At 59.1% G+C, this 68135-nt stretch overlaps 2 protein-coding genes across 5 annotated transcripts; one reads left to right on the forward strand and one right to left on the reverse strand.

The window, feature by feature from the left end:
- Window positions 1-4804: 4804 nt before the first annotated feature.
- Window positions 4805-27521, forward strand: UVSSA (UV stimulated scaffold protein A). 4 transcript variants are annotated; one of them, XM_043905945.1, is made up of 14 exons: window positions 4805-4962; window positions 5803-5902; window positions 6943-7273; window positions 7890-8010; window positions 8830-9126; window positions 9859-9971; window positions 10493-10621; window positions 17343-17448; window positions 21483-21627; window positions 22589-22772; window positions 23101-23212; window positions 23772-23849; window positions 25527-25701; window positions 26544-27521. In XM_043905945.1, exons 2-14 carry the CDS (start codon window positions 5805-5807, stop codon window positions 26635-26637), a joined length of 1983 nt encoding a protein of 660 aa, XP_043761880.1. In that variant the 5' UTR covers window positions 4805-4962; window positions 5803-5804; the 3' UTR covers window positions 26638-27521. The 4 variants fall into 4 exon arrangements, with proteins under 4 accessions (XP_043761880.1, XP_043761878.1, XP_043761879.1 ...); XM_043905943.1 differs by lacking the exon at window positions 4805-4962 and adding an exon at window positions 4972-5431 and having other exon boundaries at window positions 7097-7273; XM_043905946.1 differs by lacking the exon at window positions 4805-4962 and adding an exon at window positions 5311-5431.
- Window positions 27522-38710: 11189 nt separating this feature from the next.
- On the reverse strand, window positions 38711-42250 carry NKX1-1 (NK1 homeobox 1). Its single transcript, XM_043905826.1, has 2 exons — window positions 41800-42250; window positions 38711-39750 (listed from the first exon to the last, which is right to left on the reverse strand). The coding sequence occupies exons 1-2, from the start codon at window positions 42248-42250 to the stop codon at window positions 38894-38896; spliced, it is 1308 nt and encodes a 435-aa protein (XP_043761761.1). The 3' UTR covers window positions 38711-38893.
- Window positions 42251-68135: the final 25885 nt, after the last annotated feature.

The raw sequence follows: 68135 nt of genomic DNA on the forward strand, positions 1-68135 counted from the left end.
CAACTCCTGGAATTTACTCAAACTCATGTCCATTGCGTCGGTAATGCCATCCAGCCATCTCATCCTGTCGTCCCCTTCTCCTCCTGCCCCCAATCCCTCCCACCATCAGGGTCTTTTCCAATGAGTCAACTCTTCACATGAAGTGGCCAAAGCATTGGAGTTTCAGCTTCAGCATCAGTCCTTCCAATGAACACCCAGGACTGATCTCCTTCAGGATGGACTGGTTGGATTTCCTTGCAGTCCAAGGGACTCTCAAGAGTCTTCTCTAACACCACAGTTCAAAAGCATCAATTCTTCAGTGCTCAGCTTTCTTCACAGTACAACACTCACATCCATACATGACTGGAAAAACCATAGCCTTGACTAGATGGACCTTGGTTGGCAAAGTAATGTATCTGCTTTTTAATATGCTATTTAGCTTGGGTAACTGCCTCCAAATAGAGTCACAGGGAGATAATGGTTTAAGGAAGGGGGGCCTGATTTAGTTCATAAAAGGGACTTAAAAATCAACAGTTCTGAGTCTTGCAGTTCATGACACACATTCTTACCACATAGTTACTCAGATTTACTTTATTTCTCTCATTCACATTTTATAGTTTTTAGTGTACATGCCTTGGACATATTTTGTTAACCTTAATTACCTCAAGATTTTTAATGCTATTGTACACTTAATCTTTAAATTTCTCTTTCCAGTAGTTCCAATATGGTAACAGACATAGTGGTTTTATATATAGACCTTGTAGCCTGTGACCTTGCTAAAGTCCTTCACTAGTCTTACTTCTTGGCAAATTTTAAGGCCTATTCTATGTACACAATTGTATCATCTGTAAATAGAGACAGTTGACTTCTTTCTTCTTAATGTCCATGTCTTGTGTCTCTTTTACTTCCCTTCTTGTACCAGCCAGAGCCTCCAGCTCATGGTTAAAACGAGGAGGGTGTCGTGGCCTTGTCTCCCTTCTTGGGCAGAAAGTGTCACTTTTCACTGTTAAGAATGAGGTTTCTGCAGGTTCCTCTGGGTGTTCCTTACCAGGTTGAGGGAGTCTCCTGACAATTATTATCGTGAATTGATGAATTTTGTCAAATGTCCTTTTTTCTGTCTAAGGAAATTACCATGTGATTTTTCTTCTTTATTCTGTTGATATGGAAGATTACATTCTTTGATTTTGAATGGTTAAAACAAACTTGCCTTCCTGGATAAATCCCACTTGGTTTGTTATGTTTTTTAGGTATGGCTGGATTTGATCTGCTAGGACTTCGCTAAGCACATCATCTGTAATGTGCTCTATTATTGCAATGCCTGTAGGACACGTTGTGATGCGCGGTCATTCCTCTTCTTGATCAATTTTTTCTCTTTAATTTTTCCTCGATCAGTTTAGCTACAGTCAGTTTTCTATCAATCAGAATTTCAATTCTATAGATATTACAAAGCACATTTTGGATTATTTCCTCCCATTGTTCATTTTCTTTTTAATTGATTTCTGCTCTTTATTGTTTTCTTCCTTCTGCTTATTTTGTTTGTTGTTGTTCAGTCGCGCAGTTGTGTCTGACTCTTTGTGACCCCGTGAACTACAGCACACCAGGCTTCCCTGTCCTTTACCAACTCCTGGAACTTGCTCAAACTCATGTCCATTGAGTTGGTGATGTCATCCAACCTTCTCCTCCTCTGTCAGCCCCTTCTCCTCCTGCCTTCAATCTTTCCCAGCATCAGGGTCTTTTCAAATGAGTCAGCTCTTCACATCAGGTGGCCAAAGTATTGAAGTTTCAGTTTTAGCATCAGTCCTTCCAATGAATATTCAGGACTGATTTCCTTTAGGATGGACTGGTTGGATCTCCTTGCAGTTCAAGGGACTCTCAAAAGAGTCTTTTCCAACACCACAGTTCAAAAGCATCAATTCTTTGGTGCTCAGTCTTCTTTACAGTCCAACTCTCACATCCATACATGACTGCTGGAAAAACCATAGCTTTGACTCTATGGACCTTTGTTGGCAAAGTGATCGTCTCTGGTTTTTAATACTCTGTCTAGGTTTGTCATAGTTTTCCTTTCAAGGAGCAACCATCTTTCAAATTCATGGCTGTGGTCACCACCCACAGTGAGTTTGGAGCCCAAGAAAATAAAGTCTATTTTGGGTTTAATTATTCTTTTTCTAGCTTCTTAAGAGGAAGATTACTGCTGTGGAGCCTTTCATTTCTAACACAAACATCCCTACATTTTAATGTTTTTTTCATGCAGTTAAAAATATATTAGTTTCCGTTGTGATTTTTTTACATGCCCCACGGACTATCTAGATGTCTGATGGCTAATTTCCAAATATGTGGAAACTTTCCAAATATCAGTTAAATTCTAATTTAACTCTGAAGAAGTTTTGTAATATTTCTTAAACCGTAAAACCACTGGTGATGAATTCACTCAGCTTTTGCCTGAAATGATTTCATTTTACCATAGTTTAGTTTGGGGGGCACATTTCACTGCACATATGATCCAAGGTTGACAGTGTTTTTTCTTTTACTGCTGCAGGGTTTTTTTTCATTGCTTTGGAGCTTGTGTTGTTTTGGCCAAGAAATTTGCTGCTCTCTTGTTGTTGTAATGTCCCTTTTCTCTCCAACTGCTTTTAAGGTGCTTCCTTGTTCTTGTTGATTCAACATTCAACCAGTATTGAACATCTACTGTGTGCCTGACATCATGAAACAAGACAAAGATCCCTGTCCTCATGGAGCATACCTCCTGAGAACAGAAGAGGAAAAACCCCAATAACCTTAAGATGAGATTAGGAACCTGTGTGAGAGAGGGTTATAAGCACTGTGGGACAAAGTGGACCAAGTCCCGAACAGGCAGGTAGGGCGGCTTCCCTGATAGCTCAGCAGTAAAGACTCCGCCTGCCAGTGCAGGAGACACAGGTCTGGTCCCTGGGCCAGAAGATTCCACACACAGCCCATGTGTCACAACTGCTGAGCCTGTGCTCTAGAGCCTGGGAGCCACAAGTACTGAAGCCTGCACACCTAGAGCCTGTGCTCCAAAATAAGACAAGCCCTGCACCTCAACTAGAGAAAAACCCACATGTGCACCAAGACCCAGCACAGCCAGAAAGAAAGGGCTGGGGCAAGGGGGTCTTGTTACAGCAAGGGAGGTGAGAGGCTGAGGGACGACATGCCAGGCAGGATGCACAGCTTTGCAGGCATGGGGTGGCTTCCGGAAGCCCCACGGGCTGCAGAGGCAGGGAGAGCAGGAGGTAGGTGGTGGGGTGACCGGCACAGACCCGGAAGGCCCCGTGGTCTGTTAAAGTCTCTGGCTTCACCGTGGGATGGGAGCCAATGAAGGGGCAAGATCACACGATCTGACTTTAGCCTCTGGGGGGTCCTTCTAGCTGCGACGAGGTGAATGGTCTCTAGGGGGTAGGAGAGGGCAGAGGTGACTGCCGGACAGGCTGAGGGTGTGGCAGGGACCTGGCGGTGGCGGCAGAATGTCCAAGTGCGCAGATTCTGAATTCCCTCTGAAGGCGGGGCTGTCTGGACATCTGAGCTGGGGGAAAGGAAGAGGGGTCCAGGGGGCCTCCTAGGTCATTGGCCCAAGCGCGTATAAGGACAGAGGACCCCCCTGTCGGCTGAGACGAGTGAGCGGTGGGGCAGAGGCAGGTCTCCAGGAGAGGGCCGCGGAGAGGAGTCCAGGGAGGGGAGCTGGGGGGGGGGGGGGCTTCTCACGGGAAACACCCTGTGGCCACAGAAGGGAGACCAGAGGCGGGGGCCTGCGCAGGGAGGCCGGCGGTCACTTCTTACGCTTTTTAATTCGTTTTGCCTCATTTTTCGTTCCTCCCCCCGCCCTCCCCGCTTTCTTAACAGCTATTTATTAAGCTGTAATTCACATACCACAAGAGCCACCCTTTGCAAAGGTACAACTCGACATTTCAACACAGAGACGAGGTTGGGTAACCACCAACCCTGATCCCGGGTCCCCCTCTTCTGGGCGTTCTGTGCCAGCGGTACCACACGGTCCAATCGGCGTCCTGTTCTCCGTCCCGAGACGGGAGCCCGGCGCGTCGGGCACCGCCGCCCGCGGAGGGGCGCGGGCCAGCCGGCCTGCGGCGCCGTCGGCCCCCTCTGTCCAACCCGGGCCCCCGCACACACCCAAGCTGCCGTTCGCCGGTCCGTGCGGGCGCCGCGAGCCTGGGGAGCCTCCCCAGGGCCCGGCTGCGGCGGGCGTCCGAGCACGCGGGGCCATCAGGCCACGCGAGGCCTGCCGCGGCCTCGGGAGGACCAACGCCCAGCCTCGCGCCGGTCCCGCACCCGGGACGAGCCAGGAAGGGTCTTCTAGGGAGGGTCACCCGGGCCGGGTTCCCCGCGCTGCCCACGGACCTGGGAGGGCGCTGCCAACGGGGGCACCACCCCTCGGGGACAGCTGGGGCGTCCGCCCAGGCCCCGGCCCGGGGAGCCCTCTGGGAAGCGCCAGGGGGCAGCGTCCCCCGCGACGTGGAGAAGTGCGCCCACCTGGAGGCCGGGAGCCGGGGAGCCGCCACGCTTCCGGCGCCGACGCCGAAAAGCCGAGCGCGCACCCCGAGTCGGGCCCGGCCCAGACCACGCGCACGCGGCCCCTTTAAGGCCTTGCCGCGCCCGCCCGCCTCCTTTTTTCTCGCGCGTCGTAAGCCCCACCCCACCCCCTCGTTCGGGAGCGCGCCTGCGTCACAGCGCAAGTCTCGGCCCTGACCCCGCGTCCACGCCTCGGGGGTCCAGGCGGGCCCCTGCTCGCGGCGCTTGGGGTCACGTGACAGTAGGAGGGCGGTGCCTGTGCCGGAAAGGGCGGGCTAACCAGAGAGCGGCCGCCAAGCCGGCTAGACGGGGCTTCGGCCGGTCAGACCTTCGCCCCCGCTCCGCCCGGGCCAGGGCGGGCCAATGACTGTCGAGATGTGGAGCACGTGATGGGGGCGGGCCCTTCGCCGGAAGGGCGGGCTGAGGCGAGCGGCCCGTAGCGCGGTAGGTGGGGCTGAGGGGCGGCCGAGCGGGCTGGGGTCGTAGTGCAGCGGTTTCTCGGGGTTGCTTCCTTTGTCCCCCGCCCCATGATGCCCCCGCTGCGCCCTTCTCTGGACGCCGCCCTCTTCGGTCCGGCCGCACCCTGGATTTTAGGACGGGGGGCTCGTCGGCCCCGACTGGCCCGAGGGCGGCGGGGCGCTGGGGCTCTGCTCCGGAGGACGGGCCTGTCCCGGCGGCCGAGCGTCGGCGAGGGCAGACGTTACTGTTGGTGGGAGACGCGGCGGACCGCCGGTCGTCCTCGCCACCCCCGACTCCTGCGGCCCCGGCACTCTCCCTGCGGCGCGGGCTCCTCGGCCTCCATACCCGCCTGTGGCGGCTGCCCGCGGGCAGATCGAGTTACACCAAATCGCCCTGCGGGTCTAGAGGCCACCCTGTGGCTTTCGGAGGGATGGTCAAGCTGGCGGGGGAAGAGGTGCGCCTGCTGTCCTGCGGGAAAGCTAACTTGAGTGTAATTCAGGGCGTTCTGGTCCTTGCCTTCCCGCCGAGCGTGACTGCGTGCTCCGTGGCTCTCGCTGGCGGTCTCAGATTGTAGACTTTGAGAGCACCGTTCTGTTGTTGCCCTTTTCCTAATTACCATCAAAAATGTCATGTTGACCCGGCCCGGAATCTCACCTTGAATTAAGTTTCAGCATCAGGGGGTCAGAGGTCAGGTCGCAAGGACTTTTCAGCGTTGTGCCTACACCCTGTGCCCAACACATAGTGGAACCCAGCGAACATCTAATAAAGCCCAGAGCTGTGAAATACTAGGTGGTCGTTTAGCGTCTCTGTGTTTACTGTTTCTAGATATGGATCAGAAACTTTCAGAGTTGGTAGAAGAGCTCACAACTTCAGGAGAGCCCCAAGTGAACCCCGAGAAAATGAAGGAACTGAAGAAAATTTGCAAGTATGTCTTAAGGCTCAATGTCTCAGCAAGCCTGTGACAAGCCTAGGAGATTGTGGGGCTACCCTGGGGTTAGCCTTCTGCTGCCTGTCCCTGTGATCGCTTCTCTGCTGGGAAAGAACCGGCAAACGAGCATCCCCAGGACATCTCCCCAGGGCCCTGCAGGGCTTGGTCCTGTTCTGGGGCAGCAGTTCCAGGCAGGGGTGTGCAGCGTTAGGGAGAACAGGTCTGTTCCATTCTCTGTGTGGGTGCCTATCTTTGAGCGCATGTGTATGATTTAAGGGTTACTTAGTGTTGGAACATGTGTGGGAGGAAGGTTAGAGGTCACAGAGGTGGACTCTTGTGTTGGGGGGAAGGTCCTGTCTGCCTTTGGACACCACTCTTCTTAGCCAAGAGCTTCTCAGGTGCTAGCAACAGAAGTGAGGATATTTATTGGTTATTCTTATCATGTGTTTACAGAACAGAACTTAAGTGATCATTTAAGTGATAAGAATTGACATTTTGGTAAAATGGTGACTCAGGTCAGGTTTTGCTGCATTCCCCGAAAACCCCCAAAGAGCAGGGCATGCGGGGTGGGGAGGGTGAGGATGGCTGGGAAGAGGAACAAAAGAGGGGTTGCTGTGTGTACACCTCCCAGGGTGGCTCCCAGAAGGCCACAGAGCTTTCCAGGAGGGCTGGGGGGCGGGGGTGGTCTCCCTTTGGGTTGGGGTCTCTGCACTGCTGCCAGCTGGGTGGGCCGAGAGTCCTTCAGGCCCTGTGGGCACTAGGCTGTGGATGGGCAGTCAGCCGGCCGAACGAACGCAAGCGCCTGGCTGGGTCTCAGTGAAAGTATGAGCACTGACACAACCTCCTAGGGTTTTCATGTGTCAGGAAATGGTTTTTTTCTGTTCGTCTTAATGAAAGTAGTAAAAACTTTGGCTTGTGGGCCATCCAGCAACAGGCAGGGCCCAGGTTTGGCATGTGGGCAGTGCTTGTCTAACCCGGGGGAAGGGCAGACGGCTCTGGAAGTGCCCGTGTCCCTGCCACCGTGGCTGTGTCTCCAGGTCTTCAGAGGAGCAGCTTGGCCACACCTACCACCTGCTGATGACCCAGCTGAGCCAGGAGCATGCGGAGATCCGCCTCTCCGCCTTCCAAGTCCTGGACCAGCTCTTTGCCAGGTCTCACCAGTTCAGGACGCTGGTTGTTTCCAACTTCCAGGAGTTCTTGGAGCTCACGCTGGGCACCGACCATGAGCGGCCCCTGCCACCCCCCAGGGAGGTGGCACAGAGACTGAGGCAGGCGGCCACCCGGGCCATCCGTGGCTGGAACGAGAAGTACGGCGCAGCCTATAAGAAGCTGGCCCTAGGCTTCCACTTCCTAAAGCACAGCAAACAGGTGGGCAAGCCCTGCACTGCACCGCCTGGCCCGTGGGGTCTGGGCGGGGGTGGGGGTGGTCTGGCGCCAGAGGAGCAGCTGTGAGGGAAGAGCCTCAGCTCGGCCCCGCGTGTACGTGGGGCTGAGCCTTTGGCCCTGGTTTCCACAAGATGAAAAGGAGCGTGAGAGTCATCTGCTCAGACACAGCCCTTTTCTCTGCCGGGCTCTGCGCTTGGGCCTGGCCAGTCTGGATGGATGACACCTGCTAGGACCGGTACTGCCCCCTCCTTCCCACCCGCTCCAGGCCTGTGGCTGCTGGTCCCCTCGCGCTTTGTTGTCAGGCCCTTGGGTTTGGCCAGCAGCCTCCCTTCCCACCTGCAGCATGTGTGTGACTGGAAGCCTTTTTACCTGACTTCACCGGGATACGCCGACAGCTGTGTTCACCCTGGGGTGTAGTGTCGCCGTCGAGTGTGTTACTAGGTGTGTTAAAGCAGCAGGTGTGCTTGAGATCATAGCACTTCTGCCGTGGTGCTTCTGAGGATAGTGGTGCTGCTGTGTCTTCTGTTAGGCCTGGTTGCGAGTGACGTTTTCGTTGGATTCTTTATAGTTGGGTCTGACCTTTAGCTAAACTTATCAGGTAGATTTCCAAGACTCGGATGCTCGCACTCTGGCAGAAAGAAAACGAGCAGAAGAGAAACAGAAGCGCTTGGACAGAATCTACAAGGAAAGGTCTGAGTGGGCAGCGAGGGAGATGGAAGGTGAGCTATGGGGAATGGGGGTGCCGCTCCCCTCCCCTCCTGCTGCTCCTTGCCAGGCAGGAGCTCAGGTCTATGCCCAGCGGTGCACCCCTGTCCCAGGGCCTGCTCTGGGAGTTTGGTGGTGGGGGAAGGAGGAGGCCGGAGGTCAGCTGACCTCGTAGCCACAGGAAAACCTAGATCCCCGGGCACCTGGCGCCCTGCAGGGAGCTGCCAGGACCATGGGCACAGGGGTCGCCCTGGAGGAGGTGCCGGCTGCGGCTCACTGTGGGCTTGGGGGCAGGCGGGTAGACAAATTGGACGGAGTTGGTTCAAGTTGAGGGCGGGGGAAGCCCCCTGCAGGCCGTCTACCCTCTCCTGTGGCCCCGACGGCCACGCTGCAGACCCACATCCCACGGTGGTCTGAGCGTCGCCGTCCATCTGGCCCCGATAGCCACCACCTGTGGTCTTGCCCGTCTCCCCAAATCCCTGTGTCAGCCCTCCCTGTGGGGGGCAGCCAGGGCCGGGAGCACCTTGAAGGGGCGGGGGTTAGAGACCCTTCCAGAAGCCTGGCCTCAGGAAGGCCACAGAGCCAGGGAATCCCGCGGGCAGCCACAGCCAGAGTGGGCTGGTGGGGCGGAGCTGAGCTCGACAGGGAGCGGCCAGGAGTGCTGTCCAGGGAGGCTCTTGCTGGGCACGGCTGAGGGTGTTGCCCCGAATGTCCCGGAGTGGTCTCCGGAGCAGCGCGCCTGCCTGCTTGTGGGGGAGGGGGTGGGGCACGCTGTGTCCCCTCCTGGACGCCACTCCTGCCGGGGCTGAGCGAGCCGCGTCCCGTCCTCCTAGAGATGTCCGCGGAGATCCGGGGCTGCCTCACCGAGCTAGAGAGCTGCTTCCGACTGCTGCTGCCCTTCGACCTTGACCTGGTCCCCGGGGCCGCTGGGTGCCCCATGCCTGAGGAAGGCGACAGGGACGAGGAGCAGCCCTGCTGCAGCAAGAGCCTGCCCGCCTGCGCACGCCGCCCAGGAGCCGTGGGCACGGGAGGGCCGCCCCCAGAGGACGGGGACGGCGACCAGGACGGGTTCGTGCGGCAGCACGGGCTGGGCTCCCGCCAGTACACGCTGGCTGTGGACCTTTCCCCAGGTAGGGCTGCCTGCACGCTGGGCCGCCGGGCCCACGGACCCGGGGCGCTTCCGGTGCTCGGGCCTCTCGGGCTGTGAGGCAGGAGCGGGAGGGGACTCCGGCGTGGGGGCCGCGGGGTGCCAGCCCTCTGACATGCAGGGCTCCCCGGCTCGGGCCAGAGGGCGGCTGGGGGAGGAATCAAGAGAAACAGTTTCCTGCCACGTTTGTGACAACATGGGCCGTGACCACACTGGCACCATGGGGCTCCTGCATTCCAGCCCCCGTGGGTGAGAGGCAGACCGTCTGTCCCACCCCACATGGCCCGGGCCCCTCTGGTGGGGTGAGGCTGAGGCTGGAGGTCACTTGGCCTCCACAGCCACAGGAAGACCTGGCCCATCGGGCACCTTGTGCCCTACAAGGAAGTGTCAAGGCCTGGACGCAGGGGTTGCGCTGGAGGGGGTGCTGGCTGAGGCTTGCGGGGGTGGCAGAGCTCACGGGGAGGACCCGGGCCGAGGGCCGGGTGGGGCCTCCGTCCCGAGCGCAGTGTGGGCGTGGGGGGGGGTGGTCCCCTGACTTCACGGCCTGGAGAGGGGCCTTGGGGTCAGGCTAGATCCGCTGTGGCCAGAGCCACAAGACAGTCTCCTGGGCCGGCAGGTTGGGTGCCGGGTGATGAGTGACTGGCGGGTGGTCCAGTCTGGGATACCCAGTGACCTGCCTGGGTGGCGGGCCCTCTGATGACTGCATTTGCCGCAGACAGCCTGAGGGTGCGTGAGAACGAGGACAACTCGGCCGTCATCCGTGCAGCGCAGGATGCGCTCAGGCTCATCCAGAACAAGCTCCTGCCGGCCGCATGCTCCTGGGTCCAGGTGGGTTCCTGGGTCCGGGTGTTCTCCTGGGTCAGGGCGGGCCCCTGGGTCCGGGTGTTCTCCTGGGTCAGGGCGGGCCCCTGGGTCCGGGTGTTCTCCTGGGTCTGGGCGGGCCCCTGGGTCAGGGTGTTCTCCTGGGTCAGGGCGGGCCCCTGGGTCAGGGTGTTCTCCTGGGTCAGGGCGGGCCCCTGGGTCAGGGTGTTCTCCTGGGTCAGGGCGGGCCCCCTGGGTCAGGGTGTTCTCCTGGGTCAGGGCAGGCCTCTGGGTCCGGGTGTTCTCCTGGGTCCAGGTGTTCTCCTGGGTGAGGGCAGGCCTGTGGGTCTGGGTGTTCTCTTGGGTCAGGGCAGGCCCGTGGGTCTGGGTGTTCTCCTGGGTCAGGGCGGGCCCCTGGCCTGGGCGTGCTCCTCGATCTGGACAGGCCCTGGGTCCAGATGGTCTGCATGGGTTGACAGAGGGCGCAGGGCTGACTCAGTGGGGGAGAGCGGGTACCTGGCCTGGGAAGTGATGCCGTGTTCTCGCAGCTGTTCACTCGTGCGGGGACTCATGGCGGGCACTTGGAGGGTGCCATCCACCTGAAGGCTGAGCTGGAAACCGCCTTGAAGAGGTCCCGGGAGCTGGACATCGCACCCGAGGAGGGCCGCAGGGGGGAGGTGAGTGCCCCCCACTGGCTGTGAGGATAGCCTGGGGCCATCCCCCTGATGGGAGCTCAGCCCCGGGTGTCCTCATGTATCCTCACCAGGAGCTGACTCATCTGAGCACCAGAGACCATGGCCAGGCCCTCCCCGCAGGTGGAGGGGCTGGGCCAGGGTTTGGGCAGGAGGTGGCGGAGGCGGACTGGGGCGCTGGGTGGAGGGCTGGGGCTCTAGTGAGGGGCCCAGGAGGAGAGGGCCCAGGGGAGGCGGCTCCTGAAGTGCCCATTGGGCCCATCCTGTGGGCTTGGTGGCCTGCGAGGATCTGAAACTTCACGTCTGGAAGATACCCGTAGAAAGAGGGACCTGGGTCCTCCAAGAATATTCTAGGGGAGGGGGGTGGAGCACCTGGAGGGTGTACGTGGGCACGGGCCGGCCGTAGCTGCAGGGGGTATGCGCAGGGTTGGGGAACCGCAGCTGCAGGGTGTCTGTGTCGGGTGTGTGGAATCACAGCTGCAGGGTGCGTGTGTGTAGGGTGTGGAAGTAGAGCTAGAGGGGGTGGGTGTGTGTGTTGGGTGTGGGGAACCACAGCTGGACCATGTTAGTGATTAGAACACATAAGCTGTGGTCAGAACTGCTGCAACAATAAGCAGCCGAGTTCCCTGAGCATGAGGCGTTCGGAGCTGAACGCCGCTGAGTCACGCTTTGCCACCTGGAGGAGACAGGGTGGGTGTGGGTGTCAGGTGATGGGTCCCAGCCCTTCCAGTTTTTCGAGAGGGCCCGGGGTGGGCAGGCACCGTTTTTTGCTGAGGACGAAGTCAGGTGTAGGCCCCCGTACTTAGAGTGGAGAGTGGTTAGCGCCCTAAGCTTGGCGCACCCTTGTCCTTGCCCCTGGGCCCGAGGCGCGGGTTGCGAGGGTCTCTGAGCTCAGGCCGCCCTCCGCCTCCTGCCCTGCGCTGTACGGCCCTTGGGGGCCGGCAGGGGGCGCTCTGAGGCCGCCCTCCGCACTCCACCCCCCCCCCCCAACGCTGCCGCCCGCTGCGCTGCACGGCCCTCGGGGGCCGGCAGGGGGCGCCCTCGCCCTTCTGCGGCGGGCGGGCGGACCCGGTCACGCGCTGGCAGCCTGGCCCTGCTCCCGAGGCCGCCTCTCTGCAGGGCTTTGCTGAGCACACAGCTCGGTGAGAAGTCAGTGAGTTCTGGGAGTTGTGACCTCGATACTTGTTTCACAGTGAGAGAGGGTGCTTTCTGGGCAAGGGAGGGCAGTTGGTCCTGTGCGCAGGTCCCTGTTTCTGAGCCTCAGCAGAGCCTGGGCGCGGTGTCGGGGCGGAGGGCCTGGCCTGAGGGCAGCGTGTGCTGTGGGGGTCGGGGATCAGCGCTGTGCGCCCCTTCACGGCCGGCTCAGCCCAGCCCACCTTATGCAAAGGTCATCTCTCGGTTGCTGTGTTGGTGGGGTTGGGTGACCCGCCCCGGTGTCTCCCAGGTTTGCTGGGCTGGAGGCAGCCAGGGCTTTGGGGAGACCCATAAGGGGGAGCCTGGCAGCCCTGCCTGCTCCTTACGGCCCGGGACCAGCCTGCCCTGCAGGGCTCCAGGCCCAGGACCAGTAGCAGAGCCTTCAGAGTGTCCTGACTCGGCTCCCTCGAGGGCGGCTGGGAGAGGCCAGCTGCTGGGAACCAGCCCTGAGTGGCCCCTGGGTCCAATCCAGCTTGAGTGTCAGCGGGTCACTGTCTGCAGCCGGGCAGCCCCGAAGCCTGGGAGGCACGTGATCAGGTCAGAGGGGGCCCTCTGCAGGGAGGGAGCCCTCTGCAGGGAGGAGGCTGAGGACCTGAGGGGTGTTCGGGGTGGTCCAGTTGGGTCGGGGGGCATGGGGTCAGCGTGGTGGCTTCAGCAGATGGAAGCTGGGCTGCCCTGTCTTCTCCTTTAAGAGCAGACTTGGAGGCTTGAAGCCCGTGAGCACATGCTCATCGGTTCTCTGGGCCGGCAGATGAAGTGATTGGGCGTGCGGCTGAGTGGCAGCGCCCGCTCGGGCAGCCCACCTCCCACAACAGCCCTGCGGCGGCCGCGGTGACGACGCACAGACCACCGTCTTTGCTTGGTCGTCTTCTCGTGACACGTCTGCAGTTTCAGTCTCTGCCTGGTGTCTCTGCTAGTGCAGGCTGAGCTGGGAGCGTGTGGTTCAGTACTTGGGACTAACACTGTGGGAGACGGGCGGGTCTGAGGTCCTGCTGTTCCCACCGTGTAGGCACCACCTGACTGGGGCCTCTGGTCAGATTTCCCATTTTAGTCTGTGTTGCCATGTTCTTTTCCTTTTGATGTAGGTGTTCTGTCTTTAAAGAGTATTTAAGCCAGCTTAAATATGTGTAACTTTTGTTTTATGTAATTTTTTTTGTCTTATGGCATGTCTGTTCCAGCTCTGTGTGGAAGCAGGCAGAGATTGGTCTTAGCTAGGTCGATGTGGAGCATCATTGGTAGATTTAGTTTCCAGCCCTGTTGCTGGAGGACAGGCCTAATAATCCATGGCTGCTACATCTGTTACACTGATAAAAATCCTTGGAAAACTTTTAAATTGCCTGCTGTTTAATTATGTAGCGATGATCACCACTTACTTTGTATTGTGTGAGTCACAAAATGTTAATCTCCACCCCCCAGTAAGTCAGAAAATAATGATTGTATGCATCAGTCTGTCCAGGCTGTCCGCAGAGCGGGTGTTCTCTCGGCCCAGGCTCCTCGCTGCGGCCGCTGGAGCACCCCCACGACGCTCCCCTTCTCCCACTGCCGGCAGCCCCGGGTTTAACCCCCACGCGCTCCCACTCGTCGCGGGCACAGACCCCGCGTGGCTCGGGCGCCGGCTTCTCCCGTTAGTGGCTGGGGGGGCGCTCCCGCGGCTGCGCCGTGCTTCAGGAGCCGCGTGCCGGCTTCCTGAGCAGAGAGCCTGGGGTGAAGTGCTGACCGTGCCGTGGCCCCAGGGAGGCAGGGAGCTGAATCAGCTGCCAGCAGGGCCTTGTGCCTGGCCGGGCCAGTAAACCTTCCTGGGGGCCTCTCCCTCCACCCTCGCGCCGAAGGCCGCTGTGAGGGGGCGGCAGCCAGGGCAGGGGCTGCCCTGCTCTCCTGAAGACTGGGAGCACGTTGGCTGCTGTGGGGGCAGCTTCCCACCCCACAGGCCCTGAGCCCTCCCTGCCCTACAGCCCAGCTCCCCAGCACCCTCCAGGGTGGCTGCTCTCTCCTGAATACTTTCACGTGTGGTCTCCTTAATTCCAGACTCAGCCCTATGAGGTCAATTCCATCCTCACCCCTGTTTTACAGATGGGAAGGCTGGGTCTGGGGGAGTTGTATGGGTCTTCTCACTGAGGCCAGGGTGCATGGTGAGCATGCGATCTCACCCAGAGGCCGGGCTGGGCGAGGCCAGCCAGCCCACATTAGGCCCCAGGCAGGGTTCCTGGAGGAGGGTCTGCCCAGCCTCCGCCTGGAAATGGTGGCCGGGCGCCTGGTGGACCTGAAGGGGCAGTGGTGGCCTCGCACACCCCTGGCCGGCTGGCCTCGGTGCTGGAGCAGCGGGGGCAGGTGGGAAGGGGGCTGGCGGCTCCAGGCCCCTCCGTGCAGGAGAGCAGCAGCGCCCCGCGCCCGCTTGAGGTCTGTGATGGTCAGCACCCGCCCACAGCGGGCCCACACCTGCCGAGGTGCGTCCAGGCAGTGGAGATACACATGAGATATTGGCCTGGCTGGGCAATTTGCACGCGGTCCAGGGAGGGCATTAGCATATAAATAGCAGCTGTGATGACGACCCTCACAGCTGAGCACGGTTAATTTTTGGTTTATAAGATAGAATGGGGTTTTAAGTGCATTGCCATCAAGCTGAGGAGACAGATGCAGCTTGGCGCTCACTTGTCTGACGGGGCCTTACATCATTTTTTTTTTTTAAAAGGGAAACATACACACATAAAACTGAACAAAAGTGATTTCTTGGGTGAAAAGTAATGGCGATGGTGCCCCAAGTTAATTAGATCGCACAGAATGTGTTTAATGGTCCAGCTCTATCGCAGGCAGGCCTTGGGCGCTTAGGTCTGGGAGGTGGCCCTTCCCATCCTTCTCGAGTAATTAGCAACCCGCTACCCTACTTCTGTAATCGGATTACGTTGTATATTTTAGCCATTTTATTGCTTGTTTAATTATGATCTCAGAGCCTCATTTTTCTAAATCCTTTTAACTGGGTGAGAATCAATTTGTGTGGAATGAGAGGAAGGCCCGGGGCATCCTCTGCCTCCCTGGGGCCCTGAGGGTTCAGTCCCGGGGCCTGGGCATCAGCCGCAGGGCCTGGCCTGCCTGCCCAGCCTCCCAGGCGGGCCCAGGACTGGACCTGGCAGGGAGGTTTCCCTCTGGGCCCCTGGGCGAGGGCAGGCTGCTTTCTCAAGCGTGTCTGGTGGTCTCTCTTCATGACAGGGAAGCTCGGCTCCCAGCAAACTGCTCTTGAGGACCATTAGCAAGTCTGACCCTGCTGTGCAGGCGACCTGCCCTCACCTGGTGCCCGCAGGCCATGACGTCCCCCAGGACCCTCAGGGGTCTCTGTGCTCCTGCTGTGCCCCCAGCTGCCTCCCACCCATGCCGGGTGTGGCTTCTGACCTGATCTGTGACCTTTAACCTCGAGAGGAGGTTGCTACTGTGGCGCCTGGGAGCGCTGGGCTGGCCCCTCAAGTGCAGGTAGATGTTTTCTGTGGGCCTGGACGTCCCCAGCTGAGTGTTCCTCCAAGGCTGGGAGAGGACTGCCCGACTTAGGTGGTGGGGGGGTTCCCTTCCGCTGCCCTCTGGGGATGGGGTGCCCCTGGGCTGGACGTGGGAGGGCCTCAGGGTGCTCAGCACCTCTGAGCCCCGCACAACATGGAGAACTAGACCTTCCTGCGAGTGGAGCTGTTGCAGCCCGAGTTCAGAGCAACAGTGGAGCCCCTGCTTCCCCGGGGGCCTGGTTTGAGGGTAACCCCCGCCTCCGAGGGGTTTGGGACGCGAGAGTGGCAGCGATGGCTGCAGTAGCTCTTGTGGGATGACGCTGGCGCTGCCCGTGCAGAGCTGTGCGCCAGGGCCTGGGGCTCGAGGAGGCCGGCCTGCGGGCCTCATCAGCGCGCATCTAGGCCCGGGAGCCAGCTCCCGGGCTTAGTCAGAGGGATAAACAGTTTTACCTGGGGAGAGAGGGTATAATTCCTAATAGTTAGCTAAGCAGCCAAATGTTTTTTAGGAAATGAAAATTTAATAAAAGTCCCAGGTGAAATTCAAGGGTGTGAGCAATAAGCATAATATTTTATGAAAATGAGCTCCATATTTAAAGTCTGGCACGGCGTGTTATGCATTGTAGCACCCAGTCCACATCTACCTTTTGGAAAATTAAAACACATAAATTCTGTTTAGTGTTTGATACGCACGGCACTAGCCGGGACCGTAATGCCCGAAAACCTTGGGCTGCTTTCCACCTTTCATAAATTCCTGGGTAGATTCTATACAAAAATAATTTTCAGGTCCGCGGCTCATTGTTATTCAAACGTGATTGATCGTCGTCATTTGCTCGGCTCTGGAGTTAAGTGCCCCTGTCATTTCCAAAGAGTATAATTGGGACGTTTCACAGGTCAGCGGTGGAGACAGGCTTCCCTTTTGATCAGTGTTAGACTGATAACAAAAATTACAGTTTCCAATGATTAATGTCTCCATGCCTCCCAGATGCGCGCTGCGGCTTGCGCCCAAGCTGAGAGCATTTGCATCTGATTAGGCCTCCCAGCCGCTCCTCAGCCTCTGGGTCCTGGGTGCCTTGTGGCCTGCCCCGGGGCCTGCGGGCCAGTCCTCGTCTGTCTGCCCTGGGCAGCCGTGTGCTGCAGGGCCTGGCTGTCGGGATGGACCCTGGTGGGGAGGGTGACGGTCTGTGGTCCGTGTGAGCGTCAGTTGGCCGCAGTCTCCCCTCTGAACGTTTCTCGCAGTCAGGCCTGGGGCTGCAGCCCCTCAGACTCCGGGGTGTTTCCGGGTGGTGCTGGCCATGCGACCCAGCTCCCAGGTACACCCGTGCTGTGACCCTCTTGGGAAGGACGGGCCCCCACACCCTGTCCCAGGGGTGCAGGGGTTGAGAATGTGAGGAGAGGGGGCTTTCTGGGCCTGAGCGGCGCAGGCTGCTGACCCCGACCCAGGCTGCGTGTGGCCCCAGCGCGTGGCGTGAATGCGAGGCAGCTGCCAAGCTGTTTTCCGGAGGAGCCCCTGGCCCCTGCAGTGAGCCCCTCATGCTCCAGGTCCCTGCTGCTCCCACCTGGCTGGGTGCTGCCAGGGAGGGGGCGGAGGGGGAGTGGATGTTGGGGCCCTGGGTTCATGGGGCGGGTGGGGGCTCCAGGCTCACAGAGCAACAGGGAGGGCCGCCCCGTCCAGGGGAGGCATCCTCTTCGGTGGCCTTTTAACAAGCCGCTCAAGGACGAAACGTTCTGGAAGTGCCATAGTCACAGCTGCAGTGCTGGACGCCTAGGGCAGTGCTTCTGCTCTGGCCGGAGCTGGATGGAGGGCTGGGACCTCGGGCCCATGGGGCTCTGTGGGCTGCAGCGTGTCTGTCTGTGGGTCTCAGCGGGCTGGCCAGCGAGGCGCACGCGGGCCACTATGGTTTAGGGACACGGGCCGACCGTGAGTGCAGCCGAGTGGTGAGCGCTGATCCCGACCTGGAGGTGGTCCACAGAAGCGGGGCTGGGACTCTGCCCGCGGCCGTCACTCACAGCTCGCGGTGTTTCCACAGACAGCAGGCCCCGAAGACGAGGACGAGGATGAGGACGACTTCCTGGAGGTCCCGGAGAAGGAGGGCTACGAGGCCTGTGTCCCCGAGCACCTGCAGCCTGAGTGCGGTGAGCAGGGGCGTGGGCCGGGAGGGGGCCCTCAGGACACGACCGCTGAGGGCGGACCTGGGTCCAGCCTGGGCCCGCGGAGCAGGGGGCCGGCCGCAGGGGTGCCCAGTCCATGCCACATGGTCCTGGGGTCTCTGCCACCCTGTCAGGCACTTGCTGACCTGGGCCATCTTGAGTCCTGGTCCCGTCGGTGGGGTCACGGGCTCGGCCTCTGGTCCAGGAGCCCCAGGGTCCCTCGGGAAGGCACCGCTGCCTCCTGCCTTTGCCAGGGGGCTTCTGTTCGAAAAACTTTCAGGAGACGCATGTGCGCCGGGGCACCTTGTGTCCAGAGGGAGCAAGTGAAGCTGGCGCCACATGTGGCTTGTGTGGGAAGTGAGCGAATAGTTGACTCGAGGTTTGAGGTGGTGTGTGAGAGGAGAGTGAGTTTGTCCAGGAGTTAGGTGCTCGGGCAGTTGGAGTGTGGACGTGACCAGGGTGCCGCCCACCCCGGTGTTCGAGGCCCTCCCTGGGCGCCTGAGGGTGCAGCCACTGCTCACCACAGCCCTCTAGCCCCCGCCTCACCCTCACGCTGACCTCACTGGCCACGCCGTCCCAGCGTGGGTCTCTGAACCCTGGGCCGCTCCTGGGGCCTGGCCTTCTGCCACGCCCCTCCAGGTGCCTGGTCTGGGCCCGCATCCCCCAGGCCTCGTCCCATGCCCTCGAGGCAGCAGGGGTGGGTGCTGGAGCCCTGAGGGGCCCAGCTGTCTCCTCGGTCTGCCCTGGCTGCCCCCCTCGAGGGGGCGCTCGGTCTCCAGGCACCAGCGTAGGTGACCACGCCCGGGTGCTGCCAGCCCACCGCTTGTCCTCATGGTGGCCGGGCACGCAGAGTGGAGCTGAGCTGCTCCCCGGGGGTTTGTGGGCTGGGCCCCCCTGCAGGAGGGGCCGCTGTGCCCCAGGACAGGCCTCTGATAGCGGGCGGTGGGAGACCCCTTGCTCCTCAAGGGGTCCGGGGCCAGGTCTGCACTGTGGACCCCAGCACTGCGGGACAGCGCAGGAAGTGCTGGGCGCCAGTTCATAATGCCAGTTGATCTTCGTCACTGGTTTTCAATTAAAGGCGATGACTCTGCAGTAGATTCGTCTAAACCCGCAGCTGGGGAGACGGCACCCGTTTCTTTCTCATTTCTTTCTCTGAATTTTCACTTTTATCTTCTCCTTAATCCTACCATTTCTGTCAGGACGTAATCTCTTTCTCAAATTTACATTTTAATTACAAGGCCAGCTGAACTAGGTAAAATCAATAGTGTCAAGCTTGAGCCCAGCTCCACGCTCAGCCCCCGCCTCCTGTTTCCTGCCATCGATCCCGCCGCCCCGCCTGCCGCAGCGCAAATAGGTGCCACTTGGTCACTTTAAACAAAAAGGGGATTTAGATGTTTTTGTGGTTCTTCTCAGAGCTGCTGTGGGAGGAGTTTGAGCTGAGGCCCAGGCCTCGGTCCGGTGCCCTGGTTGGCAGGTGGGGCCCATGGCTGCCGGGCTCCCATCCGTGTTCTCCCCAACAGCACGGTCTCCGGGGCCACGGACTCTCTTGCTTTTTGGATTTTTGCTTGAAAGTGTGTCATGGAGATTGATTTTCTACAACACTGTGAGAATGGTAGTGTTTTCTCAGTGCCCTGACTGTTTACCCTGCTTCAACACGCTTACCCATCTTTTTAATGGTTTAAAACAACAAATCAATGAAAAATATATTTCATTCTTGTAACTCTTAGGAATTCTCTTATCGATTGTTGGGCAGTGATTGTATCCACCTTCGTAAGTGCCACTGCGGCCACTTATCAGCCTGCCTACTCACGTGCGCGTGGCCATGCGTGTGCACGGGCTGGGAGCACTGCATTGCCAAGATCGCGGGTGGGGGGCGTCTGGAAGGCCTTGTCCCTGGACCTGGGGTATGCTAGTGACAGAGACTGGTCCCCGCCTGCCTTCTGAGTGTGCTCAGAGCTGGGGGCTGTGGGTGACCCATACGGACCTGCCGTACTGATGAGTGGCTCTGCCCCGGGTCCTCCACTCTCAGCCACAAGCACTCAAGAAGCAGGGGTGAACCCCACACTCGGTCTGTGCATGAGCTTGGAGGGCATCTGGAGCAGGGAGAGCAGGCGAGTCTCATGAGGGGCTTGGAGGAAATGTTTTCAGATTTGTGGGCATCGTGAGGCTTCTGCAAAAGCACCAGACAGCACATGGGCGGGTGTGAAGCCGCGTGCAGACACCAGGCTCTGTGCACACAGGGAGGCCGCGTGCAGACACCAGGCTCTGTGCACACAGGGAGGCCGCGTGCAGACACCAGGCTCTGTGCACACAGGGAGGCCGCGTGCAGACACCAGGCTCTGTGCACACAGGGAGGCCGCGTGCAGACACCAGGCTCTGTGCACACAGGGAGGCCGCGTGCAGACACCAGGCTCTGTGCACACAGGCAGGCCGCGTGCAGACACCAGGCTCTGTGTGTACAGAGAGGCCGCGTGCAGACACCAGGCTCTGTGAACACAGGGAGGCCGCGTGCAGACATCAGACTCTTGTGTATGCAGGGAGGCCGCGTGCAGACACCAGGCTCTGTGCACACAGGGAGGCCGCGTGCAGACACCAGGCTCTGTGCACACAGGGAGGCCGCGTGCAGACACCAGGCTCTGTGCAGACAGGGAGGCCGCGTGCAGACACCAGGCTCTGTGCAGACAGGGAGGCCGCGTGCAGACACCAGGCTCTGTGCACACAGGGAGGCCGCGTGTAGACACCAGGCTCTGTGCAGACAGGGAGGCCGCGTGCAGACACCAGGCTCTGTGAACACAGGGAGGCTGCGTGCAGACATCAGACTCTGTGTATGCAGGGAGGCCGCGTGCAGACACCAGGCTCTGTGCACACAGGCAGGCCGCGTGCAGACACCAGACTGTGTCTGCACAGCCTGTTTTCGCTCTCGCTTCTCTCTGAGTGAGTCCTTGCACACAGATGGAAGGATGGAGGTGCCGTCAGGAGGCCAGGCGCAGGGCGTGGTGGGCTGTACTGTGTCGGTATCTTCGTAGCTCTGCTCCTCCAGGGCGTCTGGCCCCTGGAGCTGCCCGCCTGGCCATCCTATCAGTTTTCTCTGTGTCCTGGGAAGGGTTTCTTGGATGGGAGGTCCAAGGTATCTACTGTAGAAGCCGCAACCTTGACACCTAGTGGAGCTGGGTGAAAAACTCTTAAGTTTGCACATCATCCCCCAGACCTCGTACTCAACTGCATGTGGTGCCCGTGGATGGTCACGGCCTCGGGAGAAAAGCTGCTCAGACCTTTTTCTTCCCCTCCGATGGTTCTAAGTACCCTTCTGAGAGACTTGCCTGTTCTTCCTGTTTCCTTCTTGCCCTCAGGGAACCCCTCCGTCTTCCTCTGATTCCAGGAAACCTGGACTCTGTTTCCCCTGCTCCAGTCATTTCCTCTCTTTCTGGGGTCAGGTGACGAGGACGTGGATGCACGTCACTCCTCTGTGTGCAGAGAGCTGCCCGTGCGTGTGCGTGGCCGCCTGCCATTGCGCATCCCCGCCGGGCCGTCCTCCCCAGGCTGCTTGCGTCCCCTCTTGTCTTCTGCTGGCTTCTCCATCGCCTCTTCAGTTCTCGTCTCCTGGGTGCCTTGTTCGCTGTCTTTCCTGCCATGCGGAGGAGAGCTCAGAGAGGGCGAGGCCCGCGGGGTGGAGCGCCTCTGGGTCCTGATGGCTCCACCCCCTGCCTCCCGGGACGCTGGCCCCGTGCTCAGCTGGGAAGGGCTGGCAGGGGTCAGGGACAGCCCGGGCACTGGCACCGGTGGGGCAGGGGGCCTGGTGAATGCGGTCCAGGGGTGTCAGAGACACAGCCCCCGCCGCTCTGGGCACTCGGCACAGACCCCTGGCCCGCAGAAGTCGGTGTCCGGCAGCCTCGGCAGGGAGAGGCCAGCTGTGGGGCCCGGACCAGCCGGGCAGATGCTCAGACAGGCTGTGCCGTCACCAGGGGGTCTGTGCAGGGTCACGGGGGTGGTGACCGAGAGCAGACATTTCTGTGTTCCAGGGCTGGAGGAAGGTCTGGCCGCACCAGGCTCGCAAGCTAGGAAGAAGCCTGGAATGGACACAGACGCCTGTGACCCCACCTCTGCGGCTGCCCAGCGGCATCGGCTCCGGCCCCACGGGCCCCCAGCCTCACCCCCAAGCCCCAGGTGACGCCCAGGCGGCCCTGTGTGTGCACCCCCCGGGCAGTGCCTGCCTTGTCCGTCCTGGGGTGGGGACCTGGGGCCCCAAGTCCTCTCTCCTGGCATGCAGGCCAGGCCCGCCCAAAGGAAAGGCCCAAGGCTCCGGGGCCAGAGGAACAGACGTCAGGGCACTCGAGCCCTGCGTGAGGAGCATGGTGTGAGGCTGGCTCCCCTGGTCCAGGCCCGAGGTGCAGGGGTCAGGGGTCAGGGCCCAGGGGTGTCCCTGGGGTGGGAGAGGCGGTGGCCGAGGGCGGCCCTGGGCTCCCCGTCCCTGAGCCCTGCTTGCTCTCTAGGGCTCTGCTGGCGCCCGAGCGCCTGCTGTCCCCTTTGGGGTGGACTGTGCTACTGGGGCCAGGAGGAGCTCAAGTGAGTGAGGACCCCGCGCCCCCTGCGCGCAGTGGACACAGCTCTCAGCACGCCCACCGAGGCCCATGGGCTCTTGAAGCCCCAGGGCTGGGCGGTGGTCCGGCCCTTCCCAGAGGCCCATGGGCTTTTTGAACCTCCCTGCGGCCCCCTGAGGGGCCTCCCCTGTCACCGCCCTGATGGTGGAGCTTCAGGACAGTGTGAGGGCTTCAGCCCAGCTCAGCCCATGCTCCCAGCTCTGCCCCAGGCCCTTGTCACCACCCCCTTCTGTCCTCTGCCTGAGCTCCTGTGGGCCAGGCCCTGGGGCTTTACGAGGAGCTTCCTGGACACTGCTGTGTTGCTGCACCAGCCCACACTTTATCTGCAGACCTGAGGGGCAGGGACGCAGGTCTGTGTTTTGTTAACGCTCGTCAGGGAACCCCCCCGCCAGGTCCAGGCCACACTGGGTGTTAGGCCGCTGAGCTGTGCCTGGCATACCCCTGCCATGCTCGGCATCTTCGCTTCCCCTGGGTGAACTTGCAGGCCCAGCCTTGCTGTGGGCACTGAGCGGTGGGTCTGTGTGCAGGTGTGACTCGGAGCGCCGGTTCTGGAAGCCCTGCGAAGTGGATGCCGAGGTGGACAGCGCCGGCGTCTCCGAGGCCCTGAGGAGCCGCTGCTTCCCCTTCGCGGGGTGGTTTGAGCCCGTGCAGCACCGCTGCCGCGCCCCGCGGCCCGACGGCCAGCTCTGTGCACGCCAGGACCGCCTGAAGGTGGGGCTGGGCCGGGTAGCCCGCTGCGGACGGGGCAGGGCTGGGCTGCGCTCCAGCCTTCTGTCACCAGGAACCCCGTGGGCACAGCGCTAGGCCACTGCACCTCGGTCCCTGCGTCCCCGCCCATGTGGTGCTGGGCCCGGGGTCCGCGGAGGCGGACTGAGCACAGAGCGCCCTCCCGGCCCGGCTCCGTCCCACTGCACCTGGAGGCCCCCGCCTTGTGGGGCATGTGTTGGAGGGCGGGGGGTGTGGGCCGGCCCTCCTCAGAGCCGTTGCTGGGGTGGCCGGCAGCCAGGCCTGCGTCAGAACGGCTCCGTTCTCTGCGCAGTGCCCTTTCCACGGGAAGATCATCCCGAGAGACGACGCGGGCCAGCCCCTCCACGCAGAGGACAGGGCCCGGGAGCAGAGGCAGCAGCTGCAGAGGCCAGCGGGGCGCCCAGGTGGGTCTGGGGGATGAGGGGCAGGCCTGGCGTGAGGACGCCCTCACCTAGCAGCCTCCTGACCAGCCCGTGGCACCTGCGGAGGTCAGCTGCTATCTCCAGGACACGGCTCCTGTTGGGTGGCGTGGGTTCCCCTACGGCTAGAAACTGCCTTGTCATCGGTGGTCTGTTGGGGTTCTGGGTTTTTAAATCTGTGTTTAAGCGTGTGAGGGAACAGGGCGAGGAAGGTAAGTGGCTGAGCCCTGGGGCTGCCTGGAGGCTGCCAGTCCCCGTCTGCTTGCTCACCTGCTGTCTGGCCAACGTGCGCAGACGGGGCTGTGGGTGCGTGTGGTGTGCAGCGTATGTGGACCGTGTGTGGTATGCGAGCAGAAGGCCAGGGTCCTGCCCGTGGCCCCAGGCAGTCCCCAGGCTGGGCCTCTGAGCGTGGAGTGCTCTCTTGGGCACATCCTCGGGGCCCCCGTTTTCTGGCCCATAGGCCAGTTTCATGCAAAATGGACATGGGACTGGGGCCCTTGAGACGCTGTTCTGTACCCTTCATGGAGCTCTCCTCGTGCTGCAGGGAGCCGGTGCTCCGTCCTGGCGTGGGCCGTGCGCTGTCCGCTGCCTGGCTCCCAGAGGCCCCTGAGCTGCAAGCAAGGTGGGGACCCACAGAAGCGGCCCCCTGCCAGGGCAGCCCCGGGTACCCTCGGGGTGGGGTGGGGGCCTGACCTGTGTCAGAATCCCATGGTTTGTCAACCTGGGCTGAGGTCTGGAGGCCCCCACTTTTTTGACAAAGGTCACAGGCTCAGGCCCAGAACCCCCCGAGGCAGAGGGTGGCCGTGTCCTCGGGGCGGTGCTGGCGGCCTGCAGGTCCTAGCCAGGCCGCGTGTCACTTTAGCAGGTCCTTCCTGCGTCACATGAGATCGGTGTTGGATTTCAGCCTCACAGCAGGGTCAGCCCCTGGGCCCTGGGCCTGGAGGGCGGCAGGCAGGGCCTGACCTGCTAATCCATGGGCCACAGCCTTCCCTGGTGGCCCACACTCAGGAGCAAATTAAGTGCCTATTTTTTGTGTCAGCCCTGAAGAGTATCAGGTTCTGCAGCCCTCAGTGACTTGTTAACAACAGGTACCGGGCCGGGGCCGCGGCCGGCGCTGGCCAGTCAGATGTGAAATAGCGTCTCTTTACTAACTGCAGTATCGATCCCGCCTCCCTCGCACGCGGGCAATTTTCTTTTCCCTGGCGCTCACCTCGGTGACAATGCGTGCGGGGCTCCAGGGCCCGTCAGCACGCAGGACGGCCCGCTGCCGGCTCCTATTGATTTTCTTCAAAGGCTTTTAAATTGCTCCTTCATTTTCCTGAGATGCTCATTCCATCTCTACTGGGTGCCGGCGTTTTTCCGTTGTGTTTAAACAATTGCTCCATTCACTGGGTTCCTAAACTGTGACGCCTTCTCGTTACTGGGAGATAAACTGTTTGGACAGTTTTCCTTAATCTTGGATTAATCGTTCCTGTATCTGGATTGTGCAGCCCCTTATCCCTTCACTTTAGAAATGAACTTGGGGAGGCCACGCCATCTCTGTATCTGGGCGCCTGGCTCCCCCCCACTGGACGCACCCTGCTCACTGCCAGCCCCTTTGCCAGCTCCGGCTGTCACCGTCGGGGTCTGGGGTGTCTGGCACCCTTCTGCCAACTGGGGCCAAGGTCCGTAGGTCTGGACAGTGGTAGGGACTGTGTTGGATAGACGCTGAATTTCAGGGACCTCCACACAGCCCTGCCTCTCCCCGCCCCCCGGGAGAGAAGCAGATTGAGGGGAGTGGACCTTGAGGCCTCTGCCCGTGGGTTGGGAGCTCCTCTCCCGGGTTTGGACTGTTAACGCTTTCCATCCTGGCAAGTGGGCACACGGACATGGCCCCTGGTGCAGCCAGGGCAGGTGAGGCCAGGCTGGGGCTGGGGGACATTTGTTTCCCTTTGGACCACCTGCTCCTGCTGTCTTGAGGGGCCTGGGGGAGCTGACACCCTCCTCACCGGGGCCTGGAGCCAAGTTAGCTTCAGGCCAATCAGGAGGCGCGGCGGGCACTGCCCCCTTGGCCGTGGCTGGCCTGCGCCCACCCTCTGGTAGGGACAGCCCAAGGGCCCCGCTGGGGGCCGAGCAGGCCACAATCCACCTGGAGGCTGACGCAGCCACTTGCCTGTGGCCTTGTCCCCCGGCCGCCAGACTTGGTTGCCTTCCTGCCTAGGGGCTCCATGGGGACACCCCCCCTTAACCCCCCACAGAGGGGTCGGGCCTTGGTGAGGTTGGTGCGGGTGTTTTCTGAAATCTCAGGGTCTGTCTGCAGACTGGCAGGACCCCGAATTCCTGAGGGACGTGGAGGCGGCCACCGGGGTGAATCTGGGCTCGTCCAGGCCTGGCGGGAAAGGCAAGGGCAAGCGGCGGAAGCACCCGGGCCTCACCGACCTCAAGCGGCAGGCTGACACAGCCCGCGCACGCATTGCCAAGAAAGTGTTCGCCAAGTAAGCGCTCTTCACGGCATCCCGTCCTCTGCCCTGGGTGCTGGGACGCAGGTGGAGGGGCCGCCCACCCAGCGCCTCACTGTCCGTCTCGCTGCTGTGGCCAGTGCCCGGGGACGGTGCAGTGGCGCCCGCCGGGTCAGCACCCAGGCCTCGGGGTGGGGCTGTCCTCAGGCTGGACGCTGCGACGGTGCTCCGCTCGCTGCACTGGCCAGGGGATGTGCTCCCAGCGACCACCATGTCTGGGGGGTGCAGAGGGTGGCTTCCTGAGCTCCCCGCAGAGCCCCTGTGTTGTGGGCACGGGAGTGGCTACATCCAGGGCATCGTGACTCTGGGCTCATGGCTGGTTCCCTGTGGCTCGGCCGGGGTGGAGGGCAGGGTGGCTGCTGATGCCGGGAGGAGTGTGGCCTGGGGCATTCTCCCTGCGCCCCCCAAGGGTCCCAAGGGGGCTTCCTGCGGCAAGCTGTGTGGCCTGCAGCGTGCTGTGTGAGAGGCCACGCCGCCTCCCAGGCACAGGTGCCGCCTGTCACGGGAGCCGAGTAGGGCAGCGACGCGCACACGGGCGGCGTGTCTGCTCTGGGCGGGGGCTGCTGCCTCTGCCCACCTGGCTGGTGGGGGATTGTGCTCTCAAGGGCAAGATTGGGGTCTGGAGGCCGCCCTTGGGGCTCAAGGAGCAGTGGGAGATGTGCCAGGCCAGGCCAAGGCAGGCGCCACGGCGGGGGGCTCTCACGTGGTCCCAAGTGCAGCAGCCACCCAGCACCGAGGTCCCAGTCCCGCCAGACTGCAGTTGGGGGCCTGGGGCCCGACCGGCCTCCCTGGTCACATCTCGCTGTGCTTCCCCGCAGGGCAGCCGTGCAGAGGGTGGTCACCGCCATGAACCAGATGGACCAGAAGAAGCATGAGAAGTTTGCAAACCAGTTTAACTACGCCCTAAATTAGGGCCAACCCCATTCATGGTCCCCTGTGGTCGTCAGCGCCTCCTCTCTGGGTGCGGGCGGTAACAGCAGTCATCATCCAGTGTGTTTAATGCGAGGACTTGGTGCACACTCTAATCTAAATGTCCCAGAGGCGTGGACGTTCCTGCTGCGGGGACCTCGGCCAGCACTTAGGGGCCGCCTGCCTGGTCGCCTGGGGTGAACCGGGCAGCCTGGCTCCCAGGGGGCATCTTGTACGGCCTGTGCGCTTTGTGACGTGGTTCAGGGTTGCTCAACGTCCAGGATGAGTGCAGCCCTGCCCTGCCCCCAGCCTTCTCCCCTTCTCCTCTGGGTCTGCCTGCAGGACGTTTCCTGTGCCTGGATCACAGCCCCACACGGCCCTGGGTGTGGCTGCCTTCGTGGCAGTGTCCTCAAGGCTGTCCCCTCTGGTGCTGTCAGCGCATCGTCCTCTTAGGTTCAGATGATGCTCCGCTGTGTGACAAGACCACGCTTACCCGTTCATCATGGACATGTGGGTAGTTTGCACTTTGGGATTATTACAGATACCGTTAATGACCGTTTGTGTGCAAGTTTTTGCATGGGCGTATATTTTCATTCCTTTTGGGTTTATGCCTAAAAATGAAATGGGTGGGTTGTATAGTAACTGTGTATAACTTTACTGATGAATTGCTGAAATGTTTTCCAAAGCAGCTGCACCATTTACATCCCTACCAGTGCATCTGGGTGCTCATTTCTCCATGTTCTTGCCACACTTGTTATCATCAGTCCTTTTCATTTTAGCCATCTTAGTAGGTGTGAAGTGGCATCTCATTGTGGTTTTGACTTGCATTTTCCTAATGATGAATGATGTTCAGTCGCTAAGTCTTGCCCGACTCTGTGACCCCAGGGACTGCATTATGCCAGGCCTCCCTGTCCGTCACCAGCTCCTGGAGTTTGCTCAGACTTATGTCCATTGAGTCATGATGCCATCCAGCCACCTGTGTTGAACATCTTTTCATGTGCTTGTTGGTCATTGTTTATCTTCTTTGGAGAAACATCTAGATCCTTTGCCCATTTTCAGTTGAGTTGCTGTTTTGAGTTGTAAGAGCTCTTTGTATATTCTGGATACTAGACCCTTACGGGATTTGTGATTATTTTCCCCCATTCCATTTTCTTACAGTGTTCTCTGAAACGCAGAAACTGTGTGTTTCAGAGACAAAACTATTTTGATGTCCTATATGTCTTCTTCATTTTGTCACTTGTGCTTTTCACATCATAGTTAAGCAGCGGCTGCTTAATCACAAGTCATGAATGTAATTCATGTTTTCTTCTAGGAGTTTTATGATCTTGCTCTTAAACTTAGGTCTTTGGTGTGGATCAACCATTTTGAGTTAATTTCTGTCTGTGCATCATTTGTGTGGATATCCGGTTGTCTCAGCATTATTTATCAAAAAAATTGTTCTTTCTCCCATTGAATTGTCTTGGCACCTTTATTGACTGTAAGTTGGCACTAAATGTCTGAATTCATTTCTGGAGTCTCACTTCTGTTCCCTGACCTTGTGCTGCTACTACACAGTCTTGACTGATGCAGCCTTGTGGGAAGTTTTGAAAGCCTCCGACTTTGTTCTTTTTAAACATTGTTTTGGCCGTTCTGGGTCTTTTAGATTTCCAAATAAATTTTAGGATGAGCTTGTCGATTTCTGCCAAAAAATAAAAAGGTGTCTGAGATTTTACGGATTGTGTTGACTCTTATGCGAGGATTTTTTTCAACAGTAAATACTTTGGGGTCCCACATGAACTGTGGTTGGGTGAATCCTTGGGAGGCAGAACCGCAGATGCAGGGGGGGTAGTACCCCCAACCCCTTTGATGTTGAGGTCAAATGTAATGTCGTCCTAAATTTTAAACTTCGTGAACTTACAGCATCTTTCCATATACTTAGGTTTTCTTTGTATTTTCACAGTTTTGTAGTTTTTTGTATACCAGCTGTTGCGTTTGTTAAATTTATTTTTAAATGTTTTATTCTGTTTGATGCCATTGTAAATGTGGTTCTCTGAATTTCGTTTTGGGATTGTTCACTACTAATACCTAGATATTACACTTGATTGTTTCACATTGATCGTATATCCTGAAAGCGCTCAGCTCACTTACTAGTTCTAATAGGGCTGTGTATGCGTGTGTAGATTCCTTAGGATTTTTTGTACATACTGTCAAGTCATCTGCAAGAGAAAGTTGTGTTTCTCCCTTTGCAGTTTGGATTCCTTTTATCTCTTTGTCTTGTCTAGTTGCTCTGGCTGGAGCCTCAGAGCAGAGCCGGAGAGAACTGGAGAGAAGAGACCTCTTCTCGTGCCTGATCTGAGAGGAAGAGCTCTCGGTCTTTTCCCACAGAGTGTGACGGTAGCTGGGCTTTTTGTAGTTGCCGCGTAGCAGGTTGAGGATGTTCCCTTATGTTCCTAGTTTGTTGAGTGTTTTGTCATGAAGGGAGGTGAAGTTTTGTCAAATGCACGTTCTGTGTCTGTTGAAATGACTGTGTGGTGTCTACCCTTTATTCTGTTGGTGCATCACGTTAGCTGCTTTTCACGTGTTGAACCACCCTTGCATTCATGGGGTAAATCCCACATGGTCAGTTCAGTCGTTTGTATATTTCTAGAAATCTGTCCATCTTATCTAGGTTATACATACAGTTCATAGTATTCCTTTATAATCATTTATGTTTCCATAAGGTTGATAGACTAGAGATCTGTTCAAGAAAACTGGAAATAGCAAAGGAACATTTCAGCCAAAGATGGGCACAAAAAAGGATAGAAACAGTAAAGACCTAATAGGAGCAGAAGAGATGGAAAGAATACACAGAACTGTACTAAAAAAGGTCTTAATGATGCGGATAACCACGATGGAGTGGTCACTCACCCAGAGCCAGACATTCTGGGCTGTGAAGTCAAGCGGGCCTTAGGAAGCACTGCTGTCAGCAAAGCTAGGGGAGGTGATGGGATTCCAGCAGAGCTATTTAAAATCCTAAAAGATGATGCTGTCAAAGTGCTACCCCAACATGTCAGCAAACTTGAAAACCCAGCAGTGGCCACAGGACTGGAAAAGGTCAGTCCTCATCCCATTTCCTAAGAAGGGCTGTGCTAAACAATGTTCAAACCACCAGTCGCTCTCATCTCCCATGCTAATAAGCTAATGCTCAAATTCTTCATGCTAGGCTTCAGCATTACATGAACTGAGAACTTCAGATGTCCAAGCTGGGTTTAGAAAAGGCAGAGGAACCAGAGTTCAAATTGCCAACATTTGCTGGATCATACAGAAATTAAAGGAATTCCAAAAAGAAAAATATACCTCTGTTTCATTGATTACGCCAAAGCCTTTGACAAAGTGGATCATAACAACTGTGAAAAACTCTTAAAAGAGATGAGAATACCAGACCATCTTACCTGTCTCCTGAGAAACCCGTATGCCAGTCAAGAAGCTGTTGCTTAGAACCTTGTATGGAGCAACAGTCTGGTTCAGGATTGAGAAGGGAGTAGACAGGGCAGTTTATTTTCACCCTGCTTAACTTATATGCAGAGCACACCATGAGAAATGCCGACTGGATGGAGCACAAGCTGGAATCAAGACTGCCGGGAAGAACATCAACAACCTCAGATATGCAGATGATACCACTCAAATGGCAGAAAGCAAAGAGGAACTAAAGAACCTCTTGAAGGAGGAGAGTGAAAAAGCCAGCTTAAAACTGAACATTAAGAAAACTATGATCATGGCATCCGGTCCCATCACTTCATGGCAAATAGAAGGGGAAAAGGGGAAGCAGTGACAAACCTCTTCTTGGGCTCTCAGATCACTGCAGGCATGAAATTAGAAGATGATTGCTTCTTGGTGTGAAAGCTGTGACAAACCTAGATGATGTGTTAAAAAGCAAAGGCGTCACTTTGCCGACAAAGATTCAAATAGTCAAGGCTGTGGTCAGGCTATGGTCTTTCCAGTAGTCATAGACGATTGTGAGCTGAACTATAAAGAAGGCAGAGCGCTGAAGAATTGGTGGTCTTGAACTGTGGTGCTGGAGAAGACTCTTGAGAGTCCCTTGGACTGCAAGGAGATCAAACCAGTCAATCTTGAAATCAATCCTGAATACTCATTGGAAGGACTGATGCTGAAGCTCCAATACTTTGGCCACCTGATGAAGAGGGCTGACTCATTGGAAAAGACCCTGATGCTGGGAAAGACTGAGGGCAGGAGGAGAAGGGGACGACAGGATGAGATGGTTGGATGGCATCACCGGCTCAATGGACATGAATTTGGGCAAACTCCAGGAGATGGTGAGGGACAGGGAAGCGTGGGTGCTGCCAAGTCCATGAGGTCGCCCAGAGTTGGACACGACTCGGTGACGAAACAACACAGCAAGGGTGACAGCACTGTCGCTTCTGTGGTTCCTGATTTTAGAAATGTGAGTCTCCTTCTGTTTTCTTGGTTAGTCTAGCTACAGAATTAGGCAGTTTTATTGATCTATTTGAAGTTGTCCTCCATTAGTTCTCATTTTTTGCTTGGTTAATCTCCACTCTCACCTTTATTTCCTTGGGTTTTTTGCATTTATGATTTTTCAGTTTTGTCATACTTTCTTCAGTGGAAGTTTAGCTTATTGTTTTGAGGTCTCCTTTTTAATGTAGATGTTTATGGGTATAAATTTTCATCTAAGCACTGATTTAGCTTCATCCTATACATTTTAGCATATTGTGTATTCATATTTATTTATTCTTATTTTCTAACTTCTCTTGTGACTTCTTCTTTTACCCATTGTTTATTTAGGAGTTGGTTGCTTAATCTCCACATGCTTGTGGATTTCCCACTTCCTCCCGTTCCTTGATTTCTGATTTCATCGAGCACGTCCTGTGTGCTTTCATTCTTCAGGATTTGAGGCTCGTGGTCTGTCCTGGAGAGTCTTACGTGCAGCCCAGTGTTCGGCGGGTGGTGGGCGTCCTGTGGAATCTGTAGGTCTGGTTGGCGTCTGGTGCTGCTCAGGTTTCTTTTCCTGTGGATCTTTACCCCAGCTGTTAAATTCGTCATTGAAAGCGGGGCGTTGAAATCTCCAACTATTAAAGCTACGTTTCTCCCTTTTCTGTCAGTTTTGCTTCATGTACCTTAGGGCTTTGTTGTTAAGTGCATGTATGTTTCTATTTGGTGTTTCTTCCTGAGGGACGGACCTTGTATCTTAGAGCACAGCCTTCTCTGTCTCTAGTAACGACGTTTGCCTTAAAGTCTGTCTTGTACGATGTGAGTGTACCTTCTGTTGTTTGCATGACACATCCTTCTCCAGCCCTTTACTGTCATCGTCTCTGAATCTAAAGTCTTTCTTATGGATGGTATGTATTCGATCATGTTTCTTGGTCCGTTCTACCAACTCCGTTGCTTGAGTGGAACATTTAATCTATTTACCTTTAATATAATTACTGATAAAGTAAGATTTATGTCTGCCATTTTTCTTTTTTTTCTACATGTCTTTTAAAACCTTTCTCCCTCTATTACTGATTTCTTGTGTGTTAAATAACTGTTTAATTCCCTTGTAATACTTTAATTCCCTTGTGCCTTTCATTATTTGTAGGTAATTTTTTCAGTGGTTGCCTTGAGGATTACGATGAACAACTTAATACACTCTAGTTTGGATTAATGCTGGCTTGATTTCAGTGGTTACAAAGCTGCTTCCTTAGAACTCTGTTTCTTTCCAGCTCCTTTCCACTGTTCTTATCGTACAAGTTGCATCTTACGGGTTGTCAGCCCATCAGCATAGGTGTGTGATTATTGCTGTATGTAGTCGCTCTTTAGCTCAGTAGGAAAGGAAAAGGCTCATAGACGTGTTTACACTCTTATTGGCCCTGAGGCTGCTTTCACCCGCGCCCTCTGTGTCTCCTTGAGGATCTGAATCTGCCAACCGTGAACTGTCTTTGTTGTTGTCTCTTTGGGGATGTCTTCATTTCTTCATTTTTGAGTTGTTTTGGTGGATATGGAATTCTTGGTGTAACAGTTTTTTCTTTCAACACTTTGAATGTGTTATACGTATCACTGCTTCCTAGGCTCCAGGGTTCCAGGCAAAAAGGCAGCTGTCAGTCTTTCAGAGAAAGAAGCCTCTACATACCGAGTTGGGTTTTCCTCTGCTTTCAAGATGCTCTGTTTTCACCGTCCTGCTGTTAACTACAGGCTGTCTAGTCAGGGGCTCATGGTCCATGTGCTGCTGGGGCTTTGCTGAGCTTCTTGCTTGTAGACGTGGTTTCTCTTTGAACTTGGGAGATTTTGGCCATTATTTCTCCAAAGATTCTTTCTGCCCTGCCCCTCTTTCCTCTTTGAGGACCCCCATCATGTGTGCACACTGGCCTCTCAGGCCTGTTTGTTTTTTTTTTTCATTCTTTTTTCTGTTTCTCAGACTGGACCTATTGACCTATCTTCAAGGGCCTAGATTCTTTGTTTTGCCAACTACAGTCTGGTGTTGAGTTGCTCTAGTGAGCTTTTCATTTTAGGGATTGTACTTTTTCAGTCCAGAAAAAGTCTATTTTGTTTTCTTCCTTAATTTTTTCTTGTTATTGATACTCTATTGGTAAAACATCATTCTTGTAATGTAATTCTTTAGACATGAACATACGGTAACTGACTTAAAGTACTTGTCTAGTAAGTTTAACATCTGGGCTTACTGCAGAAGAGTTTCTGTTGACCACTTTCTCCCTCTGTGTGTGGGCTCTACTTTGCTGGTTCTTCTTGTGTCTCTTTTTTAAGTAATATGATGTGGCAACTCTGGAAGATCCTCCCATCCCCCAGATTGTTGTTTCTGTTTGTTTAGTGTGTTTCCTGGACCAGTTGTGCAAATCTGCACCTGCTGTGCTTGGCCATGTGAGTCCTTGTCTGGCAGCTTCCTGATCAGCTCATTAGGTTTCCTCAAATGCTTTGATCCAATGAGTCTTGTAGTTTTGCCAACCAGCTGTGTGTGCATGTGTGTGGGGTGTGTGCATGAGGGTGCATGCCTGTGTGCATGGGAGTGGGGGGTGTGCGTGCATGTGCATGGGTGTGCATGTGTGGGATGTGTGTGCATGTGCATTCATATGTGGGGTGCATGTGCATGAGTGCATGTGAGTGTGCATGGGAGTGTGGGGTGCATTGCATGGATGGGTGTGCATGTGTGGGGTGCGTGTGTGTGAGTGCATGTGGGGGTAATTGTGCATGTGCATGTATGAGTATGCATGTGTGCATGAGTGTGTGCACTGGGGGTGTGTGTGGGTGTGTAGGGCATACCTTCAGTGTCCTCCTAGCCGGGTGCTGACCCTGACTTGGTTTTCCCTTCATGAATGTTTTGATCTTTGCTCCACGAGAAAGTAGCTTATAGTTGTAGTTGATGTTTCTCTTAGGAGTGAGAGCAAGCAGTTTCCATATGTTAAAGCAGTCTTGTTTATCCTTTTCTGGGAATTGTATTCCATACCATTTGCTCATTTTTGTGTTAGTTTATTGGTTTCTTATTAAACTGTGGGAACTCTTTATTCAGTGAGAAAACAAGCTGTACATGATGAGTTGTAAATACATCCTAATTTTATCTTCTGATTTTGCTTACATTGTTTTCTGCCATGTAGATTTTTTAAAATGTAGTTGAATTTAACCAGCCTTTCATGGTTTCTTCGTTTTATATTCCTGGGGCCATGGGGCTGCTGTGGGGTGTGGGGTGGCATGGTGCGGCCCCCTTGCCCAGTGCAGACTGACTGGCCAGCCAGGGGGCAGCAGAGGGGTGGCAGGGCCGTCACAGCGGCCGGGGGTCAGGTTGGCTGCACAGGATGGAAAACTCCGGTGACAGAGCCTTGTGACATGAGGGTTTAACATGCTTACGTCCTAAGGTGGTGCTCAGGTTGGCGAGGAAACTGCGCGGAGCCACTGGGCTCCATGCCTTCCCAGCATCAGAGCACAAGGCCTGTATCCCCAAGACTGTCTCTGGGCCCACGGTGGCTGCTGGAGCCCTCGCCATCACTGCGTCTGCAGAAGAGAGGGCTGCACCTCAGCCTCAGCCATGTCCTGTGAGGAGCCTCCTCGGGAACGCCTCCAGCAGCAGACACTGCTCATGTCAACCTGGCCAAACCTAATCCCCTGGGAATGTCCAGCTGCCCAGAAAGCAGGAGAGGTGGTCTCTCTCCCAGGGATCAGCACCCAGCTACCATCAGCTCTGTGTCCTGGCAAAAGAGAGTGGTCACTGCCCGGCAGGGGCTTCTCCAGAGGGGGCCACCACGCCGCTGTCTGGCGTGGGGCGGGACAGGGCACCTGCAGTTGTCCCGTGCAAACTGTGCCCCCCGAGTGACAGTCCCTGCGTTCCTGAGGATGACCTGTTACTCTCCTGCCCACCCCTAGGTCGCCCACTTTGTCCAGCCTTGCCCTTCCCCATGGAAACAGCACACCCTCCAGAAAGCCGCAGGTGGCCAGGGACAGTCCCTCTGAGCTGGGTGACGTTTCAGTGGCCCAGGAGGGAGAGCCAGGGGCCACCCTGGGCAGGGGTGCTAAGTCACACTGGCTGCCCGGGAGCAAGGGCACATGGTCACAAGTGGGGAACTGGGGGTGGGGTGGCAGGGGCACCAGCCACTGAACGACGGGCTGCACCACTGGCGTGGGCAGGGCTGGGCGCCAGGAGAGCCTCGCTGCCGGAGGAGAGGGTCCCGTGGGGACGAGGACAGGAACGCCTGGGCTGGGGCAGCGGTGTTGGGGGGTCCTGGGCAGGGAGTGAGATGGGCCCCCCCACCTCAGCAGGACAAGAGGGGGTGCTGGGGCCCCGAGAAGGAAGGAGCGGGACAGGCCGCCTGCCCCGGTGGAAGGGCGGCCCGTGTGGACAGCCTGGAGCTTTGGCTCCAAAAGAAGACCGCACAGCAGGCAGCCAGAGGCAACATGAGGCCGGGTGCAAACAGCGGGGGGATGGGAGGCGACGGCAGGATGGGCAGGGGGCACGAGCCTGCCAGGGCGGTGGGGTGGCGGGCACAGCGGGCCAGGGCAGGCTGCTGGCCGGGCGAGTGCCCCCGAGTGTGTGGCTGCGACGGTAGGGCTGTCCCCAGCACACCCAGACGGAACAGCGCTGGTCAGAGGTGGAGCAGGTGGGCAGGGAGACAGGTGAAGCTGCTGGGTGCTCTGTGGGGGGGTGGGTCTGCTGGCAGCCCCCATGCCCACTCCCCTTCTTACCACGCATGGCGTGGGGCGGGTGGCGGCGGGGGTGGGGGGGTGGGGGGCAGGTCTCAGCGGCTAAGAAACTACATTTCCCAAACTCCCTTGGCTAGGAGTGATCAAGTGACCAAGTTCTGGCCAATGAGATCTGAGCAGCTGTTACAAGGGCTTCTGGAAAGCTCCTTAAAGGAAGCGGTTGCTCCCCCTCTCTCGTTTGCTGCCTAGAATGTGGGTGTGATGGCTGGAGCCTCACCCTCCATGTGTGTCTGTGAGGATGAGGCCCAGCCCAGCCAGGATGGGGAAATGGGAGAGTTGGACAGAGCTGGTGCCCCAAGAACTCTGGGAAGGTGTCATAGCTGGTCCCCCAAGAACTCTGGGAAATTTCTCCAAGCTGGTCCCCCAAGAACTCTGGGAAGGTGTCAACAGCTGCCCAGGGCCGCCAGTGGCTAGCATTCCCTCACACAGGAGAAAGAAAGTCTCCTTCAGTTTCCATCCATTGAGCTTTTCTCTTTCACGCAATAGGAGATGGGGGTAGTGTAGGGAGGGGGCCCCAGGGGGCTCTGGGTGCCTGTGCGCGTCTGGGCAGGGAGGGGCCGTGTCTTGCCTGTTCCTCCACAGGATGAACTGCGTGGGCACCATTCTAGGATTGGGGGCCGGTGCTCTCTGGGGCCAGGGCTGGTCCTGGGGGCTGGAGGAGGGCCTCCCCAGAGTGCACCCAGATCCTGGGCTGAGCCTCACGGCACTCACAGCAAAGTGGGGCCACAGGGGGACAGGGATAAGGTGCCGGGGGGCCAGCACGCCCCTCTGCCTCCAGCTCAGGAACCCCATAACTGGGCAGGCAGGGGCCCCCGAAAAGCCTCTCGGGGGTCAGGCTGGTGGGGACAGTTTGAGGGTCCCCGGGGAAGTGGCGTCTGCACCTCTGAGTTCCCTGGGTTCGTGGCAGATTCTGATGACTGTAGGAGAGGGAGCGAGAGCTGGAGGGGGCAGGGAGCTGGGCCTGTGAGCACCTGCAGACGCGGGCAAGGGTGCCTGGGCTGGGCCAGGGCCCCCTCAGCAAGCCCCACACGCGCCAGGCCTGTGCTTCCCAGTGACGCGCCTGCCCCCGGGGTGCCGGAGGCTCAGACAGGCTGACACGGGTCCATCCCCACAAGGGCTCAGCACTGAAGGGAGACCTCAGGGGCCCAGGGGAGTGACGGGGAGCCCCCACTTCCGCAGCAGGGCCTGCCCAGGTGCCCAGAGTGGCCGGGGCAGTCTGCCCAGGTGCCGTGGGACCAGATCGGGGCTAAGTCTGGGGGCCCCAAGGAGGAGCGGAGTGTGGGAGGGGGGCGGGATCACTTCCCTGCCTCATGGCTTCCAACCTCCCCCCATCCTGAGCCAGGGCTGGTGATACTGCAGGGTCCAGAGGTGTGGCTGCCATGTGTCCGGGTGACCTTGTGTGGGTGAGAGGTCGGGTGGGGAGAGGGAGCCCAGAGCTGCTGCCTCTTGTGTGTGAAACTCCCTCCTCCTCCCTGCCCTCGGTTCCCCAAGGTGGGCGTGGGGAAGGTGGGCAAGGGGTCCCGGGGGGATGATGGATCCTGCCCCTCCGCAGTCCTGAGGGGGTGCCCAGCGGAAGTGCAGGCTGCGGCTTCTTGCTCCGCAGCCCCGGGACCCTGCTTGGGCTAAGTGCACAGTAACCCGGGAAGCTTGAGGCCAGGAGACTTCGGGGGCCCAATGTCCGCTGCCTGCGCCCTCGGGAAGCCAGGCCTCGGTGGTGAGACTGGGGGCGCTCTCACTCCACACCCGCCCGTCCTGAGATTCGGGCCTCCTGGCTGCCTGCAGGTTGGGCAGAGGATCCCAAGGGTGCTGACCGCCAGCCGGAAGGTTACTGCAGAATTTCTGCAGCACCGGCCCTGTGCAGGTGGGGCGCCCGGGGTGGGGGGTGGTGCTGCGGGTGAGGATGGAGGCCCAAGGCCAGGGTGGGGGCTGCAGCGCAGTTCAGGGCAGTTCAGCCACCCCACCCAACCCCCTCTGCCCACCAGAGACAGCGAGGCAACGCGGTGCGCCGTCCTCCACCCCCACCGGCTGGGGGTGGCTGTCACCCACTGGCCGCAGGGTCATCCTGCTCCACGACCCCAGCCTCAGCCCTGGCCCCACAGTCAGTGACCAGCACAGGGAAGAGTCCCTCTGAGAACACGCGAGTTGGTCACGGAGAGGGATGTCCCTCCGTGGGCACAGGGCTCGGCCACGGGGCAGCCGCAGGGCTGGGCAGGCACACGGCCCCGCCACCCACTGTCCAGCGACCGTGGGAGGCCACCCTGAGTGCCCGCGGAGTGGACCCCATCACTGCGCAGTAGCACCCGCATGCGGAGCCTCGCCACCTGCCTCCCCGACCCCGCGCTCCAGAAGCCGGCAGGAGGGGCTCGGTGCCGGGCTGCGGGCAGAGAGGCGCCGCTGCAGGGACCCCGCGGGCTGGGCTCAGGCGCCTCCCCGGGAAGCAGCAGACGCCCCCAACCACCTCGGCAGGGCTGGTGCGCAGGACTGGCGGGGCCGAGGCGCAGTGAGACAGGAGCACCAGGCAGGGGCAGACCCAATCCCTGCTGCGGCCCCGCCAGCCCTGGCAAAGTCCCCGCGACTTTCCTCATCCCCGGGCGCCCCCCGCGGGGGGAGGGGAAGAGGAGGTCCGGAGGCTTGGGGGACTTTAGGAGTAGGGAAGGCAGGGGACCCGGTTCTCTGGGGCTGGAGGCTCCACGGCGAAGGTGCCCAAGCACGTGGGGGAACTCGGGGCGCAGGACGTGCCAGCCTGGCCACGGGAACCCGGGCCGGCGGGGAAACGGGGGCCCACGGCTCGCGCGGGGTCCAGCACCCTGGGGCGCCTGGGTCGCGCCGAAGTCCCCCCGGAAGGGCAGCGAGGAGCCTGAGGGACGCGGGCCTCCTTCGGTTTATTGATTGGGTAGAGTTCGGCAAAGTGCTTCCGAGCGGACCGAGCTTGGCCCCAACGCACGCGGACAGTCGTTTATAAATTTAAAACTCTTCTGTAGCAACCGGCTATATACAGAGTCAGCGACCGCGGCCTTGCCAAAGAGCCAGCCCGCGGGCGCCCTCGAGTCCTCGGGCCGCCCGGCCGGTCCCGCGGCCGCGCTCAGAGGTGCGGCGCGTAGAAGGCTGGCGCGCCGTAGGTCTGCGAGCCCAGCACGAAGGGCGAAAGCACCGCCGGGCTCGACAGGAAGGGCAGCTGCGCGGCGCACACCAGGCCGCCGGGGCCGTGCGCCGGGTACCCCGCCGGGCCGTGCATTGCGAGCGGCGCGCCCATGGGCGGCGACGGGCTGAGCGGGCTGAGGCCGCCGGGCAGCCCTGCGCCTGGCCCCGCGCCCGAGCCCGCGCCCCCGCCGCCGCCGGTCGGCGCGCTGGTGTCGGCGCCCGGGTTCTGCTTCTTCCACTTGGTACGGCGGTTCTGGAACCAGATCTTCACCTGCGTCTCGGTGAGGCTCAGCGACAGCGCCAGGTTGAGACGCTCGCACACCGACAGGTAGCGCGTCGCCTTGAACTTGTTCTCCAGCGCCACGAGCTGCTCGTAGGTGAAGGCGGTGCGCGCGCGCCGCGGCTTCCCGGACTTTGAGTCGGAGCCCGTGCGCTTCCGCTTGGGCTTCGCGGCCGCCGCCGCCGCACCCTGCGAGGCCGTCCCTGCGCCCCCAGGCGCCGCCGCCGCCGCGGCTCCCTGCGGGCCCGGGGCTCCGGGCGAGGTCCCGCGGGGACCCGGGGCCGCGGCCTCGTCGACGGCGCCTGAGGGTGCCTCGGCTTCTCCCTGGCAGCCCGACCCGCGGGCCCCGAGGCCGCCGCCGCTGCCGCCTCCCCGCGCCTCCGCGCCGCGGGCCGCCTCGTCCTCGTCGTCGTCGTCGTCGGGCGCCTCGTCACCGCTGTCCGCGCTCGGGCTGCGGCCGCCACCACTGCTGTAGCCGTTGGCCTCCGCCTCGTCCGCCTTGCAGGGGTCGCCGGCGTCTGAGGGCCGGGCGGGGCGGGAGGACAAGACAGTTAGGACCGGCGCGCTCCCTTCCGCGCTCGTCCCCGCCGTCCCGCGCCCGTTTCCATTTCTTCTCTGCCGCCTCCCCGGCCCCGGGCGCTCTCGTTTCCCTGCCCGCTCCCTCTCTCCTCCCGCGCCCCGCGCGCCCCGCACCCCTCCTCTCCCGCGGCTCCTCTTCCCGCAGTCTCCCGGGTCCGCGCCTTTGCCCGAGCGGGGCGGACCGGGCCGCCGGGTTTACGGCGGGGGGAAGGATCCCATCGATCCGCGGGTCAGATACAAACTTAATTAAACTCATTTTGTGTAATGTACAAACTAGTTAAACGGCCATTTAATTTATTTCGGCGTATATTACCCTCCAATTACCGCAAGGCTCCGGGCCAGCCAATTACTGAGCATTTAAGAGTGGGCCGGACCAGAGGCCTGGGGTGAGGTTGGAGCCCGCTGCCTGAGGCGATTTCGGGGGACCAAAAACGCTGCCCTGGATCCATCCCTACCTCGAGCCTTGGGGCCTAGAACTTGGCCCCTGGGCTGAGGACCCAGCAGGCCTGGACTGGGCCTGACCGGGAAATCCCGGCCTGGGTGGTGGGGGTCCAGGGCAGCGCTGAGATCCCGGGGATGGAGTCCCTGCTTGGCCTGTCTGAGCAGCAGCCCGGGATCCTCCAGGCAGAGGCCCGCAAGGTGGCTGCAATCCGAATCTCAGAAATTTGAAGGACGGCGTCTGACCTGGTGGCGGCCTGGCGTGGGGTTGGGGAGTTTCTATGCAGCCCCGGCTCCACAGGTGGTCGTACAACCAGGGAAGAAGCCAGGACAGCCCCCAGCACTGTGCCAGGCGGTGGGGCACCAGGCCCCGTGAGGACAGCACCGAGAACTGGAGAATAAAGGACAAATGCAGTCCTGGGAGACTCCTCCAGGGTGACCACAGAGGCTGCCCGGAGGCGGGCCTCCAGGTCCCCAGGTACCCCTCGCTGCAAGCAGAGACTGTGCCAAGATGAGCCCGAGAGTACTTTGCTCCTGTTCTGTCCAGGGCTGGACTGAGGAAGAGGGGGCCTGACCGCTCCCTCCCTGAACCCGAGAAACTGGGCCTTCTGACTGTTCCCCATTAGAGTGGAGGCTCTGTGTGGAAACTCCCAGAACCTCGCCAGGCGGGAAGCCTGAAGGGTCCCCTCCAGTTCGCCCGGGTGTTAGTCCAGCTCTGAGTGTGCCCCAAACTGGAGACCCCTCTCCTGGAAAGGCCCCCCAGCCCTGCCCGCCCTGCGCACCTCTCCCTGCCAGGCAGAGGGCCCGGGAAGTTGGCTGGAGGAAGGGCCAGGGGAGGGGGCACCGAAAGCAATCAGGAGCCGGTCGAATGCAATTCTCGATCAATAGCGGCCCCTAATAAGTGTAATAGGTTTTAATCGAGTAATTATCCGAATTTTGACCCTATAATTTAGATGTTCGGGGGGAGTTTGCAAGGTGCTTGAAAGAGATATGCATGCAGCCGTAATGGGATATCGACCGGGCCGCGGCTCGGGCCGCCCCATTAGCGGTTGCTTTCCGCCGCTAAGCACATTTCCCCTTAACTGTAATCGAAGGGATTTAATTGTTTTTCCAGAGATAACCAGCGTTTTGTCACAATTAGTCTGATTTGTCCCCCCAAAAAATGAGAGAGAAAGAGAAAGAAAAAAAAAAAGGAAAAAAATGAATGGAGGGCGGGGGCCTCGCGAGGCTGCGGCGGGAGTGGGGAGGTCACGGCGTGCGAGCCCGCCATGCCCAGGGCGCGCAGTAGCCAAACCTGCGCCGGCCGCGCGGCCCGCAGCCCTGCGCCCGGCCCGGGGAGCCATCTGGAAAGCACCGGGCGGTGCGGGCCGGGAGTCCGGGTCGGACGCAGGCGGCGGGCGGGCTGGTGCGGGCCCCGCGCGCTGCGAACTTTCCCACAGAGCCCTGGCGCCGGGCCGGCCAGGTTCGCCGAGGGGTCCCGGGAGCGCGAACGCGTAGCCGCGGCCCGTGCCCCTGCCCTGGAGACCCGGCGCCGGCCCTGTCGTACTCACGCGGCGGCTCAGCTCCGGTCCCAGCTCCAGCTCCGGCGGCGACGAGGGCGCGGCGCTCCAGCTCCTCCGAGCGCGGCGGGCGTCCCGGGGCGGCGGGGGCCGGGACGCACGGGGCGCAGGCAGCGGGCGCCACGGGGCCCAGCAGCACACAGCGGCGTCTTCTGCTGTTGAACTTGTTGGGGTCCAGTATGTCCAGCACCGAGAAGGAGGTGGGGCGCGGCGGCGGGCCGGGCCGGGCCGCGCCAGCCCCCTCGGGCGCCGCGGGCACCGTGTCGCTGGCGGCTAGCGGCGGGGCTCCGGCTCGCGGGAAGGCAGGCAGTTCCGCGCGCCCGTCCATGGCGTCCCGGGCGGCGGCGGGCGCGGGCGGTGCGGGCCCTGGGCCTGGCGCGGGCGGCGGCGGCGGCGGCAGCGCGGGGCCGTCCCCGGGAGCTGCCGGGCCGCTCGCGCTCATGCCGGCCTCCCGCCGCGTCGGCCGCTCGGGCCCCTCCGGCTACTGGGCTCCCATCCCCGGCGGCCCGGGCGCCGCCGCTGGGTCCTGCGCCGGCGGCCGCGGCTCGGCTCGCGCCCCGGCTCGGTCCCCGAGCCGCCCCGCGCTCGGCCGGTGCTGCTGCCGCCGCCTCCGCCGCCGCCTCAGGCGCCCGCCGCGCCGGGCCGGCTCCTTTATGGCGGCCCCGCCGGCGGCGCCCACGCGCCCACTCGCCGCACACACGTGCGCCCGCCGGCGGCCGCGGGCTCCGCCGCCCTCGTTAGCGCGCGCGCCTAATTGGCTGCGAACGGTCCCGGGCGGAGGAGGCGGGCCCCTCGCGGGACACACGGACGGCACCCCGGGCCCGACCGACAGACGCGCAGCCCGGGGACAAGTGCGGTGCGCGAGAGGCTGTCGCGGTTCGCTTCGCTTCCGCTCGTCCGGAAACGCCGCCGGCCCCCCAGGCTTGGGGCGGGGGGACGCAGCCCCCTTAAATAATTGCGGGGGCCCCGGGGCGCGCCCGGCGAGTTGGCTGGGGCATCCCAGCGGCTCGCGAGGCTGCCGCGCCCCTCGGCGGCTGGGCGAGCCGTGCGGTCCCCACGGACCGATCCCCGGGATCTTGGCCGCGTCGTCAGCCCTCTCCCGGGCGTTTCGCGGGCCTCAGTCCCGCCTCCCTCGTCCCTCTGCTCTCGAGTCTCCCGGTCTCGCTCGCTTAGCGACTCGGGCCGGCGTCCCCTCACGCCCCCGCCCCCTTCGCGCCGTCAAATTAGGGCCTGGCCTCGTGTCCGCGCCGGGGGCGGGGCCGACGGCCCCCGGGGTCGCTCATCAGAAGTGGAATCGAACGCGGGGACGGCCGGCTGGGCCTCCCGTCCCCGCCCCAAAACAGGGGCCGAAAAGCTCGTGCCCAGGGCAGGAGGCTTACACAAAAATCGATAGCCTCCTGGAAGGGGAGACAGAACCGCAAACTCCCCTCCCCGCTCCCGGAGAAGTCCTTCGGTCCGGGTGTTACGTGTGCGTTTCTCCACACCGCGAGGTGCGCACCGCCCGGCCCTGCGGCCCTCGGGGGGCCGGCCCGCGTCGGAGGGCGGGCCGCCGCTCTCTCCTCCCGGCGCCCGCCGATGAGCACACAGGCCGCCGCGGGACCCAGGTGGGAGCCGGCGGTGGGAGCGCGCGTGCAGGGTCCTCAGGGTGTGCGCTGTTGGCGGCGGGGTGTGCGCGCGGGCGTGTGCAAGAGCGGTGTGCGCCGCCCCTCACTGCGGTCCCCGGAGCCTGCTCTGCACACAAGGACGGGTCCTTTGCAATTACCGCGGGCAATGATCCTTTGGAAGCAGAAATTAAAAGTTGGGAGAAATAATGGGGGACCGATTGGCTGTAATTTGGGCCAAGCTCGGACAGGCTGATCCTCAGGGAGGTGGGGGCGGGGTGGGGGGATGGGGAGGCCAGACGTCCCCTCCCCCAGCCCTTCCCCTCCCCCGCGTGCTGGTCCGTCCGGAGATTCTAATCAGACCCACAACACTGTGTCCTTCCTTGCCAGGACTTGATTATTCTTTATCTTTAAATTATAAATCACCTCTGGGGGAAGGAGGGTGGATAATCTCTCATCACAGAGAGGTAATTATCTCCTTCCCACCCCCACCTTCCTGGAGGGACTCTTAGGCTCTCTCCACCCCTCCCCCAGCAAAGTTTGAACATAGATGCGCACACCCATTCGCACGCACTCACACACTTGTTCACCAGCACACACCACACACAGGCACAAATTCATTCAAGAGCACCCAGGCACGAAAAGGCAGTCACATCCCTGCAGCCAGCCTCACCCCCTGCCCGCCGGCTCCAAGCTGGCCTTGGTGCCCCTCCACTCTCTCCATGAGGAGGGGCACGCTGTCCCTGCCCCCTGAGCTACTGCTCAGAGCCCACCCCACCCCCAGGCACAGCTGCTGGGCAGTCCTGGGCCCTGACCTGGTTCTGGGTGGCCGAGGCTCAGAGTGAGGCAAGCCCCTGGAGGGCACGCTCACACACCATGCCTGGCCCCACCGCAGGTCACCAGGCGAGGCACACACACCGCAGTCAAGACCCCCAGCCTTTGCTGGGTGGGCGGAGGGCGGGGCGGGCAGGAGCCTGCGCTCACTCTGGTTACACGCTCATGTGAGGAAGAGAGATGTGAGCTCTCTTGGTACAACTTTCATTCCACACGAGCACACACACACATGAAATGACGGCCTGTATAATGTAGATGTAGTGTAATGTATGGTGATTATCACTAAAGCACAGTAAACAGAACACAGTATATTACATACGATATGTAATAAGCCTAATGGAATACTATACCAGAACAGACAACCACGCGTGCTCCTCTCCAAAGGACATGCGCACACTCAGCGCAGCAAAGCGCTCTTGCCCCGAGAGGTGCGGGCTGGTCCAGGCCGAGGGCCACTCGGATGAATGGCATGGATGGAAGCCCTGTGCCTGTCCCAGAGTGTGGAGATCCTTCCCGCCCCTTCTTCCCTGCCCCTCAGCGTTCTGCTGGGAGCTTCGGCAGGCAGGCAGGGAAAGGATCTCGAAGTCTGCAGCGTGCAGCCCAGAGCAGTGTGGGGCGATGGTGTGGGGGGGTCCTCCAGAGTACACGGGGGACCCCAGGATGCTTCCCCATGGGAAGCTGTGTGTGGACAGGGGTGGGGATATGGTCGCGTCCTCTCCCGCCCCACCCCTCCCCCATCTCTAAGGAACGGCCGTGGTCATGGAGATACACAGTACACCCTCCTCTACCAGACCTGGAGACGGCCTCCCATCTCCCCAACTTCAGCTCAGAGCGTCTGGGGCTATAAAGACGTCCTTTTGCTCCTAATCACAATTGATTGTCAATTAGAACCTCATTTGTGCAATCTTTGCCCATCTGCCATATCGGGTTATCTCCAAGCCACCAGCTTCACTTGCGGGAGCCCCAGGTGGGCAATGACAGGTGAAATCAGGGCTTGACGTGGGGATGGCTCCACCTGCCTGGTGGACAGGAAACCCCCCTCATTACTAAGCCCCACACTCTGCACATCTGTCAGGACCAGAGGGGGTCACTGGTGGGTTGGGAGGGGGAGTGTCAAGGCTGGAACCAACATGGACAAAGTTAGAAATCTGGGGAGAGACTGGTGATAAAAGGCCTTCGAAGTGTGGATGAGGGCTGAGATTATGTGGAAGAGGGGAGGGGAGGGAGGTGCCTGAGGGAGCTGGGGGAGCGCTGAGGTCTCAGTCCTCTCACCTGCCAGCATCCTCGCGTTTGGCCGGCTTGGATGCGTCAGCAGGAGGAGCAGCCCCCCATCGCTGCCACTATCCCTTCATGCGTTTGTGAGCCCCCCCCCTCAATTTTTCATCTGTGAGTTGTGGGAGTTGGATCCCATGTGACCTCTAAGGTCCCCATATCCTCCCCTCAAAGGACGAAGGATGACAGAATTAACAGCCTTCACTGTACATGGTGGTGGGGGGCGGGGGGAGCTCCCTTCTCCTCTTGCAGCTGGAAGAGCAGCAGTGCTTGGGGGTCTCCAGGGCACATGGATAAACAACCCCCGCTTTGAGTGATGTTTGGTTCATGCAAAACACACCCCACCCCAGACGGCCCAGGATCCTCCCAACATCTCCATGAGGGACGCAGAGCAGGGGTGACTCCGTCCGCAGACCAGTGCTTCAGTCCCTGAGTCCGGACTGGGTCCTCTGCTGGCACTGCGGCCTCTCTGAGTGGGCTCCTCCCGGGGGCCTGTGGGGAGGATGCAGGCGGCAGAGGCGGAGGCTGGCCACAGAAGGCTCTGTGCGCCCTCCCCCTCCTATGCACCCCCAAATACCCTCCGGCAACGGCTGTGGGTCACCTGAAGTTTGGCAAATGAAAGGGGAACTCTCTGCTTCTTTGCTTTCTCGTCTTCTCTGAGACCTCACCTGGGGTCTTCTGACGACTCGAGAAAGGGCACCCCACACTCAGGACACCAGAGAAGGGAGGGGGCCTGGGCTGCCGCACGGAAGCTTCGGGACAAGGGGGACCCAGCCTCACGCAGCCTTGGCGTCCAGAGCGCCGTCAGCACCGCGGAGAGCGCACGCCCAGGCCCGTGTTCAGCACCGCGGACAGCGCCCCGGCCCCTTGCGCTCTGCTCCAGGCAGCGTGCCCCGGTGCCTGCGGCCCTTTGGCCGCACCGGCGCGTGGTGCCAGCATCTTTAATGGCACAAAGGACAGGTAATCGGCCACCAGCTGACGACAGGGAAGACAGTTCAGATGCGGTGTCTGGGGGGGGAGGTGTCCTTGCCCCAGCAGACCCTGTCCCTCCAGACTCCCCCTTGAGGTTTCTGTCCTCGTCAGCCACTTTGCCTGTCACTGTCCATCCCTGCGGGGCAGCAGGGGCTCCAGGTTTGATCCAGCCCTGGATGGCCACCTGCCCTCCCTGTCCTCCAGGGTCCTGCTAGACGCAGAGCTCCAAGCTCAGGCATTTTCAGTCAGCGCTCACCAGAGGCTTCTGGGATTTCTATGGATCCGCCCCCCCCCCCACCCCGGGGAACGCCCAAGGTCCCTCTGTCTAGGGGTGAATGCTCAGAAGACCCCTCCCAAGTGGACTGACAGGTGCCTTGAGCTCTGCGTATCAGGGTCCCCTGACAGTGGCCACCTCTCCTGCCCCTGCCACAGCCTGGCCCTTCTGTCTGCCCCCCATCACTCTAAAGCACAAATCCAATCACAGGCCTCCTGTTCCAGCAACTGCTTGAGGTTGCCATGGTCCAGGACTGACTCAGGGCTCTGCAGCCCGAATCAGGCAAGGCCTTCCTGACTGGGTCCTGGGGGTGGTCCTGCTGGCCCTTAAGCCTGGTCCTGTGCCGTGTGCACACACATCCTGCCTACTCACCTTAGTGGCAGCCCCCCCTGGAGGCCGCCTGACTTCCCCACACGGAGGCGGCGTCAGCCTGGGGGCCTGTCCAGACCCCAAGCGTCACGCTGTCATGACGTAGCACGCAATGGTGCCTCTGTGTGTTCACCGCGGCTCTGGCCCCAGACCGTGGGCTCCGGGACATCATGTGTGTGGCTCCCTTAGCTCCCTGTCTCCCGTCAGAGCAGATGCAGGATGCAAAATGCAAAAGTGGGTTTACATTGACAAGAACAATTGGAGGGAGCAATGCTGAGCGTGGAGAGTGTGTTTCCGCTCGTGCACTGCACTCGCACCCCCGTAGCAGTTGACTCCCTTGTCTGTCCCTCCCCTGGGAACAGGGAGACGGCCCTGGCCACCTTGGGTGTGTCCTCCGCTGGCAGGGTGGCCTGGCGCTGACCAGGTTTCTGCTGGGTGCAGTGGACACAGGTGCTGCCCTGCCTGTTTCCCGGTTCAAGCTGCTGAGTGCAGCGGGTCAGGCTCACACCCAGGAGCTACTTGGGAGGCGCCTGTCCCAGGGGCCCCCTCCTCAGGGGCGGGACTGGGAGGGCGGTGTCCTTGCTCTGACCTGGCTTGGCCTCTTCCTCTCTCCCGCCTGGATTTCTCCTGCCTCAGTAAATCCCAGGCACCCGCATCACTGCTTGGGCCTCCCCAGGGGTCAGAGGTTGGAGATGGACCTGGTCTACTCTAGGCTTCCTCTGCATGAGGGAGCATGGTCAGCCTGTGGGCCTGCTGTCTTGGTGCACAGCTGGGTTCTGGATGCATCTGCGCGCGCACACACTTTCACAGTAACTCCTCCCCTCCCCCAGCCCCATCCAACTGGAAGAGCTCTAATGAAATCAGAAACGTTCCGGGGTGGATGGTGTAGCCCAAGTCCCCTGCCCTTCACTCTCCCTCCCAACAAGGCCTGCCAGTGGGGAACGGATGCTCTCCACTGCTGAAGCCAGCTTTGGCCACGTGGGTTTGGCCATGTGACCTGCACGGGCAGAAGTGACCAGGCCTCCTGACTCAGGCCTTCAGAGGCCTCCTGTTCCCGCCTGTGGACGCTTCCAATCTCTTCCATCAGAACACGGTCCAAGGCCCTGACAGCCCCTCGGCTGGGCCTAGAAAGGAAGGTATCGAGGCTGCCAGAACCCCACTAACGCTCCTGGCCAGGGAGCAGGGTGGCAATTGGCAGCAGATCCTGGCCCACCGGCAGGAAACGAGTGACCATGCTGTGGGCCACCGAGAGCTTTGGGGTTGTTTGTCACACAGCGGGGTGGGGGCAGAGCCCTGACTGACACAGTGCACCCCTGGCAGCCACGCGTCAGGGCGGAGACAAGGCGCCCTTGTCAGCCCCACTCACCCGTCTGCCCGGGCTTCGCCCACCTGGCTCTCCCGTCGTTTCTCCCTCTGTGGCCAGACCCCTACCTGTCCAGCAGCTGGCCTAGCGCTGCCCAGCCATCCCTCGGTCACAGCGTGGCCCACCCCCCAGACATTCCCCTCATCACTCTGCGTTCTGGCCACAGGTCTGACAGCGTGGCCCCAGGCTGGGCCTGGGGGTAGCAGAGAGTAAGATTTGCAGGTCTTGCCTGGGGAGCCCCTGCAATCCCCCGGCCACAGGGAGGGAGGGTGGGTGGGCGGTGACCGCAGCCTGAGGGGTGGAGGGCGGGTGAAGGCGGTGGGGGAGGAGGTGCCCCTCTCCCGCCCAGAGGGAGGGGGGCAGGGAGCGCAGATAACGTTCCGGAACTGAATTCACAGGAGCCGCCCGCACTCAGGGGCCTGCGGCCGCAGGTCGGAAGGGCACGCGGGGGGGGGCGGTCAGGCGGCGTAATGAGCTTAATTGAGGTTAATGCCTCTTGCGCAGCTCCCTGATTATTAAATTATTATTATCACGCGCATGAATCATAATTAGAAGTTTGAGTAACGCTCCAGGGGAAAGCTCGGAGCAGCGATTCAGGCGCGCCGTAACCTCCCAGGGCCCGGGGCGGGGTGGGGGCGCGTGCCGCGTTGAAGGGGTGTCGGCGGCAGGGGTGGGGGGCGCTGTGTTTGCAGAGGGAAGTGTCCTGGTGTGGCGAGCGTTGTCTGCCGGGGTGGAGGCGCGCGCGTGTCCGAGGGCTGCCGCGCGGTCACCCGCAGTGCCGTCCCCCGGGCGGGGCAGCAGGACACTGGGGTGGGGGGCACTGGGAGCCCCCGCGGCCCCCACGGCTGCCCCTCTCCTGCCGGGGTTTGTGACGGCATCTCCCCTCCCACCCCTACGGTGCCCTCCCGATCGCCCCCCAGGAGGCCCCCAGGCACTCCACAGGGTTGGGGGCCTGCCGCGCGACCCGCGTCCTGCGCCGCGTGTCACTCACACGCGTCTCTGCATGTCTGCCCCCGTGTGTGTGGGGGGGGGGGTGCAAACCCCTATGTGTCGTGTGGGTCCGACCTGCGTGTCGGTAACCGGCGTGCTTGTGAGCCTGCCGGCAGGGGTCCAGGGGAAACACCCCGAGGGCGGGGTGGGGGCGGGGTTGGGGGGCTTTCTAGGCAGCACACTCCAAAGCCTCCGCCCGGTCCTCGGGCCCCGCCCCCTGCAAAGCTCCTCCCAGAGACTCCGGAGAGGAGAAGACGGGCTGGGAGCGCTGGGGAGGGTCCAGGGGCTGCTCTGCAGGAGAGAGGCCCCCTCCCCTCCTCTCCCCTCCCCTCCTTTCGCCCCTCCCCCGCCCCTCCCCTCCCTCCCCCTTCCCCGCCCCAGCCCCTCCCCCTCCCCCTCCACTTCTCAATTTATTTTCCTCTGTTGCAGAAACATATTGAAGGGGGAGAAAAAGGAAACATTAAGATCCACTGTGAGCCGCACAGCGGTTTAACGATTTCAAATGAGCCCCGGCTTGGGTGAGGACCCGACAATCGGCCGTCAGGATGGCAGATGACGGCTAAAATTACCCGGAATCAATATTCTCACCGGGTGTCCCAGGCTGATAAGCGCCGCCAAGACAATGTTGACTATTAAAGTCGACAGCTTGAGATATTACACTATTAGTTATGCTATTTTTAATAATCTATAATATTTGGGCTATAATTAATTAATTATACGGGTCAGATAATATCTCGGGCTGGAATGAGGTCTGAAGGACCTATTACCGTGGTAATGAGAAAGGGGAAATCTAATCTGAGGACAGGTGCAAGAGGGCCGCGCGCAGGCCCGGGACGCTGCCGCCGAGCGCGCCTCGGCGCCTCTGCCCTGGGCCCGCCCAGAGCGGCGGCCCCTGGAAGCAGGGCCTGTGGGTCACGGGCGTGGGTCTCTGCCTCTGAGCAGCTGGGGGAGGGCGCGGGGGTGACCTGGACCTCCTCCAGGGATGCTCCGGGCCTCTGGTCCCCGGAGGCCCCCACTGCTTCCCGGTCTCTCTCACGTGGAAGCTGGACTGAGGCTTCCTGGTCCAAGATGCTCAGAGCTCAGATCACAGGCCTCGCCTCACGCCCATCCAACCTCTTTCCAACACGGGGAACAAAACCCAGGCCTGCTCTCTCAGTCTGGAGGGCCTCTCTGGCCGCTCACCCCACCCGCTTCCTCCCACCCCCGGCCAGGAGGCCTTCCTGCTGCAGCCCCAGGTCCCTTGCACTGGCTGTTGTTCCAACTGCCCACCTTCTCACTGACACACATTTCACTTCTTCCCGTTGATGCTCATTTCCAGCGGCGCCTCCCCAAAGGCCCCGTCTCAGATGCCCCCACCACAAACGATTGTCGATCTGCTGGAGCGGGAATGGGGGGTCGGTGCTGCTGCTCCTGAGGGCACAGAACCAGGGAACCGGGGTCTGGACGAGGCTCACGTGCGGGTGTGCCGTCCCAGCTGAGCTCAGCGGGGCCACCGCCCCCCTGGCTGTGCTCCAGCCACGGGAGCTGCCCTGCCCTTGCTGGGGTCCTTCCCCCAAACCATGCTGTGGGCTGCTTCCCAGGAGTGCAGTCCTGCTAGGATGGGCTGCAGGAAGGTGGGAAGGGGCGCTCTGTCTGCCTGCCTGGGGGCCCGGGGCCTCAGAAGAGTCCGGGGTCTGGACGTCCTGATGGGGTGGGAACCCCGCAGGGCTGCCACTCCTCACCCCAGTGCCTCCTCTTCCGGGTCAGCCCCCAGCCACTGCCCAGCCTGCCCCTTGCTGCCTGCACCTCCTCACGGCCAGCTGCTGCGGTGCTGGGTGGTGGGAGGAGGGCCCTCCGTCTGCAGGGAATTTAAAACAGGAGTGAGACCATCAGCAGCTGGCCCCTTCCGACTGTCACCAGCATGGTGTGTCTAAACGATGTCAGTGATAAATATTCCTCCCGGAAAAAAATGCTTTGTCGGTCCAAGCTCTAGATGGTGGCTGTGGTTACTGCAGTCTGTAGAAACGTCTGTGAACTTCCGACTCCACATCGCTCAGCTTCTCCCTGTGTGTGAGCGTCACCCACGCAGACGCTGATCGGGACCCCAGGCCCCAGACCGGCCGCACCTGTCGCCGTCTCGGTGTTCTACTCTCAGCCTCGTGCAAACAGCAGGCCCCATGTGAAGACCCAGAGACGGAGATGCAGGACGTGTGACCCCGCCTTGCCGTTCTAGGTGCCATCCTCACAGCTCCGGAGCGGACCCCAAGGGCATCTTCCAGTGCACCAGGGGGTCCTGCCCCGGACCCGGGAGCGGAGGAAGGACGGTAGTGGGAGAAAGCTGGCGAAACCCCGGCCAGGCTTCCCTTGACTGTTTCCCAGCCCTGCCGTTTGTGGGGACAGGTGTGTGGTGGGTAGTGGGGAGGAGCTGACCCGGGGGCCAGGAGGAGCCTTCCAGAGCTCCTTGCTGCACTCTGCAACTCTCCCTCAGACCTGAAGTTATTCCCAGATGAAAATTTTACTAAAATACTAAATTTTACTTAAAATTATTAAAATTACTAAAATTTTAACGTGATCTAAAAGTACCAACCCATTACCTTTTCCTTTTCTTTGCATTTTAGTATTAAATTGGTTAGATTTTTTACTGATGATGTAAAAATTCAATAAAAGAAAATCCTCACCATTGGTGTTTATTGTCTGTCCAGTTCAGTCACTCAGTCGTGCCTGACTCTTTACGACCCCATGGACTGTACCACACCAGGCCTCCCTGTCCATCACCAACTCCCGGAGTTTACTCAAACTCATGTCCATCAAGTCGGTGATGCCATCCAACCACCTCATCCTCTGTTGTCCCCTTCTCCTCCTGCCTTCAATCTTTCCAGCATCAGGGTCTTTTCCAATAAGTCAGTTCTTCACATCAGGTGGCCAAAGTGTTGGAGCTTCAGCTTCAGTATCAGTCCTTCCAATGAATATTCAGGACTGATTTCCTTTAGGATGGACTGGTTGGATCGCCTTGCTGTGGTTGCTTATTTTCTGATAACTGCTGACAAGAACCATCTGCGTGCCCCTGTGGTTCTTGTCTCAAATCCTGGTGGACAAATCCTGGTGGCCGCCGGCTCTTGGGGCCCCAGTGCAGCGCCCCCGCCCCAGGCTCCTCCCCGCCCCTCTCCCTCTCTGGGGCCTTGCGTCACCCTCCCGCCGTCATGGGTGGGCATTTGGGTTCTCGCTCACCTCCCGTGTACAGCGGATGTGGAACCGCTCCAGCACTGTCAGCAGAGAAGAGGTGATACACTTAGGCCCCTGGGATCGAGGCCCACGGAGACAATGGGCCAGGAGCCCTGGTTTGGGGGCAAGGCTCCCAGCGGAAGGGGGAAGCCCGCTGACTGGGCCGGGCCCGTGGTGTCCCCCTCTGACCACAGAGGGGACATGCTGACGAAGGTGCCGAGAAGTCAGAACGTCTCCCGGGCGCCCGCGTCCCTCCCATCCTGTTTTCTGCTTTTGGAAGCTCAACCGTCCGTGCTGCGTGTCCAGTGGTGGGGGCCGCTCTTCTGCCCCGTGTGACGTCGCGAGCCGGGCTCGACCCTCAGCCGGCCCGTCATCACTCAGGTGGCCGGGGTGCTCACGCGCCATGGTGGGGCCTGGTTTATCTTGGATCCCCTCTTTAGGAGACAGCAGACACAAGCTGCCAGGTGGAAGCGAAGTCCTGCTTGGCCCCGAGCTCCCAGGCACCAGGCAGGCAGATCCGCTGTCCGGCCGTGAGTTTTGTTTGGTGGACGCTGGTCCTGCGTGGGTTTCGAGAACTGCCTTTGCCCCTCTTCTATTTGTTCAACTGTTGGGGTTGTTGTGCTGTAATAATAGGTTAAAAATTCTTAATTATAAAATATTTCAGACACACAGAGAAACAGAGAAGCGTATAATCAGCTCCAATGATTATCGACGTCTTGTCTCTGCGGGTTCATCCATTCACAGCCACACTTTTCTTTCCGGAATATTTTAAAGTGTATCTCCAGATATCAAACCATTTCACCTGTGACTATTTCCACCAAGAAAAACAAGCTGAAAAAAAGGTATCCAGATGGGGAAGGAAAAAAACACAACTGTCGCACACACAGACAACACGATTACCCACAGAGAATCCCATGAACTGACCTCCCGGGGCTCGGAAGGTTGGCAGCTCAGAGGATGCGCCCTGGAAAAGTCAATCACATTTCTATCTGCTAGCGATCGGCCACTGGAAACTTGAAAAATGTACAGTAGCTTCAGGCCTAGGGGCTTCTTCCCATCCCTGGTTCTGAGTCTTATGATGATCGGATGTCGCGGTTTGTGATGTCTTTTCTGCAGCCGCTGGTGTGACCCCAGCACCAGCAGGAGGATGAGGAGGACGAGGAGGATGAGGATGGCTGCTGCAGTGTCGACCCTCTCTGCCATCTTGGGATGAGCCCTCTTGGTCTTAGCAGCTTGTTCTTTTTATCTGTTGCTGGATACAGTTTTCTAGCATTGTGTTGAGGGTTTTCGCATGGTTGTTCATCACAGGTGTTGTTCTGTAGCTTTCTATCTGGTTCTGCCTCTGTCAGCTGTTGGAATTAGGGTAATGCTGGCCTCATAAAATGGGAGTGTAGTCTCTTCTGTTTCCTGAGAGGTTAGGTAGAATTGGTTTTATTTTCAATCTCTAACTATTTTGAAGGATTTGTCAGTGAAACTATCAGAGTTTGGAGTTTTCTTATTTGAAAGGTCATTAACTATGGAGCCAATTGCCTCAGTAGATGGGGGATATTCAAGTTGCTAGTTCTTGGGTAAGTTTTGATAGTTTGTGGATTTCAGAAAGTCGGTCCGTCCATTGAAACTGTTGCGTTCGAGTGAGTCGAGCTGTTCCTGACTGTCCTCTGAGTGTCCGTGGGCTCCGTGGTGATGGCTCTTTCTTCACCCCTGTTACTGGTCATTCGTGTCTTCCCTCTTTGTTTTCCCCGTTTCAGTCCACCTAGAGGTTGATGAACTTGACTTTCCCAAAGAACTGATTCTTGATTTCATTGATTTTACCTAACGTTTTTCTGGTTTTTTCCTTCAGTGATCTGGGCTTCACCTTTGTTATTTCCTTCCTTCTGGCTGCTTTGCATTTCGTTTGCTCTTGTTTTTCTAGTTTGCTAAGAAGAAAGCTTAGATCACTGAAGTCGTCTTTCTTCTTTTTCAATATAAACACTAATGCCATAAATTTCCCTTCTAAACACTGCTTCAACTGCAATCCACAAGTAATTTTGATATTTAAAGTTTTTCATTTTCATTTAGTTCAAATATGTTTTCCAGTTTCCCTTGAGACTTCTTTGATCCACAGATGATTTTGAAGTTTGCTCCCCTCCAAGCGTCGGGGATTTCTTGCTTGTTGATTTATTGTTGGCTGGGTCCCTGCTGGGTCTCTGCTGCTGCGGGGCTTTCTCCTCTGGTTGTGGAGAGCTGGCTTCTTGCTGCGGCAGCGCGTCCCATTGCAGAGCAGGGCTCTAAAGCACAGGCTCAGTAGCTGTGGCGCGAGGGCTTAGTCGCTCTGCGACATGTGGGATCTTCCCAGACCGGGGATGGAACCCGTGGCTCTTACATTAGCAGGTGGACTCCTTACCACTGAGCCACCAGGAAAGCCCTGCATCTGGGATTTTTGAAGATCTCTTACCATTACCGATATCTACTTTAATTTCATTGTGGTTGAGAACAGTTTACATAAGTTGAATTCTTCAAATTTCTTAGGTTGATTTTATAGCCTGGCATATGCTCTCTTTGGAGAGTGTTGCTTGTGTGTTTGAAAAGGATATTATTTTGCTGTTGTTAGATGTGGAGTGCTGTTCTATAATGTCATTTAGAAACACTGGTCGATGGTGTTGTCCAGTTCCTCTGTTTTCCCGGGGATGGTCTGTCTACTTGTTCTACTGACATGGAGAGAGGACCCCACAGCTGTGGGTCCTGCTTCCAGTCCTCAGTTCTTGCTTCATGTGTTTTGAAGGTCGTGTTGCCCAGGCTGTTAGGTGAACGCACATCTGGGCTTGCGTGTCTCCTTGATTAATTGGCCCTTTTATCGTTATGTAATGTTTCTAGTTACCCCAAGTAGTTTCCTTTCATCTTATATTATTAATGCCACTTCAGCTTTCTTCATTACTGTTTCCAAGTGATATCTGTTTAGATTCTTTAACTTTTTACCTGGTTTTATTGAGATGTAATTGACGCATGGCACTGTGTAAGTTTAAGGTGTAAGCCTAACAGTCTGGTTTACATACATCACAAAGCGGTTATCACAATCATTTAGTGAACATCTGGGGTAATTATTTTTTTAGTGATTGTTCTTGAGATTATAATACTCTTTGAGCCACCAGGGAAGTCCCGTTACATCTACAGATATTCAGAATTCCCTCAGACAATGTTATAACTTTTGCCCTCAGCTATCATGTATTTTAGAGAAGTGAGAAGAGGGCCTGCTCTGACGGCCCAGTGAGTAAGACTCTGCGCTTCCACTGTTCGATCCCTAGCCAGGTTGTGCTGCTGTGCAGACAAAAATTTTTTTAAAACAAAAATAAATTTTAAAAAGTAAGAAGGAAAACACGATTTTACCCAGACATTTATGATTTCTCTTGCCTCATTTTTAAAGTTTCAAGTTTCGTTCTGATATAATTTTCATTCTACCTGAAAGCCCCCCTTTAGCATTTATTCTAGAACAAGTTCACTAGTGACAAATTCTCTTAGTTTTCCTTTGTCTGAGAGTGTCTTGCTTTTGTCTTAATATCTGAAGGGCATTTTTACTGGATACAGAATCTGGGTTGACATTTCATTCCTGTGAGCACGTAAAAACGTTCGTTCCCCTGCCTTCTTGTTTTCGTGATCTCGGCCAGAAGCCCACAGTCTTTTCTACGCTGTTTCCCTCAGATAACCACCTTCCTCTGGCTGCTCTTCTGGTTTTTTTCTTTTTCTTTTTGGTCTTCGGTTTTCAGTGGTTTGATTGTGATGTTTCTGGGAATGAATTTGTTTTGGGTTTACCTTCTTTGGAGTTTACTGAGCTTCTTGAGCCTGTAAATGTATGTCTTCTAGCAGATCTTGGATGTTTGGGGTCTCTGTTTCTTCAAATATGTGTTCTATACTCTCTCCCCTCCTCCTGGGACTTTGTGTTGGGCATATATCAGTTCTTCATTCCCTTTTCTTTCCTATTAGTATGTCATTGTACAGACATCCACATTTTCTTTCTCTAATCATCTGTTGATGGACATTATGGATAATGCTGCTATGAACATACCTGTACAAGTTTTTGTGTGGGTGTAATGATTTTATTTCTCCTGGGTAGATACCTAGGAGTGGAATTGCTGGGTCACTGGGTAACTCTATGTTTAATCATTTGGAAAACTGCCAAACTGTTTTGAAAGTTTTGAAATGGCTATACCATATTACATTCCCTCCAGCACCACACAAGGGTTCCAATTTCCCCACCTCCTTGCAGCACTTACTATTATCTGACCTTTTGATTTTAACCACCCTAGGGGGTGTAAAACAGTATCTTGTTTTGGTTTTGATTTGCGTTTCTCTGATGACCAGTGACACTGAGCATCTTTTCCATGTGTTTATTGCCCATTTGTACATGTCTCTTGAGGAAATGTCTATTCAGATCATTTGCCTATTTTTAAACAATTATTTGGTCTTTTTTTATTAAGTAAAGTTTTTATTGTTATTCTTGCTATCATTATATTGGAGAAGGCAATGGCACCCCACTCCAGTACTCTTGCCTGGAAAATCCCATGGATGGAGGAGCGTGATGGGCTGCAGTTCATGGAGTCACTAAGAGTTGGACACAACTGAGCAACTTCCCTTTCACTTTTCACTTTCATGCACTGGAGAAGGAAATGGCAACCCACTCCAGTGTTCTTGCCTGGAGAATCCCAGGGACGGGGGAACCTGGTGGGCTTCCATCTGTGGGGTCGCACAGAGTCGGACACGACTGAAGTGACTTAGCAGCAGCAGCAGCAGCTATCATTATATAAAAATATGTATTTTGGCAGCCTTACAAAATTAATTTTAAAATACTTCCCCCAAATTATTGCATTGAAAGTAATATGTTTATGCCCTGCTTTAAAAGAAAAAAAGTAATTAAATTTTCAGGCTCATCCTATCTACTTTTTTTTCATTTATTTATATTAGTTGGAGGCTAATTACTTTACAATATTGTAGTGGTTTTTGCCATACATTGGTATGAATCAGCCATGGACTTACATGTGTTCCCCATCCTGAACCCCCCTCCCACCTCCCTCCCCATCCCTATTTGGTCTTTTATTATTGAATTTTAAGAGTTCTTTGTGTATTCAAGATACAACATACTTGTCAGATATATGATTTGAAAATACTGTCTCCTCTTCTCAAGGATGTCACTGTACTTTCTTGACCGTGTTCTTTGAAGCCCAGATATTATTAACTCTAAGTTCATCTATTTTCCTTTTTGTTGTTGATGCTTTTGGCATCATATCTAAGAAGCCATTGCCAAGTCTGAGACCATGAATATTTACCCCTCTTTTTTCCTAAGAGTTATATAATTCTGGTTCTTACATGGTTTTCAATCCATTCAGAGTTAATCCTTGTATGTGGTGTGAGGTAAGGGTTAAGCTTTATTCTTTTGCATGTGGATATTCTGTCTTCCCAACACCATTTGTTGAAGAGTATTCCCTACCTGTTGACTAGTCTTAGCACCATGGCAGGCAGTCAGTGGACCAGAGACACAGGCTCTGTTTCTAGACTATTCGAGCCCACTCTCCTCTATGTCTGTCCCTGTGGCAGCAGCACGCTGTCGGAACGATCATCACTTCACAGGCTTTGAAATGGGAGAGCGACTCCTTCTGTTGTATTCTTCTTTCTCAGGATCGTTGTGGCTATTCTGAGTCCCCCACAATTCCATGGAAATTACAGAGTCAGCTTATCAATTTGTACAAAGAAGTCAGTTAGGATTCTGAACGGGATTTCAGTGAATCTGAAGACCAGTTTGGAGAGCACTGTCATCTTAAAACAGAATTAAGTCTTCGTGAACATGACCGCAGGGTATCGCTCCACCTCCTCAGCAGTGTGTCCAGTGTGCCTGTCTCACACCCTCTTGGTTAAATTTATTTTTAAAATTTTTTATGGGATTTTAAATGGAATTGTTTTCTTAATTTCATTTTCAGATAGTTTATTAAGATTACAGTTTTAAATTTCATTTCTTTGATTTGCAATTTCGTTTTTCTTCTCTTATGCTAAAAATCCTATTTCCTAATGATGTTAACATGATTACTTGTATGCCTCATCCTACAATATACCTACAGTAATTTCAGAGTAGCAGTGCCACCGTCTGTGTCAGTAAGAAGATCGCCGAGTATAAAGATTTCTCAATGCAGCTCATTTGTCTGTGCTTAGACCGCACTTCACTCGGCACATACATGTCAATAAAAGCGCTGGGCGTTGGGGTCGGGTGGAGTGAGCCTTTTCTCTGTGTTTGGATCACTGGTTCTATTTTGTCTTAAAATTTGGTGAATTGATATTTTCTTTGTTTATTAAATTTTTTATTTTGTAAAACCTTTGTTGTTCAGTCATTAAGTCGTGTCTGACTCTTTGCAAGGATTGCAGCACACCAAGCACCTCTGTCTTTCACTGTCTCCTGGAGCTTGGTCAAATTTATGCCCGTTGAGTCAGTGATGCCATCCAACCATCTCATCCTCTGTCACCCCCTTCTCCTCCTGTCCTCGACCTTTCTCAGCATCAGAGTCTTTTCCAACTAGTCGGCTCTTGGCATCAGGTGGCCAGAGTATTGTGAAACCTTCGTGTGGTTCCAGCGTGCAAACCCCACAGCTCAGGGCCTGCACAGTTGTCTTGCCTCCCTCCCGGCCGCCACCCTGTTCTCTCCACCCCGGAGGTAACTGCTTTAATTCATGTTCTGTCCACCTTCTCATTCTTCTTTCCTGAAAACACCGGCGGGTAGGCAGAGCTGTCCACAGTCTCCTCTCTTCTCCTAAAGAGAGGTACCACCCATTGTGCCCTATGCGGACCCAAGGGTGGCGCTGTTCACCCTTCCATCCTCACCACCCCAGCCCCGCTCCTGGGGTGTCTGGGGATAAGGGAGCGTGCCCTTGGGTTTGGCTTTAAAACGAGCCCCATTGCCCCTGTGCCCCGTGAGACGCCCTCATCTTAAGCTGCCTTGGCCCTTGGACTGGCGGTTGACGCCACCAGACCTGACTACGACCCAAGCACCCCCACCCGCCGTTGGGGGGCGGGGGAAGGGGGCGAGGCAGGGGGAGGGGCAAGGCGGGCCTCCTCCGGGCTGCGCTGGGTGGGGCCTCCCTGCATGCCCATCACTTTGCCGGTTCTCAGAAAACTCCACGTGACAGCATGTTTGGTCTCGGCCATGTTTGCGGTCCATCTGCGCGTTCGATGGACAGGTCTGAAGCGCAGTGGTGAGCACCGCGGGGCCAGGGCGCCTGCCTAGGATGCAGGACGGCAGGAGCCCCAGAGGCCGCAGGAGAGGCCGGCCCTCTGCGGCCCCTCCCCGGGCCCTGGCTGGTGGAGGGGCTCCTGGCTGCGGGGAGGTGGTCTGGGACCGGTGGTCCGACAGCACCCTGCAGGGTCTCTGATGCCTCCAGCCTCCTCTCCTGGTCCTCGTCCCCCAGCCCGACCACCACTTGGCGGACTGGGGCCCGGGAAGCAAGGAGTCCCCGCTGTCCTGCTCCATAGCTGGACAGGCTGCCGAGGTGGGGTCTGTGCCGCTGACCCCCGGGCTGCAGGACGCCTGTCCACCGCAGCGGGTGAGGGTCCGTACGTCCCCACCTGGTGTCTGAGGCTCTCCTTCCTGAGGAGCTGAGTGGACTGGGTGGCCCTTTAATGAATGGGATCTGTGACAACCACGTCGGTCCCCAGCCTTAGTTTACCAATCTGTAAAGGGGGTGATGCAGGAACTGAAGCGCTTCCTCCTGGAAGGCGTCCTGGAAGTGTGTCCGGAGCTCCTGGCTTGTAGGAGGCACCCGGGGCCCGGCCTCTCTGGTTTCATCCTTGCCGCCTCTCATCTCCGTCTGTCAGGCTGACTGCCTGCCGGAAGGCCGGAGGGCTGGTCCTGGGAGGGAAGCCTCCAGGCCCTCATTCAGCACCGTCTCTTGGGACCAGGGCCAGAGCCCTGGCACCGAGGCCGTCGGCCATTCACGGGCGGAGGTGTGAGGGGAGGCGTGGGGACAGCAGGGTGGGAGGGTGGCCGGCCACGTGCCCTGGCCACGGCTCCCACTCGGGGCTCAGCTGCCTGAGGGCCGCCGCGGTCCGCTGCTTGGCTTGAAGCTGGGGGGCCTGAGGGCCGGAGTGGCCACTGCGGGAGCTGGTGCAGCTCCTGGCCTGGGGGCAGGTGGGCCTGTAGGGGGAGCAGATCAGCCTCCCCGTCCCCCACCCCTGCTGCCCCCGGATGAAACGGGGCTTCCCGCAAGGTTGGGCCCACAGTCTGAGCTGTGAGAGCCGAAACGCGGGCAGCAACCCATGGGCCAGGGCTGGGCTCCGGGGTCCACAGAAGGCTCGGTTTCAGAGCACAGTCAATCCGTTGGTCAACAAACCTCACGGGGCCTGGGGACACAGGAGTGAACACGCTCAGGGCTTCCTGCCCAGGAGCGTCCCACCTCGAGGGCAGGCATGCCCAGACAAGCAGAGCGGGCTCAGGCAGGCCCCGCACCAGGGCGTTCGCTGTGGACGCAGCGGAGTGGGCCTTCTCCTGGGCCAGGGCTGGGGGAGGGACCGGGGCCGGGTGGACCCCCACGACGACCTGCATAACCGAGTGGGGGCCGTCGGGGCTGAGAGAAGCGGGCGGGGGGGCTCCGGTGGCAGGAGCGCTGGCCCCGAGTGGCGGTGAAGGGGGTCTGAGCCGGGGTTCCCGCCCACCCTTCCAGCTGCTGGGAGGGCCTCTGGGGACATGTCTGTGCTGGCCACACACCTGGTCTGGCCTCCCGCAGTCCTGGTGGGCCCCCCACAACCAGAAGTGTCCACAGAGCCACCCGCACCATCTCCAGGCTCCAGGCCCAGGTCAGGGTCCCTGAGCCGGGACGACTGTCCCCAGGGCAGAGGGCTCTGGGCCGGGTGGGCATCCTCCGCCTTCTGGGAGCTGACGTCAAGGGGCTGCAGGCCAAATCCCGGTCTGCGGGGCAGGGTCTTGGATGGGCTGGGAAGGTGCTGGGGGAGGGACAGGAGCTGGGAGGGCGGTGAGGGGCTGGAGACCTTGGGGCTCCTCCACCAGGGGCTGGAGCGGCAGCCTTGGGCACTGCTGGTCCCCCTCCAACCCCAGCCTCGGGCCAGCCTGTTCTCTGTGCGCGAGCCCATCCCCCCCAGGACGGAGCGGGGAGCGGCAGGCGCCCGATCCTCATGAGCCTTAGGAGCCAGCAGTGGGTGTGGCTGAAGGCAGGGCGCGGGCAGGCGCAGTCCCATGAGGCGCTCACTCCCCAGGTGATGCCCTGGGTCTTCAGCAGGTGTGGGGTGTGGGTCACGTCCGATCAGGCAGGACATGGACGTCAGGGAGATGCACGCGGTCTCTGGTGGCCTCCCTGGGCTGGGGCCACGTGGGGGCTCAGACCCCAGCACCGCCCGCCTGCCCACAGGCTTCCTCCTGGCCTAGCCAGTCCCACCGGTCTGCTCCATGTCAGTACAGACTCTTCACTCTGGCCGCTCCTCCGAAAGCCCAGGCCCACTTCGGGGGAAACCCAGGGCGGTGGAGGGTCAGCGCGGGGACCCGGGGTCAGGGGGCTGCCGTGACTGCAGTGTCCTCAGGGCCCCTCACTCCCAGGGGGATCGGACCCCCACCCCACTCCACACCACCCCCAGCAGGCACCCAGAACCCAGCCCAGCAGGCCTCAAGGGTCTCCCAGAGCTCGCAGGCTCCAGATCCAATCTCACTGGTGTTCCCACCTTGAGGCCCAGCAGTGGGGTTTTGGTTTTGCAGCTACAGGACGGACGAGAAGGGGCAGGAGACTTGGCCGAAGCGCTGTCAGAGACGTCCTGGGAGTCGATTCTGAGTGTCAGTCCTCGGAGGCAGAGGAGGGTCGTGGTCCTGAGGATGTTTCTGCCCGTGCCGCCACACTGGCTTCATATCAAGACGAAGGTCAACACCCTAAACTGTCCCCCAGTGCTAGGCCAGGACTGAGGGCACACGGTCAGAACTGGCCCCGCTCCTTTCCCCCGCACCCGGCTGGGTAGAGAGCGTTCTGCATCAGACCATCCAGTGGTGGGGCCTGTGCGCTCCGGGTCAGGTGGGGCCTCCGGGAGGGTCCCACTGCCCCACACAGCCCCCCACTTTGTGCCCTTGGCTCTCTCCCGTTGCCCCGTACCCCGAGGCCCCACCCCCTCCGTCTCCTCTGCAGGCTTCCGGGCAGGTCGCCTTCCTGGGCTCCAGGCCCGTCCACTGGCTGCCCACTGGACCCCCCTTCCGGGGGTCCTGAGCACAGAGTCCCTCTCTGCCACACATCCAGAGAGACCCCTGGGCCCCCGCCGGCCCCTGACACCCCCCTCAAGCCAGGTGGCATCACCACCACTCCAGCCCAGCCATTCCTCACCTCCTTCTGACCACGCAGTCCTCACACTCTGGACTTGGGGTACTGCCTGACGGGCCGCCCTGGCTCCCCTGAGAACCCTCCTCACCTGGTCCTTAAATGTGCACCGCCCGGGAGGCCTCCCCACGTCCGCCTGGATGCCCAGTCCCCGCATGAAGTCCTGCAGCCGCCCCCCACCCTGGCACAGCTTGGGGGTTGCCCCTCTTCTGAGAGACCTGAGCTGACTTCTCACCTGGGATGGGCCCCCATCCGTGGCATAGCCGTGGTGCGCAGTGTGACGGGGCCGGTCTCTCCCCAAGGAGGGGCCCAGTGCTGCGGTCAGTGATCAGGCAGGACAGACCGCCAGCTGGTGGGTTGAGAGTCAGCCACTCGACCTCCCCCTCCTGCCTGCCTAGGCTGCCACCCTGAGGGGCCACGAGCCCCCAGACCCTCCTGGGCCTGCGGGGCGGCGGCTGGGACCTCAGGCCGCCATCCGGGGCGGGTGTGGGTCCGGGGTCGGCGCTGCCCGCCCCTGGCTTTCACGCTGGCGAAGCCCAGCACCTTGCGGGCGTCCACCCCCCAGAGCCAGAGCCTAGGAAGTGGCTTGGTCAGCTTCCTCGTAAACCAAGTCCTTGCGAAACTGGGGAGCCGGGAGCAGGAGGCCCCGTTAATGGAACTTTTACTGCTGTTGCCAGAAATAAAGCAAGTCCGGGACCAGGGCCACCGTTTCAGGGTCCGCGAGTCCCCCTCTCTGCTTTAAGTGTCTGTCACACGAAGGGACACATACAGCCCACCGCCGCCTCCTGCAGGCTGAAGGGGGCTCTCAGGCCTAGGTCCCAGGCTGCGCTTGGGCGGTGACCCCCCAGGGAGGGGTGGCATGCGGTGGCCGTGACCTTCAGGCAGAGGGGGTGCGGTGGCGGTCCCCGGATGGGAAGGCCTCTCGGCTGTGTGTGGGCTGCAGGCATGGACGCCGGGGCGGGGGGGGGGGGCGGGGGGTGTGTCCCGTCCTCCTGCGGCTCGCAGTGTCTGCACGAGGGGATGCCACGGGTGGGCTTGGAGGAGGGGCTGGGGGCTCCAGGACCAGCTGCTGCCCCTGAAGATGGGGGGCTGGGAAGACGGGCTCCAGGCCGGCGTCCCCTCTGGGACCCCCCCAGTTTCACGGCTCCCTGCAGCCCCCCTCCCCTCCCTTCCCGGCAACGGTCCCGGAGGCTGGAGGCCACTGGCTCGCAGGGTCTGCTTCCCGCACGGAGCTCCGTGCTGCCCTCCCGCTGCGGTCTCCGTGTCTCTCCCGGTCGGTTGGGTTGGCTTTCGGGGGCTCCTTCAGGACGTGTTTATGTGATGCTTCAGGGCTGTCACTTCCAGTAACCTTTCTGTCCTGGAGAAATCTGAGCCCGCCCAGGTGTCTAGCTCCAGTTTCGCCGCTTTCCTCCCGTGGGTGCCCTTCGGCTGTGCTCTCTCTTGGCTTAGGTGTCCTGGACTGTATTCTCAAGTCTCAGTGATGTTTTCTTCAACTTTTAAAATTTCCTGGAATCTTGGTGTCGTGTGTTGGTTTGGTTCAGCAGCGCTCGTCTGTCTCGTGGGCGTCAGCTTCTCGGACCGATCCCAGCAGCCCGACTCCGTGGCCCCAACTCTGTGGCCTTGACTCTGTGACCCCGACTCTGTGACCCCGACTCTGTGGCCCCGACTCCGTGACCCCGACTCCGTGACCCCGACTCTGTGACCCCGACTCCGTGACCCCGACTCTGTGACCCCGACTCTGTGGCCCTGACTCTGTGACCCCGACTCCGTGACCCCGACTCTGTGACCCCGACTCCGTGACCCCGACTCTGTGGCCTTGACTCCGTGACCCCGACTCCGTGACCCCGACTCCGTGACCCCGACTCCGTGACCCCGACTCTGTGACCCTTTTGCTGCAACCAAAGTACCCTTGTTTGAATCAACAGGTCGAGTGGCTCGCGAGAAGCTTGTATTTTTCACTCTAGCTTCTCCCCGAGACCTGTCAGCTCATTTGTCATTCCCTTGCGTTGTCTTTCTTTCTCGAGCTTTTGTTATCTCTGGTTTGAACTCTGGATTCAGCTCTCGGAGGCCATTTCTGTCATCTGCAAATTCATTGCTTTTTATAGAGAACTGTTTGGTCAAATTTTTGTCTCTTCTTTGGCAACATGTTCCTGGAAAGTGTTCCTTTGCTTTGGTTTTTCCGTCTGTCTGTCTGCCTGCCTCTGCCTCTGTCGCAGGCTCACAGCCTCTCCAGCGGACTCTGTCCTGGGCCCCTCACCCGCTCCTGTCACGGCCGCTTTGAGTGGGGGACCCCCTCGGAGGGGTCACCCGTGGAGCCTCTTCCTGCTGTGACTCCAGGTCTAGGAAGCAGGAGAGCCGAGCTGGCGTGAGGCAGGCGTGCATGCACGTGTGTGTGTGTGCAGCCGCTGTGTGCCGCCCTCCACGGAGCCGTGGAGGAGACGCTGCTCACCTGCCCTTTGCCCCCCACCCCCGCCCGCTGTGCCGGCGAGCCCCGTCCCCGCCGGGCAGAGGAAGCTGGTGCGGCCCGGTGCTGCCGGGCAGCCTGTCCTGGGTGGCTGAGTGCTGGGCCTGTGGGCCGTCCTGAGGTGGGCAGAGCCGGGACTGTGGCTGGTGGGGTGTGGGCACCTTCCTTCGGGGCGGGAAGGGGCAGATGGTTCGTGCCCCCCCAGCCCCCCGGGCTGGCTGGCAGGGGCCCCCCAGGCTGAGCCCAGAGGCGCGACAGCCCGGCTTGCTTTCTTCCAAGTGGGGAGTGGGGCCGTGGGAGCCCACGACGAGTGAGCCCACCTCCCACACTCATAACTATTGTTAATTAAGACTGTCTCCATTATGGCGCTAATTAACAATTAGCATAAACATAATTAGCCAGCAGCTGACATTTAACTCATTACATTGTTTAAATAATTTTCGGAAATTGCCCCGAGCGGCATTCTGTCAGCCTGCAATAATGGCGGCACTTTGTCATGTAAATTAAATGACACAGTTTGTTGTCTCCCGGCTCCTCCGTGGGAGACGGCAGCCACGGGCCACAGGTCCTGCCGCGGTCAGCCTGTCCCTGCCCAGCAGCGCTGTGAGGGGCAGGGAAAGCGCAGGCTGGCCCATCCCTCCCCAGGGTCCCCTGAGGCGGGCATGACGGCCGGGTGCCCCCCACCCCGAGGAGAGCGTGGGCCCCAGGCCCCAGGACGGAGGGAGACCCTGCAGAGTCCGGGGATGGAGGCTCTGGGGCTCAGCTTCCAGCAGGTTCCCAGGGCAACCCCACCCCTCAGCTGCGGCCGTGTCCTGTCCCCTCCTGTGCCCCCAGGCCCCTCCTGCAGGGGCGGGTCTTGGTGTCCCAGGGTGGCGGCGGAGGGGACACCTGGCTGGCCCTGCGAACGTCGGGGCAAGAGCCGGGCCCTGCAGCCCACCTGGAGCCCCCCGTCACCACCCTCAGGAGGGCCCACAGCCCTAGCCGGGGGCCATGGGCATCGGACCAGGCGCAGACCCTCCTCCTCCACACGAGGGACCCTGAACGGTCCCGGCCTCTCTGCAGCCCCCGACCCAGGCCCTCCTTGGAGTCCCGCTCAGGGCTGGGGTCCGAGAGGCGTGACCCAGGGGCCTGCGCCATCCTTGCCGCTGCGGAGAGGGTGCCCTGAGCAACCTTGCGTCCGGTGGCCCCTCCCTCCCAGCTGGGCGGCCCCCTCCCCCTGCACCTCCGGCCCTCCACCCCGGGCGTCTGGCTCCCCACCTCTGCACTCAGGCCCAAGCCCCACCTCAGGGCAGAGGCAGGCTGGGCGAGGTCCCCACAGGGAGGAAGGAGATGCCCTCTCGGGCTTCACCCCAGCCTGGAAGGACCGCCCCTCCCCCGGCCCCCAGCTGCCCCTTCTGACAGGGGTGGGGGGCGCCCAGCCTCGTGTGTCCTGTCAGGCTCCATGTTCACTTGTTCGCTCGTTCATTTGCCTGTTCATTCATTTGTTCATTCTTCTTGTTCAGCTAGGGGGTGGTAGCTTCAGGCAAGGCTTACAGCAAGATCCTGGGTGCCCGCTCCCTGCCATGCGGCCCGCCCCGGGGTGGGCCTGGGCCCCGGAGAGCCGGTCCACTTCTCACCACAGGCTCTCGCTTTGCGTCCCACTGGGTCCACTCACGGCCAGGCCCCCGGTCCTCACCTGCAGGGGCGGGGGCTGCTCCTGTGACATCTGGGCAGGTCCCGGGGAGCCCCATGGGCCCCCCACCCTGGAGGGCGTGCGGTCACTCAGCGAGCCCCACAGTGGTCTGCATGGCCCTCCCCGCCGGGCCCGGGATGACAGTGCTATCGGGCGGGCGGCTCTGCCGCTCTGTCAGGGCGGCAGGCGGGCGTCCCCAGCCCCGAGAGCAACAGGAACCGACAAATGAAGTCTCTGAGTCTGGGAGTGACTGCGCTTCGCCTCCCGCCCCCAAGGCAGAACCGACTGGCCCGCGGTGCCCGGGGCGGCTAAATCAAATGGCCCTGAGACTTGTTGGGGGCCGGCTCTGGCTGTTAAGTGCTTGTCAGGTCCACAGTCCTCTCCTGACTATAAAATTCCCGAGAATTATAGGAGTGCCGGGGTCACATAACTCATCGCACAGTAGATTTAACCTGGCGGCCAGTAATTCATATTTGTGGCCATAATATTGTTTTCCACTTTCCGAGAGTTATCACCGTGTCTCCCTTCCAGGTCACTATGGATATCAAAAATCAATTTGGAAAGATGGATACTGTCAGGGAATAAAGCATGAAGGCGGAGGCTGCCCCCTGCGCCCTGCGCTGAGCTTCAGGCACCTCCGGCTCGGGAACCTCGGCGGGGGCCCTGACCGCTCACCCAAGGGGCCTGACTTGAGAAATCCGGGCTTCTCCCTGGCGCCTGGCTGCCCCTGCCACCGCTGAACACGGGGAGGGGACGAAGGGGCCGGGGATTTCACCCTGGGTGTGGGCAGGGAGGAGCCCAAGGCGGGCGGTGGGTGGATGGCTGGGGGGATGGCTGGGAGCCCACCGGCTGAGGCCTGCCCCGTGCGGGAGCCACCAGCCCTGGGCTGGGCCTGGGGACAGACTGGCAAGGGGAAGGCCTGTAGGACGCCCGTGGACTGGGCTCTGTCCCCACCACCTGTGCTGGAGTTCGGGGTACAGCCGGGTCCCCTCCTGC

This window comes from Cervus elaphus, chromosome 6 (assembly GCF_910594005.1).
Source record: "Cervus elaphus chromosome 6, mCerEla1.1, whole genome shotgun sequence".
NCBI classification, from domain to species: domain Eukaryota; kingdom Metazoa; phylum Chordata; class Mammalia; order Artiodactyla; family Cervidae; genus Cervus; species Cervus elaphus.

Excerpts from the sequence above, each read along its gene's own strand:
- NKX1-1 (XM_043905826.1), bottom strand. The coding sequence starts at position 42,250 with ATGAGCGCGAGCGGCCCGGCAGCTCCCGGGGACGGCCCCGCGCTGCCG. Across the intron at positions 39,751-41,799 it reads GACCGGAGCTGAGCCGCCGC|ACGCCGGCGACCCCTGCAAG; the intron begins GTGAGTACGACA and ends CCCGGCCCTCAG.
- UVSSA (XM_043905943.1), top strand. The coding sequence starts at position 5,046 with ATGATGCCCCCGCTGCGCCCTTCTCTGGACGCCGCCCTCTTCGGTCCG. Across the intron at positions 8,011-8,829 it reads GGCAGCGAGGGAGATGGAAG|AGATGTCCGCGGAGATCCGG; the intron begins GTGAGCTATGGG and ends CCGTCCTCCTAG. Across the intron at positions 9,127-9,858 it reads GGCTGTGGACCTTTCCCCAG|ACAGCCTGAGGGTGCGTGAG; the intron begins GTAGGGCTGCCT and ends CATTTGCCGCAG.